This window comes from Colossoma macropomum, unplaced genomic scaffold (assembly GCF_904425465.1).
Source record: "Colossoma macropomum unplaced genomic scaffold, Colossoma_macropomum, whole genome shotgun sequence".
NCBI lineage: Eukaryota > Metazoa > Chordata > Actinopteri > Characiformes > Serrasalmidae > Colossoma > Colossoma macropomum.
The window spans coordinates 1,185,014-1,257,102 of NW_023496020.1; the positions used below are offsets into that span (position 1 = coordinate 1,185,014).

A 72,089-nucleotide genomic window follows, 5' to 3' on the forward strand; every position below is an offset into this window, starting at 1 on the left:
TCACTGGATTGGATATCTTAGGGAAAAAATCCAATATGATCCATTAGCCAAAACTATCACATAAATGCTTAGTTAAGTCTGCACTTTAATTTTTGTTTTGAATGTTTAAATGGTGCTGATCAATCACCCTTTGGTGACCTTTTTTGCTTTCAAGACCTAAAAATTCAACATTGCTTTAACACTAGCATTGGCAAAATATCCAGCTTTGTGGGCTGCAACCAGGACATTACAACCTTTTGTTTAATTACTGTTAAATTACAGCATAAATGTATAGGCATGAAAGACTTACGGAGCTAAGAATAGAGAAAAGTATTGTGTGGAATCGACTCCATCAACTCCCATCGCTCAGTATCGGAATCACAGTCAACTTCGGAAAGCCTGGAACTGAATGGCTCCACACATGGGCTATATTTAGTAGAAAGGGAGCAGCTCTGGAGCATCACACAGGTGGAGAGACTAAGGTCTTTTCCGTTCAGTAACAGGATATTTTCCCTCAGTCTCAGTCCAGTCACATAGCACAGAGTCACAAAATGATCGTAGGCTCTGGGTTTCAAGATTAGGGCCAAAAATATTCTATTATTTTCACAGGCAGATCATGTGAGGTATTATCAGGTAGAGACGCTGGTCTGGCTGCCTTTCAGAACTTTGTCAGCTCAGCAAAATTTTTGTTGAGGAAGTCAGTTCTGTGGCTATGCTGGGCAACCAGATGGAATTAAATGTAACAGAATGCTTACTGCATATTTGTATATTTGTTTATTGAATATTCTAGCTGGCTGATTGATCAGTTTAAACTGCCTGCGATGCCACAGCACTTATAATTTTTGACTATCAGCAATAAAAGTAAAAAAAAAAACCTAACTTATTTGAAAATGCCAACTGACCATTACAATCTGTGAGCCCACTAACTTTACCTTCATCATTTCCTCTAAAAAGGTATAATATTAGAGATCCTCATGTTCTTTTAAAAAAATGATGTTACATGGCATTGGTCTGTTCTCCTTAACATGTACATTATTAATGGGCATTCTGTCTCTTTTCTGTGAGTCAGATAAATTGGCTCAGTTTACCAGTTAGAGCTCCCAAACAGCTCTTCATTCAGTAGCGCTATCACTTTTTTCCCAAAATTAGGCAGCTTGGCAATACTGTAGCGTCCAGCTACTGGATCAAGTTACCGTGGGAGGCTCTTGTGCAGAGCTGTGTTCACAGTAGGAGAGAATTCTGTTGAGCTACGGGGTAGTTAGTGCAGTGTTAGACTGTCTGAACAAAGTCTGTGGTTAGAAGTGCCCTGTCCAAAAGAGCATTCACCTTTAAAGCGCTTCCCACATATGCTCTTTCACTAACGCCACACTGGTGTCAGAAGTGGAATAGCAACCCCAGCAGACTGGAGGGGAACCCTAAGCCGGATAGAGGGGAAAACCAAGCCTGGGTGAGGACTGTGGAAGAAGAAGCTTGGCGAGGCTCAGCAGCAGAGCACGACCTGATCACAGGGAGCAGCATGGTGGCCAATTGGGGTTGACCGCAGTCCTCCCCAGCAGGGGTGGGAGGTGGCATGCCCCTGTACACCCCAGGGACTCTGTGTGGTCACCTGGACGGTTCACCTTTAAGGGGGGCATTCGTGTTTCGCTTTTGTTGTGAATAAGTTGCTATTGTTCAATTAAAGATGTGCACGTGTGTTGTTTGTGCTATTCTTTGCTGGGCTGTGGGTAGTTGATGCAGTGTTAGTGCCTCCTATCAGGAAGAAGTGTGTGGTTAGAGGTAACCTGCCTGCTTCCCGGACATTCAGTCAGCACTGAGAGGCGCTTCTCCCTTTCTGCCTGTTCAATAAAAGAGCATTCACCTTCCCATGTCTTTTCTTTGCTGATGCCATGCTAGTATTTCAACATTTTCAACAAAACCACTAAAAGGTCTACCTTCTAATTAGCGAATTAACGAAAACTGCATTATGTCAGTCATCAATCCATCAGCCAGTCATCAATAAACAAAGGCACGTCAGGTAAATGTCAAAAATCAAAAAAATTAGCTAGGCATACTACAACACAACTGCCCAGAACAAAACCAAAGACAAACAATCACAACAAGCAGGTTTGAGTGAGTGGGCGGAGCTAGAACAGCACATCACTCGTAAACACTGAGGGTCCACTGAGTGTGAGACAGTTGGATAATAATGCAAATGACAGTCATGCATGGTCGTAACCATAGAAACGGCTGCTGTGCATTGCTATATGCTACACAGTAGGTAAAATTAGAGACAGACTCACAGGTCGTTCTTTTCTCTTGCCTTTTCCATTAAAATGAACCTTAAAGTGAGGTGGGCAAATTCAGCCATCTGATAAAGTGGGGGTCCTAAGATTATGCCTGTGAGTCAGCTCACATCATAGAATACCCTGTTTTTGTAACAACTGCAGTCCACACCCCTCCCTCCAGATCACCGTGTACCAAGGCTGGTGAACAGAACAAGTGCACTCAGAGTCTCTGTCTGCATTAAGACATCAGCTCACCAAACAACTCACATCATTCCACCATCAATCCCCAGCAGGCCTGTCTGTGTGGTGCTGGGTGGTGGCAGATTGTCATCCCCAGCGTGGATGGGGGTAAAGGGTGTAACTGAGATCACAATCAGATTTAAGCAGCATTCAGGCGGTGTACCGGTTTTCACAGTCAGACCAAATCAGAGCTGTCTGACTCCGGATACTACAGGAGTTCATGAACTGTGATGTTTCTCACCTTCATCCTTTTCTTTAAACACTGACTGTCTGACTCTTCACCCGAGATTAAAGGCAGTTATGTACAGGTTTATTTTCTTTGCAGTTTTTGTGTGGTTGGGTGTAAAGTTGAAGCTAACAGCGCTGTTTATGATAAATCTTTGATTAAAGTCATATGGTGTTGATTGTTATTCCAAATGAGAAACGCAACAGCAGTCTCAGGCAAGGGCGTGGCCTCCAGTACGAGTGTGGCTTCAAGTGGCACTGCAGTCTCTGATAAGGGTGTTGCCTCAGGTGAGGGTGTGGCCTCAGATAAGGGCATGGCCTCATGTGAGAGTGTGGCCTCAGGTAAGGGTGTGGCTTTAAGTGGTGCTGCAGTCTCTGATAAGGGTGTGGCCTCAGGTAAAGGTGTATCATGTGATAGTCAAGTGCGGTAGATGATGATGGTGTGGCCTCAGGTAAGGCTGTGAATTTAGGTAATGCTGTAGTGTCAGACAGGGGGGTGGCCTTGGGCAAGGCTGTGTCTTCAAATGATGCTGCTGTCTCAGAAAAGGGTGTGGCCTATGGCGAGAATGTGGCATCAAGTGACACTGTCATATCTGATAAAGGTGTGGTCTCAGGTAAAGCTATTTATTCAATTTGTGCTGCAGTCTCAAAAAAGGGTGTGGCATCAAGTGACAGTGCAATATCTGTTAAAGTTGTGGCCTCAGGTAAGGCCATGTATCCAGGTGATGCTGTGGTCTTAGATAGGGGTGTGGCCTTGGGTAGGGGCATGGCTTCAAGTGACACTATTGTCTAAAACAAGGGCATGGCCTCAGGTAATGTCAAGCTGTGGTCTCAGGTAAGAGTGTGGCCTCTGATGAGGGTGTGGCTTCAAGTAATGCTCCGTTCATGGATAAGGGCGTGGCCTCTGGTAATGGTATAGGATCAGATTAAATTGTAATCCGATTAGACTGTGAACAGGTGGGCGTGGCCAAAGGTAAGGCTGCAATCTCAGGTAAGGGTGTGGCCTCAGATATGGGTATTACCTATTTTCCCACGATGACACTCAAGTTCATTAAAGTCATATGGTGTGCACTGTTGATCCAAATGGGAAACACAAGCCTCTAATGTTGCCAGAATGCAACAGCAGTCTCAGATCAGGGGGCGTGGCCTCAGAGATGAGGCGTGGCCTCATGTGCGGGTGTGTCAGGTGAGCGCGTACTCAAACGTCCCTTTCTCCAGCACCTCCAGCCCGTCGCCCCAGTGTGAGGAGGGCATGCTGCTGTAGGGGTCCAGAAGAATCCGGAAGCAGCGCACGATCAGCAGGCCGAGGAACACCAGCAGCATTCCGACGAAGGCGAACGCCGTCTTCTGCTCCAGCGTCAGAGAGTACGCCACGATCTCTCCGCCACTCATACTGGCCAGGGAGTGGTTGTAATGGACACTACACATGGTCCTGCTTCATCCTGCGAGCGTCCAGAAGCTTCAGAGTCGCCGCAGCCCTCCTGAAACCTGCGGAGACACACAGCACTGGATATCCACCTCACAGCCTCCCAAATCAACATGCTGCATTATATCATCTGAGTCTGCTTATGAATCAGAACACAGATCACATGCATTACCAAACACTTCTGTAAAGCGTGTTTAACAACATCTTCTAAATAAACTGGAACGGACAAACAAACGCATGAAAAATATCCATTTTAATGTGTTAGATTCTGAAAGGAAAAAAGCTTCTGTGAAAAACTTAAAAGTACCAGTACATTATCACTGTAATCACGATTTCCGGGATATTATTAGCTATAACTAATAAAAATGTCCGTTATCTAATCACTAAGAGATAAGAACATTAATATCTCATCTTATTAATTAATGTCTTTCCGGGTTTCTTGAACTTGTTTGAGACAGATAACAAGAATACATACAGTAACTAGAGCGTACTAAATCCAAAGCATAAATTCAATCATAGCATGCTAATTTCAATGCATAAATACAATGCAAACATGATAAATTCAATACTTAGATTCAATGGAAAAATGCTATGTTCAATGCTTAAATTCAATGCAGTGACACTAAACTCAATGCAAACAAGCTGAATTTAAAGAATAAAGTCAAAGCAAACATGCTATATTCAATGCAAGTTCAATGCAAACTATGCTACCTTTAGTGTATATTTACAATGCAAACATGCCAAATTTAATAGTTAAATTCAAAAGAAAAATGCTATGTTCAATGCAAAAATTCAATACAGTGGTTCTAAACACAATGCAAACAAACTATGTAAAAAAATCAGTGCAAATATGTTAAATTCAATGCAAACATGCTACATCCAATACTTTAATGGAAAAATGTTAAATGCAATGCTTAAGTATAGTGGAAAAACTATATTCAATGCACAAATAAAAGGCAAGCATGCTAAATTCAATATTTAAATTCAATGCAAACATGCTGAATTCAAAACACAAATTAAATGCAAATATACAATGTATATGTAATGTACAAATGCAATCCAGTCATTCTAAACCCAATTCAAATATGCTAAATTTAATAAGTAAAGTCAAAGCAACAATCCTACATTCATTGCATAACTTCAATGCAGACGTGTTATATTCAATCCTTAAATTCAAATGGAAACATGGTATATTCAATGCACAAATAAAATACATGCCAACTTCAGCATTTACATACAATACAAACATGCTACATTTTAGATATAAATTCAATAGAAACATGCTATGTTCAATGCTTAAATTCAATCTAGTCATGCTGCAATCAAAGCAAACATGCTAAATGTAGTACTCACATCCAATCCAGTCATGCTAAACTCAACGCAATTGGGATCAATTCAATTCATTGACAAGGCAGAATACCAACACCAGCACTGCAAACATGGAAGCCATCGTGAAATAGACAATCGTTCTTATCCAAAAGGTGAAATTACAGTTGCGATCGGCATTGCGGTCTCAATGAAACGGCTAAAACAGTCGTGCCATGCGGTTAATTGGAGCAGCCACATCAGCCAACACAGGAGAAAAGGGAGAAAAGGCGGTACCTGTTGCACAGCAGCTGCAGTCACACTGATAACATGCTTTTATCACGCGTGAGCAAGCGGCCGGCGAGAAAACCACACGCCAACACGAGGAACGCAACGAATCTGTGTTCCCATCACAACACTGAGACAGCCAGACAGCCAGAGAGAGATAGAGAGAGAGAGAGAGAGAGAGAGAGAGAGAGAGAGAGAGAGAGAGAGACAATAGAGTGCGTATAAGCAGCAGGTGGCTAGAGAGAGAGAGAGAGAGAGAGAGAGAGAACAAGAGAGAGAGAGAGAGAGAAATGGACGCTGAGGGATTCAGTATCAGGCATGCAAAAATTAGTGCTAATTAGCAATACTCTTTTTTGTGCTATTGCTATTTTAAATTGTCAGGCCACTAGAACAGAACATAGTCTGAAAACATGGCCTGTGTCCAATAAGATTGCATTAAAGGGGAATTCCACCAATCTTCCAAAATTACAGAACCTTGCCAAGTCAGAATTGTTCACAGTGGTGGTGATAGGAACCAGACATCCACCTATAAAAGCTCCCTCTCTCTTTTCGAGACTCTCCTTAAACTCTCCTTTAAAGGCTCTTCATATAACATGATCCTCATATGTTTCATATCAAAATGCTCCGTTATCTTTATCACCATTTTACAAAACCACTGCAGCAACTTCAGCAGCTGTAAACTCTCTGCACACCATTTCACTTGTGTCTCCGATGTGGACTGAATGAAGAATTAAGGGTTTCCGGTGTGATGGGTCAGTGCTTAGTGATTTCCTGAGTGTCCATTGGTCAGTTTCAGGACCCCAGAGGGTTAAAATCTACTCACGGTTTCAAGAAAACTTATTATTTCAAATTTTCCACTATTTTCCATCATCAACATTCCATATAAAACTCAGAAGACACGTTTAGGTTCACTGGTGGTTTTGGACAATAAATAAAATGTCTATATTTGTGTTGTAGTCATGGCGACCCCTGGTTCCTATCACCACCACTGTAAAGAAATCTGAACCATTTCACACCAAACCACTCTGAATCATTCTGATTACGTTTCACACAATCAATTGTGGCAGACATTTAATAAAATTGGTGGAATTCCCCTTTAATTTTACATAAAAGAAGTCAATTGGCTTCTATTATGAGGTTAGTATTATGGGCTCACCTTCTTTTCTAAGCAGAGAAAAATGATTGTCCATGCTAATCGACTGTCTGCTATGGCAGGACGAATACAGATTAGGTTGAAAAATGATGGAGTGCCGCTTTAATAACAACTCAAGTCATTTCAATGAGCATCTGCGCATGGACGTTGAGTACATTTAATTTTTGTTTTCTGAGTACAGGGAAATTACTGTTCAACAAATAAGAAAAACGGAGTGCACCTATATGGAAACAATACACATTCCAAATGTATTTATCACATGTATTTTTTGCAGTGTATGAAAATGTCCAAAAAATGTATTTGTAAATATATTTTAAATTGTATTTATTTATATTTGTTATTATATGTGTTCAGTTTTGTGTAGTTGTAATAAAGGTTACAGATGTAACTAAACAATACTGACTTCTGTGATCTGCATTGTACTTTACATTAACCATGTACGTATGCAGTAAGACACTCACACAATGTATTTCAAATAAACAAGATATTAAATAATAACATAATATTTTCACAGAGTATCAGTACTTACAACACTTGGTTTTGTCATGTTAAAGGTTCATTTGATCATATTTAAAATTAAGACACTGGAATACAAATTCATTTCAAGGTATCAAACAGTAAAGTGCATTAGACTGGATTTTGGCTTTTCATACAATTTCAAATGGATTTGATAAACATATTTATATATTACATTTTTTATGGTACATTTCTATGAATAATATTTCCCCATACATTTTAAAATAAGTGCATTTTAAAATGTATTCAACTAATATAGCCAAATATTCTTAAATACATTTTATTGTTTGGAATATATAGAAATACATGTCCATATTTTTTCCATATGGGTAGGTTGGTAAAATGATGGATTGTCCCTTTAATAACATTCCAGTATAAATAGCTGTGCGTGGTTTTTTTCAGTGTATTTGCTCTTTAATCAGCTCAGCGTGTGACTATACGGAACTTAATGGGTTAAAAGCAGTACAAAACGTCTCGTCCTTAACTGGACACATAATTGGGTTGAACAGTAACCCGCCGTGTGTGTTTATCACACGTCTGTACAGGGTGTGTGTTTGTGTGTGTTAGTGGTCAGCTGAACGGTCACTCACCTGCTGTTAGCTCAACCTGTTGCTGTGGGCTTCATTCATCTGCCAAAAAATCCATCCTTCCTCCTCTCGGGAAGCTCCAGCCATCACACACACACATGCGCGATTGAAACACGACGGACCAAAAATACTGCATACACACACACACACACCCCTTCAGGATAGAAAGCTCAGACTCGGGCGATCAATTCCTCTCTCTCTCTCTCTCTCTCTCCCCCTGCTGTCGGTGTTAGCATTCTCTCTCTCCTTTTCTCCCTCTTTTGCTGCTTCGCTCTGTCTCTCTCTCGCACCTTCTGATTGCCACTCCTCCTCTCTCTCTCTCTCTCTCTCTGCATGGCAACCACTTGTTAGTCTCAGTCGACCTGTCTGTTTTTCTTCATTGACAAAATTCTCTCTCTTCTCTCGTTCTTTTCCTCTGTCTTGCTTTCTTTCCTTTCTTTCTCCTCTCTCTGTCTCTCTGACACTTTCTCTCTGTCTCTCACTCCTGTCTCCAAGTCACCCTTCCATTCTTTCTTTCCCTTCGTGTGTGTGTGTGTGTGTGTGAGTGTGTGTGTGTATGTGAGTGTGTATGCATGAGTATGAGATTGTGTGATTGATTCTGATGGTTGTGTGTGCGTGTATGTGTGTACATGTATGTGTGTGTGTATACAAGTGCATTTGTGTAATTGACTGATAGTTGTGTGTGTGTGTGGTGGTGTGTATGTGTGTGTGTGTGTGTGTGTGTGTGTGTGTGTGATTGAGCTCTGGTGGTTGTGTGTATGTATATGTGTGTATGTGTGTGTGATTGGTGGTATGGGTGTGTGTGTGTGTGTGTGTGTGTGTGTGTGTGACTGACTCTGGTGGTGGTGGCGTGAGTGTGTGTGATTGACTGGTGGTTGTGTGTATGTATATGGTTGTATGTGTGTGCATTGGTGTGTGAGTATGTGTGAGTGTGTGATTGACTGGTGGTGTGTGTGAGTGTATGTGATTGACTCTGGTGTTGTGTGTGTGTGTGTGTGTGTGTGTGAAATTAAATTAGCTCCTGTATTAGAGTCTCATTAGAAGCTACTGTGCGTCTGAACTAAAGTCATGATGCGGCTCTTAAAGAGACAAATCACCGAATTCACAGAATTCTGACTTATCTACAGTCGGCTCCTTCAGCCCAACAGAGCTATTCAATTATATATATATATATATATATATATATATATATATATATATATATATATATATATTTAATATGTATATTAAAAAGTATCCAGATTCGCCTTCTGATGAGTGAATTCAGCTTCAGGTCACTCATAGGTAATACAGGTGTTCAGTTGCACAATTATAGCTATGATCGTCATAGAAAAGCACTGACCAATAGAATGGTGCTCTGGAGCAGCTGCACATGAGCCTAAGGTCACAATGCTAATGCTAAGCATGGGCTAGAGAGGTATAAAGCCCCCCAGCATTAGACTGGAAGTGGAACTGTGTTCTCTGGAGTGATGGAGCTCCATCCAATACCTTTGGGAAGAGTTGGAGTGATCCAGAACTGACCATCCAATATCAGTACTTGACCTCATTAATGCTCAATCAAATCCTCACAGCAATGTTCAACATCTAGAATAAGCCTTCACAGAAGAGTAGCGGCTGTTACCGCAGCACAGACTCACTATTAACACCTTCATTTCAGAAGAAAGTCTGGAGTCTACAGACTTTTGGACATACAGTTACAGCGCATGTAAGGATACACTGGATCAAATTTTGGGGGCAAAAGTGTTGGCAAAATTCGTAGTGGCTAATATCTTTAGCAGTGTGCTGTGAGGTAATTGTGACGATATAGGCATGCACTTAGAATCATGCTAAGATGCTATAAATTAGCCACATTGGCCTAATAGCCAAGAGATCACAAATTGATTCATGTAAGTAAAATCTCAAGTCCTCAGTAACAAATTTCAGTTTATCTGCAGGCATTTTGCTGTATAAATCCCAGACTAAAGGAGACTCACAGGAGTTCACAGACAGTGATTTTTGGGGGTGTTCCAGAGCCCATGCTGTGATTTCCACTACAGAACCATGTCTGTTTTTAATGCAGTGCCACCTGAGGGCCCAAAGATCATGGCCAGCCAGTATTGGCTTTTGGCCTTGTACCTGACCTACAGAGATTTCTACAGATTCTCTGAATCTTTTAATTATATTACGTACTGTAGATGATGAAGTTTTTGCTCTTTTATGTTGAGAAACATTATTCTTGAATTGTTGCACTATTTGCCCGTCAGTCTTTCACAGAGTGGTGAAGCCCTCCTCATCTTTACTTCCAAAAGACTCTCTGGGATGCACTATTATACCCAATCATGTTACTGACCTGTTGCCAATTATCCTTCTTCTTCTTCTAGTTTTTTTTTTGGCAGATGGCAAACCCGTTACATGGTGCATTACTGCCACTTACTGGACTGGAGCATGGACCACTGATATTTTAGGATTTAACATTTACCGTCTAAAGGAAACATAGTGGGAAATTTTCCATAAAAAAACAATAAAAAAACTAAATTTTATTAAACAACCCTGCAACTCTGAAATCTTATCAACTTTCCTTGCATATTCCCCGTTATATCTTGCAACAACGTCTTGATCCTTAATGCATCTTTTTCCCCATAATCAGTGAACATCTCTTTCCTTTTGTTTTCATATATCTTGCAATGTATTAATACATGCTCCACCATCTCTGGCTGCTCACAGTATGTACACTGACCTGTTAAATGTTTCCCAATCCTGAATAAAGAATTATTTGCCAATTAACCTAATTCATTTTGAGAGGATTTTTTTGTAAGATTACACATCGTTACCAGTCACAACTTTCTTGAAATGTACTGCTGGCATTAAATTCAAAATGAGCATACATTTTTCAAAAAACAATAAATTTTATATGCTGTCTTTGTACTATTTTCAATTAAATATTGGGTTAAAATGATTTGCACATCATTGCATTTTGTTTTTATTTACATTTTGCACAGTGTCCCAACTTTTTTGGAAACAAGGTTGTAGAAAACTTTCAGTCTGAGTGAAAGCTGAAGTGCTACGTGCAGTAAATGCAGTGTTTATCATCACCATCATCATCCTCATCATCTTTAACCGCTTAGTCCAGAAAGGGTCATGGTAAATGCAGTGTGTAGGAAAGAGAAAAAAACCTGAAACAGTTGTTTAGTCTATAGATTTTATGGCTGCCAACTTTTACATTTTGTTAGAGTGAGATTTCAGTGGACTGGGGGAGATTTTAGAGGTTGGATGCGTTGGTGGACAGCAGTCATGGGTTTGGTCCACAACATTTGATTTTCTTTCTTCCTTTTTACAGTTACAGCTATTTTTAATACCTGTATACACTGTAACTGAAATTCCATCTCAAATATTCCTAAAAAATGAAAAAAGCTGTAAGTTATATCTATTTCCACATCAAAAATGCATATATGAATTCAATATCGAACCAATACATTTAAAAAAAATTGAATAAAGGAAATATAATTTAATATAAATACAATTTGATTTTTGCTTAACTTACCTATTAAATAAAATTCTGACATTGATGTGTTAAAGAGTGACAGTACTTATATCTTTGGAGGAGCACAGACTGAGATCTAGTCAGTTCTGTTCCCCAGTCATTTCTGCTGAACTGGTCAACCTGCTCTAATGATGGCAAACTACAGTCCAGTTACAGAGTGTATGCAATATGCTCCAGTTAAACAGAGTTAAACTAATGCAGTTACTATAATGGTTATCCAATGTAGCAAAGTTATAAAGTGTAAATGCTAGAAATCACAAGCATGCCACTCTTTTACTGTGCTGTTGTGTCTCCACAGCAGAATTAGATTTCAGGTTAACATAAAATAATCCTCCTTTGCAGTAAAATAAAGCTCTGCTGATGATTCTATAGCAACCATACCAACACAGACAACAATCTTGCCTTATATCTAACGAAAACGCAAAGAAAGAGATTTAAGACAAACATCGATAATTTGGAGACGAATGGACTTATTTGCATATATAATCACTCCAGCTGGTTTCTTGATACGTTTAATCTGCAATGAGAAACTGTCAAACACTAAAAAGTCACGAAACTGAAGTCAGTTTCTCATTCAAATTTGCCCGCTCCACCTTAAATGGTGCAGCAGCACATTCTGGTGCCTCAGGCGCTATTTAAAGTGAAACGGAAAAATTCTAACAAGAGGCTTGGGAATGAGAAGCTGACTGCAGCCTCATAAAAAATCAAACATTGAGAGACATTTTACAAGAAACTATTCCAGTTTTGAGGAACAGTTTCCTGCCAGAGATGCAAGAAAAGTGGCTATAGCTGAGCTAAAGCTTAAAGCAGAGCAAAGTAAATCTGCGTTTTTGTTTGTATTGTATTTTTAGTCTACACTAGTACATATAGAGCCATATTTACAGCCACAGTGGTAAAATGGACATAAAATGTTGTGGCTCCCAAGGTGGTTTGATTTATTTTTAATGGACAAAATGGCTCTTATTAACATTTGGCTTGCCAACACCTGACCTAATATGACAAAAAATGGAACGAACATTTGACATGCAAAAGAGTCAAGGGTCTGTGCATGAGACTGAATTGTTGCGTCTGTCAGTGCCAGAAATAAAGCTGGGCCTACACTACACGATTCTGAGTCTGATTTTAACCCTGATTTGATTGAACAAATTTTCACAATCTGAAGTGATTTTCCAGGTTGTTCGTAAGTGACTGACGGCGTGGATGATCTGGTGTGAAAGCAGAAATGAGTGAATATTCATCACTCCGATCAAGCTCTGGAGTGATCAGAGGCCCTCCGATATTGACAAACATGTTTGATTTTTATGACTCAGAATGTTGACGGATCCTGACGGGCAGCGATGTAACTGAACACATGATTCAGGCAACAGCCAATCAGAGAGCTCAGAGAGAGAAAAACGGTAAAGACAGGCTCTGCTGTGTGAACAGCAGGCGGCAAAGACAGAGGAGCTGCTTGTTGAGTTCAGAGTAAATAATGACCAGTATCAACTCAGCACACAGTCTATAGTAAAATATTTCTCCAGCTCTGACTGTGAGCACAAAAAGCTCCGGTCCAGTTTAGCTTTATTTGTATCTCGTGATAACAGTGGAGATCTGGGTTTTTGGGTGGTTTTCTTAGCCAAAAAATGTTACGTGTGTGTTTTACCCTCTTTTTGCCTTATTGTCTAGCACAGTGGTCGCAACCCAAATGTTAAGAAGAGCCATTTTGTCCTTTCAGCAAAAATCAAGGCACCTTGGAAGCCACAACATTTTATGCTCATTTTATTGAAGTAATGTTTCACCATCTTGGCTTGTAAATATATCTCAGTATGTGTTAATGTGCTAGTATGGGCTAAAGAATGTAAACGAAAACGCAGACTTACGTTGCTCTGCTTTAAGCTTTAGCTCAGCTATAGCAGCTACTAGCTGGGTGAGACTGTTGTAGGCATTGCTATGGTGACCAGCAGTCTGTGCTGATCTTCATGGTTAAAGGGTGAATTACCAGTTCCATTTTAAATCCAGTGTTTAAGACCATTTACTGTTAAAACTGTGTTGAACGACCAGCAGAGTTTATTTTACTGCAAAGGAGGATTATTTTATTTTTACCTAAAAATCAAATTCTGCTCTGGAAATGCAGCAGGGCAGTAAAAGAGCCGCATGTTGCCGACCCCTGGACTAGTGTGCCCTTACGACAAAATAACAGGGAATTCTGTTTAAGATGGATGTTAAGTGTCTGATGCTCTCCGTTTTCAGAATCTGTCAGGATTTTAGACATGGTGTAGTGTAGGCCCGGCTTAACGATGACACTAAACATGACTCAGAGAGAGTTTGTGAGTGGAATCAGCTGATGTGAGCTGTGGTCACTCCCTCCAAACGCTGCCCTGGCTTTCCTGATGAATTGAAAAGCATCTGTTTTGGCCCGTTTCCCAGCATGGCATTATGGGACGGCTGGGAGTGCTGTAATAGTGAGCTTATTGACAGAGAGAAACGAATGCTTGCTCACAGCCTGCTGTTCGGCCCGTCTCCTCCACGCTGAGACCACATTATTATTATTTAATCATCAAAGTGCCGTCTGACTACTCCTTCTTTTTTTACAGTCATTCTGCTGTGACTTATTGTCTGTCTGACCTCACTGTCTCCTCTGAGTAACGGCTGGATCATTAGTTCATTAGACTTCTGATTCTGTCAGTTACATTAACAGGAGGATAAACTTCCACAGAGCCGAGTCAATAGATTAAATAGGTTACAATCACTGTCTTGCAAAGCATTTTTAAAGGGCCGGTATCATGAAACTGTTTAAAAAAAACTAGGAGTTTGATGTACGAAAACATCAGCTTTAGCAGTCTTTTGTTTCCTTGTGCCAACTTTTTTTTAAACGTGTTGCATCAAACTTTAAATATTTCAAATAAACAAGTTATCAAATCATAACTGCATTTTCACAATACCAGTACCAATACCTACAACACTGTCTCAGAAATTGTTAGTCTTACATGTCTGAGAGCTGAAAATGCAGGAATAAGCATGTGACAGTCATGCTATTGAAGCTGCATGTTTACTATCAGCTGTTTTTAACACTCAAAATCAATGTACATTGAAAGGCAGAGGTAAATATTATTAATTTTTTAAGGAGTCTTTAAGACTAGGGAAAAAGTACAAGAAAAATTATATACATACATATATATATATATATATATATATATATATATATATATATATATATATATATATATATATGTGTGTGTGTGTGTGTGTACAAATATCTATGATCCTTTACATTATGTGTAAATTTAATGACCAGTGAACCAAAATAAACGGCCCACGTCGTAAACAGCGGGTTCAGATCGAGCAGCGTTGTAAAACGTAACGCAGTTTTTTATATTTTGCAAAGTACAAACAATAAAAGCAATGCATTTTACACCTATTAACATAACAAAAACCAAGCGCAGTCAGCAAATTACAAAAATAACATGAATAAGTTAAAAACCTGAAAATTACATTTATCTAGAATCTATCAAACAACATTCATAAAATAAAACAATGCAGTGTACAAATCGTGCAGTCCGCCTATGTGAACGCTCAGCGCCAAATCTCGAAGCGGTGGCTCACTTCTCGCGATACTGGCGGACAGTGAAGGAGAAGCGCCGCAGCGTTTGAAGCGTAGAGAGAGAAACGCGATCATGGCTGAGACTAACCCCGAGTTCGAGAGCGAAATTAAACAAGAGGAATCTCCCGGTGCTTCTCCGAACATCGAGGGAGATGAAGATGCGCCGTCTGAGAACACTAACGGCGTTAAAAAGTAACAGAGTTTCCCTATCGTTGCCCTTTCCATTGTGAGATTAGCCTGCGTGCTAACGCTAAACGATGGCCTCCAGCTAGCGGCTAATGCTAACCGGTTAACCTTCGGGCTCGAATCAGCTGAGATGAAGAGTTTTACTAGAATTTATTGGCATGTCCGCGTTTAATAGATATAAAATAGCATAAAATGTGGTTTTGGTTGTTTTTTTGCTTGACTTGTTAGCTGAGTGGCGAATGTTTCACTGTGACCGGGTTAGCCTGGCTGCTAAGCTTCGTTTACGGTTAACAGTTAGCTTAGCTAACGCTGCGAGTGGACAAATGAAATCTAAATATAAAGTAAATACGGTGTAAGATGAACGTCAAATAACCATATTGAACCCGTGTGTCGGTGTATTTATATTTAGGTTGAAAGTGTTGGCTTAGTTCGTAACGATAGTTTCATTTTTTTAGCTTGCTGGCTAAAGTAGCTTAGCGGGGTAAAGGGGCTTTAGTAGCTAACGTTAGTTACATAGCAATTCACGTTTGAATTAGTATTGTGAGATCAGCGCAGAGGATTTTTAATATTTATATGATTTTGCCTAATAAATATTAACAAATGTGTGTATGTGATTGGGTTATCTATGTTAATGCTCTTTTTCTAGCTCATTGTTGGCACTATTCATTGCATTGTCTGCAAACACGTAAAAAGATGGTTCTATAGAAAAAGACAGTGGCTCTAAATAGAACCATGGACACTCGAAGATCCATTTGCATGCTCGCAGGGTTTTTGCATGGTTCTTCAGATTGATGGAGAATGAGTTATATATGGTTCTATATAGAATCTTTTTGAAAATGCTCATGTGTTGATCCAGAAAGGGTTCTGCTGTTGTATACAAGCTTGACATTATTACTACGGTGTTACTTGTTGTATATGGTTCTACGTAGCACCAAAAAGGGTTCTTCTATTCTAACAAGCTAACAAGAATCTTTTTTGGTGCTGTATAGTACCATTTTCAAGAGAGGTTCTGTGTAAAACCGTATGCAACACACTCTCCATCAATCTGAATATCCATTTCACCATGCAAATGGTTGTGTTCATAGTCCTATTTAGAACATGTGTTAAGACTCCATAAAGAAATGTCCTTTTTACAAGTATAGATTTTGCCTCCTGGACAGTTGTGAAGGAAATTTTGCTTAAAAATTTTTAGGGAGACTGATCACTTTTTCCACAACACACCTAAACATGGCACAATACAACTTTTTTACCACCGATCTTGAAACCTTGAGTATCATCCAGTACTGATACATATTTTAATGAAGAGCTTCACTTAAGATGAGTGTCCATTTCTCAAAATGCTTTTCAACCCAGGATGGGATCGAATTAAAAATTTTTCCATCCAGTGTCTAATTTTTTTTTAGTATTACTGTAAAGTTTGTAAACGGTATGGTATGAAGAAGGCGATTAATACTAATGAATGTTCTTTGCTCTCTGTCCAGTGAGGATGAGGAGGAGACTTCCAAGGAGAAATCGGAGGGGAAGGAGAAGTCTTCCAGTGGCCGAAAGTCTAACCGCTACCACCCGTACAAGGACCGTCATGGGGGATCCGGAGACAAGAAGTCCGGCCACCGAAACCGCGTGTTCATTAGCAATATCCCTTATGATATGAAGTGGCAGGCAATTAAAGATCTAATGCGAGAGAAAGGTAACGGTTGCAGAGCTTACGGCACACGTACGCTCCTATTCCCTCTATATCGGCCACGTACAGGGGGCTTTAAAGTAACATAAGCGAAATTTAGAGAATCAGGCAGATGAGCTGAAGTTGAATGACCAATATGGACAGGGTTTCTCTCTTTTTTTTTCCCTTCTTGGGAGGAGTTTAACTACAGTTCTGGTTTGAATATGTCCCAGATGAAGATTCCTTTTGGCTCTTGTATTTGTAATTAGCTCCAACATGTAACCTCAGAGCAATGTTTACCGTCGAATCTGTTGTAAGGTGACACAAATTGATCTTATTTGCTTGTGTCCTACCTATAATATTGGAATTTGGTTCATAAAACGATCTTTTAGAAGGATGGAAAAGGTGGATGGTCACCTTAAAACAGTACTGTGCTTTGAAAACTGTGTAACTGTTCCTGAAACTGTGCACCTCCATAGCTGAATGTTGTTGTATAGCTGCCTGGTGTCTGTGTAAATCTACAGTATGGTACGGTGGTGTTGTGGGCGGAGATTTGGTCTGGTGATTTTATTTAACTGGGCTTTCTTACCTGTAGTGTTGTTTCCAGGACTGCTGTGATGACACCACCGGTGTTTTAAATGCATTGTGTTTTGTGTTTTTTGGTATTTTCCCTTTTTGTATGTCTCATGTAGTCGGTGAGGTTACATACGTGGAGCTCTTTAAGGATGCTGAAGGAAAGTCAAGGGTAAGTGCTGGCGACTCTGCTGTGCCGTGCGAGGCTTTAAACGCCCTCCACGGCTTCATTCTCTAATTTTGCCGTACGGGGGACACCCCCCTGTGACTGATTTTAGGTTTATTTTTGTGGGTAGAGTCTGATACTGCTGATGACTGCTGACCTTTTGACCTTGGGATGGTTTTGGTGAAGTTTAGCGGGAAAATTTTTTAAATGTTTAAAGAAAACTCCAGTTTATTTGGCTGCAAATTGGTGGTTTCAAGTCTGGAGCTATATCTTATTGGAAATGATGATTTATTTGATGATTGCTCAGGTGTTTTTATTGATCACTAAGATTTTTATGGGGGAATTTTGATAATGACTCTAGACAGAATGTGTATGATAAGGGGAATTCTATATTCTGTCTAACGTTTTATATAATCCAGGTACTGTTTTATTGTATAACTTGCTTTACTTTTCAGCTGCCCTTCTTAAACCGTGTCCATCTCTGTGCTTCATAAATGCTCTTTTCTTACAATTTATACAGTTCGAGAACCTACAAACTCAGTATTAATCTCAATTTCACCCTTCATTTTAAATGTCTTGACAATTGTCTAGTAATAGTATATATTTTTTTTAATTGGAGGTTTTCATATTTGCAAAAAGATAGCTTTTTCTTTTTTCATTTGTTCATAAAGTCCTTGTTTGTGGTCAATAGTAATTACAGATAAATTGTCCCACTTTAATAAGATGCACTGTTAGAATAATAAACTCTACCCTCCAATTAAGCAGCTCAGTTTATCAAACCACTCAGTTGTGTTATCTAACTGTATTAATTTCTATGGTCTGTTTATTCTTCTCTTCGTGGCCTGTATGGAATCCTCCTGTGCTGCTGACAGGGATGTGGGTAAGTACAAGCCTTCCAAAGATCGATCCAGTATTTTCTGCATGTTCACTTCTCCACTTTGTCCTTCAGGAGGACATGACTTTCTTTTTCCTTTTTTTAGGGTGGTTGAATTCAAAGATGAGGAGTTTGTGAAGAAAGCTTTGGAGGTCATGAATAAACATGATCTTAATGGCCGGCCTCTGAACATTAAAGAGGTATGACGCGTTTCTGCCCAAACTTTACATATTTAATTAGCTCTTCTGTTGCTCAGGCAAAAATTTAAAGGAGAATTCCACAGATTTTTAGAATTTTCTGTGTGATTTAGTGTTTATACAGGAACAGTTTAATATGAAACAGTTCAGATTTCTTTACAGTGGTGGTGGTAGGAACCAGGGGTTGCCATGACTACAATACAAATATAAACATTTTATTTACTATCCAAAACCACCAGTGAACCTACAAGTGTATTCTGAGTTTTCTGTGGAATGTTGATAATTCACAGATGAAGGGTAGTCAGTCAGTGTGCTTCTTGTTTTAGGACCCTGATGGAGAGCATGCACGGCGGGTGCTGCAGCGCTCTGGGTTCTCTGGGGGCAGGGGGTCCGATGGGGGTCCAGCAGGAATGAATTTGCCCCCCTCCATCCTCAACAACCCCAACATCCCTCCAGAAATAATCAGTGCACTTCAGGCGGGACGCCTTGGGTCCACGGTGTTTGTGGCCAACGTAAGAATATTTATCGATTTCTCTCCCTCCCTCTCGCCATACAGCTTGATTTATATTAGCTTTATTGGCATGACTGTAACATGCAGTGTTGTACAGTAATACGTAACTGTATATAGCCACACATATTCAGTATAAGTAGTGGAGGTTGTGCAGGAATAATCAGGGACAAAGAGCCAAAATGCCCCCATGTTCAGCATTTTTCCCCAGAAACAAAGTAAAATAGAAAATTGCACCCAGATAACATGGTGTAAATGTAATAAGTGTATTAAATCAATAAACATTGTTAATTGTACATGCCCCAGTTAGTGAGGGCATTAATTGCCCCTTAAGATATTTTATCCTTTCCTGAATAATATTGCAGTTCTAACTGGGGACGGGCGATTCATTGAAATGTTGTTTTTTTTTTTGTTTTTTTTTTAACTACAATGGTGTCTTTGTGAAAATCGAGTTAGAACAATGATTGTGCTGCATTCAGTTTTGTGTGATGCTCTTGTTTTGTCTTGTTATAAATCCAGTGCACTGATTTCCTTTAATTTTTATTTGTTTTTCATCAAAATTGTATTTAGTTTAAATTTAGATTAAGTTTAGATTAAGTTTAAGGAAATCCAGTGTTCAAAAACTTCAGTAAATGCATGATGTTTTCAAAGTCACAGAGTAATCATGTTAGATAATTGTAATCTCATTGTTGGCTAAAATAATGGTGATTATGATTTTTGGCATAATCAGGCAGCCTTAGTGTTAATTTAACATGTCTAGAACAGCGAAACGCTTTAGAGGGACACAACAGATTTGGAATTACATAGTAGTACTAAAAACTGAAACTAAATACAAAGCTAGACTAAAAGTTAAAAATTAAGGCCCCTTAAAACGAATTAAAACTAAACTGTGATTGTAAATCAAAATAAAAATGAATACATTTCAAATGTACTTCGAGTCCTCCTAAGTCTGTGTAATGGAAGGACTGATGCCTTGAGCTCCAGCTCTGAGTGGCAGTGAACTTTTAATGAACCTTCCTGTGTTGACAGTAAAGCCTACAGTAATCGTTCACGCAGATGCATACAGAAGATATCTAAAGACAGTGGTTGAGTTTCATCCTTGGTGACTGCGCTCTTCTGTGTGTGCAGCTGGATTTTAAGGTGGGCTGGAAGAAGCTGAAGGAAGTGTTCAGCATGGCCGGCACAGTGAAGAGGGCGGATGTGAAGGAGGATAAAGACGGGAAGAGCAGAGGAATGGGCATCGTCACCTTTGAGCAGCCGCTGGAGGCTGTGCAGGCCATCTGTATCCTTCTGTGGTCACTAAAACGGTTGCATACAAATAGTAGGGCTCTGAAAGATCACGTAATTTTAATAACTGGTAATGGCTTTAAGAAGTTTTCAAAATTTCCATGAATGGATTTTTAAAAAAAAATGTTTTTAGCCCAAAACCTTCTCAGAGCTTGCCATAACTACAGCACAAGTAATTCTTTTCTTTGCTACCTGAGCAAATTAAATAAACTCCTGTGTTGTAATTTAAAGGGAAATTCCATTGACTTTTCAAATTTTCTGTGTAATACAGTGGTTATACAGAAAGTCATTCAGAGTGGTTTGGTGTGAAATGGTTCAGGTTTCTTTACAGTGGTGGTGACAGGAACCAGGGGTTGCAATGACTACAACACAGATATAAACATTTTATTCACTATCCAAAACCACCAGTGAACCTACACGAGTCTTCTGAGTTTTATGTGGAATGTTGATGATGGGGGGGAAAAATAGTGGAAAATCTGAAATAGTAAGTTTTCTTTGGGGATTATTTTGCCTTACAGCACCCTGCATTAATCCCTCAACCATGAATGAATTAAAAAAAAAAAAAAGATTTGACCTAAAATGAACGCGAAATAATGTCTGTCATAAGTCAAATGGTTATTGATAACCATTTCGTGTTATAACTTTCTGTGATGGAGCTTTTAGAGGTGGTTGTCTGGTTCCTCTCACCACCACTGTAAACAATTCTGAGTCAGCAGGTTTCGGTGATCTTCTGTTTAATCTGTTTTACCCTATTTTGCATCATTTACTGTCCCAGAGGTGACATAAATGGATGTTATCCACAGCCTCCAGCAGTGAGGCACGGTTTTAGAAGACAGTAAACACAGAAAATGAAAGTTTTTTTCCTCTAAAATGTTAAATCTGCACTTCCAGTGTTTCTGCTGACTCACTCGCAAGACATGGTGAAACAAGGACACTGTGTGCATACTAAAAATAAAGTAATTTTATTGGTGTATTTTTGATGGCATTAGCTTGTCTTATCTAAATTGTTTTTTACTAACTTCACTGCACTGTAAGACTCTGTTATCTGTGATCTGATAACGATATTTGTACTCAGGGTTTTGGTACCAATCTGATACACGTTTTCTTGTGTGTTTTTTTTTTTTTATTTATTTATTTTTTTCCCCCCATACAGTAAATAAGAGCCTAATAATGATACACATTTTCAGGTTTGATACAGGTTTAGAATGAGGTTAAATTAGATCATGAATGTTTTTTTATCTTGATTATCACTGAAAATGTGAATATTGGTATCAGCTGATATGAAATGACTCGACTCCGTATTGAAGGTAAAAATAACTGTTCCTAGTAAACACACGTCTGTGAAAATGTGTAAGTGCTCAAGCATGCATATGAAATGTGCGAGAGGCTCTGTTCTTCCCATGTTTATCTCCTTTAACTGTAGTAAACAGCCATGTTTAACGGTCAGATGCTGTTTGACAGACAAATGCATGTGAAAATGGTGAGTAAACGATTAAAATGCTGAACCTAAATGATTCTCCGTACTGCTAAAGTTATGTTGAACTCTTGACTCCACATGAGCTGTGCTTTTCTCATGATAATGTTGTTTGTATATTGTTTTTCTTTCAGGATGAGAAGTCTCTTCCTCCGGATGACTTCCGTTCGGCCGATAAAGCGCCTCAGTTGCCTCGTAAGAAGTCCAGCAGCTTTATTGTTGTGCACTTGTATTACTTACCCTTGTTTTGCACCTCCCCCCCCCATTCATTCATTCATTCATTCATTTATTAATTAATTATCATATGACAAGACTCGGCCTGGTCTTATCAGGTATGTTCAGCTTAGACAGGGTTAGCGTCACTAACTTCACAAACGATCCCTGTTAACTTGCTTTATGAAGCTGGTTGTCAATGCTTTTAAACCAGGTTTAGACACTTGGGCTCATGCACGAGTCAAGTGTGACATTGATGATGAATAGCCAGTTGCGTGAAACATTTGAGTCGAGTGGCTTTTAGGTCAAGACAGATTTTACATGTGAAGTCACAAAGGGAGGGGGGGGGGACTCCGAAAAGGGCTGGAAGGGTCCACCTCCCTGGCCCCTCTTTGGTCAGAAGCTCATCCCTGATTGGTGAAAACTCAGAAGCGCAGCCCAGATTGGTTCAAGAGCTGTTGTAGGATCTGAAATCCTGGACTTGATCAGCCTTTGAGTGGGTTAGGCATGCAGCATAAGTTGCCATGGTGATGAAGTCTGGTAAAACGTGATCCACAGTTATGAAACAGAAAATCCAGGCTTAGATCGAAATAAGCTTTATGTTAGCTGGCTAAGCAAGAAATCCTCAGACAGAGCTCTACTGCCTTTATGTTGTATGAACGTCTCAGAGTGAAAGTTAAGAACACATTTCATTTTACCAGAAGTTGCTGTTTGGCAATGTTTTCTAGTGACAGCTGTGTTAATGTTTTTGTTTTATTTATGTATGCAGTCTGATTTTAAAGATGTTTTAAGTGGCAGTGTGGGCTGTGTGTATGATATGGTTGAAAAAACTTGTATATTATTGTTTGTGTGCTTTTAAAGTCAGTTTGTCTGCAACAGTTTTTAACATTAGAAAATTAGTTTGAGAGCTTATGAAAATTTAATATTATCCCAAAAGAGGAGAGATTGTGGTTACGCTGATATAAACAAACCTTGTTTTTCTGGGTCAGTCTTTGCTTTGCTGAGTTTCTGGCTTCTTATTTGAAACTAGAGCTGATAATCCAGTTCACCTTCAACCCACTTATTTATTTATTGATTGATTTTGATTTGATTGATTGATTGCAAGTCAGATTAAAATTACTATACTTAAACATGAGAGGCTTTCAGAACACATGATCTGTCAATGATGGGGCGAATCCTTACAGTTGTTCCTTTTAAGAACCTGGTAGTAGTCACCTGTATTTTACTTGATCACAGCTATACAGACTGAAGTGGAGAATCAGAACCCTAAACTCCAATCTGGTTTAAATAACCATGATGGTTTGTGTTGTGTTTTTGCAGGTGGTCTTGGGGGTATCGGGATGGGTTTGGGTCCTGGTGGTCAGCCAATCAACACCAACCGTCTGAGCGGAGGAGGAGGAGGAGGAGGAGGAGGAATGAGCTCAATGGGAGGTCAGTACTCACGCACTGAATCATGGGTTGATCCACTCACTCATTTATTTGCTGTGAATAAATTTTGAGAACTTATTGGAGAGTTTATTTTAGATGGCTAACATATTTTTAGATTTGAGTAAGCAAATTAAAAATGACTGAATACTGAATACAAACCTTTTTTTGGTGCTATGTGGAACCCTTTTCAAAAAGGTTCGATATAGAAACATCTATAGCACATTTTCCATCAGTCTGAAGAAAACTTTTGCAATTTATCATACAAAGGGGTCTGGGAGTATTCATTGTTCTATGTGGAACCATTTTCTTTATTAAAGAACCCTTGAAGAACCATCTGTTTTAAGAGTGGTTTAGTCCTAAAACATAGTGTAATGTTATAAAAATTCAAGTAAGCCCTAAATATGAAGTCTACCTCCTGTCTTATCTTTTAAATTTATTTACAACCCCATTTCCAAATAAGTTGGGATGCTGCGCAGAATGTAAATAAAAATAGAATGCAATGATATGCAAATCATGTAAACCATATTTTTAAAGGAAAATGCTACAAAGACAAAATATCAAACATTGAAACTGAGAAATTTTATTGTTATTTGAAGAAGATATGCCCATTTTGAATTTGATGGCACCTTCCAAAAAAGTTGGGACTGCGGCATGTTTACCACTGTGTTTCTCTTCTTTTAACAACACTCTGTAAGTGTTTGGGAACTGAGGAGACCGACTGCTGTAGTTTTAAAAGTGAAATGTTTTCCCATTCTTGTTTGATATAGGATTTCAGTTGCTCATCAGTGGGTGACAGGTTTGAACGGCAGGCAGGCTAGTTTTGCACCCGGACTCTTGCTCTAATACGGAGTAATGTTGTTGTAATACATGTAGAATGTGGTTGTCGTTGTCTTGCTGAAATAAGCAAGGCCTTTTCTGAAAAAGACGTCGTCTGGATGGCAGCATATGTTGCCAAAAATGTATTTATCGTTCAGCATTAATGGTGCCTTCACAGATGTGCATGTTCTCAGTTTCAACACTTGATTTGTTGTCTTTGTACTATTTAGAATTACATATAGGGTTTAAATGATTCGCACAGCATTGCATTTTGTTTTTATTTACATTTTGCACAGCGTCCCAACCTTTTTGAAATGGGGTTTTGAAATTTTTTATTTATTTATTTATTTATTTATTTATTTATTTATTTATTTATTTATTTTGGCCCACCACAAACATTGTTGGGCCCCCATGATAAAGTTTGGGCCCCCCTTAATCATCCAGTTTTACAGTAGTGGAATACAGACAATAAAAACTTTGTCAAGCTTATATTTAAATGTTTAGGCATAAATTGTAAAATATATAATACAGTACATTATCATAAATGATTAAAACCAATTAAAACCTTTCGGACAGATTCGTGGCGGTGCCTTTTTACACCCCTAACGCAGACCTGATTGTGCATTTTGACCCCTGACTAGCCCTTTTCCAGCAAACCAATTGCCCTTGCGCAACATGTTTTTGATGCGCCGTTTTAAACTTCTCAGAATCATAACAATCTTAAATGTTATCAAGGCTTATCAAGTGCGTCATTTTCCGATTGTTTGGTAAGACTCGTATGTGGAGCTGGAGGAGCGTTGGACCGAATTCCGACTTCAATTCTCCGTTACATTTTAATCCAGAAGATGAGCACCGTTGAGATAACGAGTGATAGAGGAGAGAGATGAGCTGATAAGATAAGAGCTTGGATGTCATTATGAGGATCTTGTAAAGTAAACAGAAGCGCTTTATTGTGACAGGAGGTCGCCCGGTCCTTGCGAGTGCCAGCTCGACTGGACCGCTCTGATTATTGCTCAATACAGCTCTAAGCTAGCCTAATACTTTTACCCCAGTTATAGGGAGGGAGAGCGGTCAGAGCGCCCCCTGCTGTTTGCATGCTGAAAGTAGGTTAACGGTGAGTTGGAGGTGATTCACAGTTACAGATTGTGCAACAGAGCAGCTGGCCCTCTATATTGTATAATATCATATTATATATGATAAATTTGTTTACTTAGCTATTTTCACGAAGCATGTGTAGTGTAACCTTCAAATATTTAAAAAAAAAAATTAATAAATTAACCCTGGTTTGTTCACCATAGTTAGCGCCAAGCTAGCGGGGTTAGCACAGCACTATTATTTTGAATTTAGCTCTAATTTAAATAGATATTTTTAGCTCATGACCAATTTTTTTTTATTATTTGTTTTTTTTACTTTGTCTGTATTTAAGTAACTCCTGTGAAGGCTTGAACTAGCTTATTAGCCGATAAGCTTTGTGCTGACCTGCTCAGCTTACTTTTGCGAGGGCATAATAGATCCAGTTATAACGAGAATGTAATGTGTAACGCAGTTCAAGAGACTGTCAGCAACCAGTGGTGTTCAACTGACAGTCCATCACTGGCTGCCTTTTACGAGCTTGAGTTCCAATAATAACTCTTCTTTTTCTGGAAGTGAGTGAGGTGCAGCATTCTTGTGTAATTTAAAGCTCAGCTTTTTTAAAAAGTTTATGCCTTTCATCTTCACTCAGCTATAAACTGCAGAAACATTGTTTTATGTCCCATTAAATGTCTCTGAGATAACAAGCGCGTGTTCTTAGCTGAGCTGTAGCAGCAATGAACGACACTTCTGTTCCCTAACCGGATATTTCAGGCATAATCTTTGAATACAGAAATGAAGAGGCCGGTTTATCTGCTGAAGAAATCGAAATCGCATCAAGCATATAAATTCATGATTAGCGCTAGACATGATTTGAAAATCGTTATTGGTTCATCACTGAGGCAAACCAAGTACAATTTAACATGCTGTCTTCATTCCTTTCTTCTCTCCTCTTCTTTTCATTCCTTTTCTCTTCTTCTCTCTTCCCTTTGTTCCTCCTCTCCTCCCTTATCTTTGTTCCTCCTCTCCGTTCCTCTCTTAATTTCTCCTCTTTCTCTGCACAGGAATGGATGGAGGTAGTTATGGAGGCATGAACAGGATGGGAGGTAAGGTGGAGCTGATTCTTCATATCAGATTCAGTGACTCTGAAGAGCTCTGTCTCTGACTGGTGTGTGTGTGTTGCAGGAATGGGTGGAGGAGGGTTTGGTGGGATGGATGGAGTGGGTGCTATGGGTGGATTCGGAGGCAGAGACATGGCACCCATGGGCAGGATGGGAGGTAAAACCAAACAAACACCTTCTGTTTTTATTTTCTTTTTTTTTCCCTCTCTTCGCTTCTGTATTTTTTTTTCTCTCCTCTCTTTTCTTCTCTTTTCTCTCCTCTTCTCTTTTCACATTTCTTCTGTTTTCTCTTTTCTTCTCTCATTGTTCCATCTCTTTTTTCCCCTCTTCTCTTTTTTCTCTTTTCTCTTCTCTCATTGTTCCTTCTCTACTCTTATTCTCCTCTCCTCTCTTCTTATTGTACCTTCTCTACTCTTTCCTTTTCTCTTAATGTTTCTTCTTTTATTTTTTCTTCTCTTATTCTTTCCTCTCCTCACTTCTGGTCCCTTCTCCTCTCCTCTCTGGTTTCCTGTCTGCTGATGTTTTTAATTCTGGTATATGTTGTGCAGCCTTGCTTTCCACCACTCTTGTATTTAACTCCTGCTCTGTGTAGATATGTATCGTGCTGGTATGGGTGGAATGGACCGTGACTTTGGCCGCAGTGATATGGGGATGAACCGGCCTTTTGGAGACTCGTTTGGAGGTCTAGGTAAGCAGAGCGAGCGCGCGCGCACACACACACACACACACACACACACACACACACACAATAGCCTGACAGTACAGATGTAGAGCTCTTTTTGAAACTACATGGTAAACACAAATGCAACTATTGGAATGTAGACGTTAAGAACAAGCCAGTAATTTTATTTATTAAAATGTTTTTTCCCCCCCTTCAATCAAATTGTTTTCAATAATATAGAAGCACTGATTCTAAACCTATGAATGGTAGTGTGGGTGATTGTTTGTTTGTTTGTTTTTTTTGTTTTTTTTTGCTTGCTTGCTTGTTTCTCATAAGTTGCTGTTTCTCTCCTCAGGAGGTGGAATGGGGGGTTATGGAGGAGGAATGGGAAATGCTGGGATGGGACCTATGGGAGCAGGAATAGGTAAACCCACAAACTCCCTGAAAACATTCAGTTCTGTAAACTACATTCTGCTCTACACACGATGACCCACATCATCGCTGTTGGAACAAAACCTTTTTTTTTTTTCTCCTCAAATAATTTAGAAATGCTCAAATGATTCAGAATAAAAAAAAATTGGTCCAAAATGATTATAAAAATATCTCTTTACTTTGGTATGTATTAAAAGTTAAGAACTTGTTTTCCGTTCTTCTGTAATTTTACTATTTTGGAGGGTTTTGTCCTGCAGTGATGTACCATTTTTACCCATAGGGTATTTTTACATATTTCAATCAATATTTCTGTAATGCTGGGTGTATGTATATATTTTTAAAATTGTTATTCGTTTTTGGCTGTGCTATCTGCTTTCAAATGAAAGCGGATAGCACACAATTCTCCATTACTTCTGAATATTTTTTTATTACAGCTTTTTTTCTTGATATTTTACAGCTTTTTTCTTTATTTTTCAGCTTTTTTATTCATTTTTAGTTATTAGTCTTCTACAGCTTTCCAGTGTACAGAATAACATTGAATAGAAATACATATATACCATTTTCAGAGCTGGTCAGAGGAGGAGTGCTGATCTAGGATCAGGACAAACAGATCGTAGATCAGCTCTCCTGGTTGGAGTTCTTGGCGGCTGATGCAGACCAGTGTGTCTGATCTTTTTACATAAGTCTGATCCTTCAGCCGTGTTTGGAAATAGAAAATCTGGCCACAGTGCAGCTGACTGCTGTGTTTACTGTAATTTGGCCGTTCTAACTGTACAATCAGAGGAACAGTGAGCTTTAGCGCTGGAGTAGTAAGCGTTCTCGTGTGTGTGGAGTGGGAGCTGGTCCTCACGTGTCTCCTCAGCTGATGGTCATGTTTCTCTTTGTGTGTAGGAGGGATGGGTAATATGGGCATGGACCGCATGAGCGGGGGTTTCGACCGGATGGGCGGGAACATGGATATGAGCCGAGGTTTCGGCCAATACGGAGGCGGCTCTGGTCACATGGGCGGCGGCATGTCGGACAGAGGGGTGGGGTCAAAGGCAGGGTGCCAAATCTTTGTGAGAAACGTGAGTATGAAGGAGGTTGGATGAACTTCTCCACTTTTGTAGTGCTCCATCTCCTGCTGTTTACCTGCTGTACAGTAGTAGCACAATGTTATATAGTGGTACATTGTATTTTTCAGTGCTTTCTTTGTAAATTATTATTTCATTGTTGTGAGTGATCTTTATTACATTTGTAGTGACATTTCTTAGTTTGAGCACTCACCAGAGTAAACCCCTGTGTAGTAGTGATGCTGAGTGGTTTTAATGATGCGCTTTCTGCACACAGCTGTCCTATGATCTCACGTGGCAGAAGCTGAAGGAGAAGTTCAGCCACTGTGGTAAGTGCTGGTGTACTAGACACACCTTTTAAGGAAGAGAAGCAGCTGATATAATTTACTAATGTATGTTATAAAAGTACAAAGTGAACACATCATTGGAGCCTGATTATGAATAGATTTAAGTAAATAACTGTTCTTGAGCACTTTAAGATGTATGTACTGAAATGCATCTGATTAAGGGAGAAAATGAGTCAAAACATGAGTCATAAAACATCACTGTCCAAAAAAGAACCCATCTCAATTTTTTCAGATTTGTATTTTTCAGTGTCGTTTGAGTTCAGCGGCTGTCCTTTACTTCATTGTGTGAAATCTGAATTATGAGTGGACCAATAGAAATGCTCTAAAATTACTTGAAATAAAATTTCTTTACATTAACTTATTGTTTTTATCTTTCTTGTAAAGTTTGAGTCTTGGAAATATTTTTATTACCTCCCTGTCGATGGTCATAAGTACAAGATGGAAAGAAACCTTAGTGAGATATTTAGTGTTTTAGATTTTGGTAGTTACAGTGTGTTATTTTATATGATCAGTTTTTGGTCTATACATTAACAATTCTAATTGATAATGATTTTTTTTTCCCTGGCCACTTTAATGCATAAAATTGAGGATAGAATGTAAAACAAGCTAAATATTGTGAATGCAACCACCCACATCATTGGTCTCTTCAGGACAGAGCACTATTTATTTATTTTTTATTTTTTTGAACATATGATGAACTGTCTTTACTCACCTAAAACAGGCTAAAGATTCTTCACAAGGGGGCGCTATTAGCACCCAGGTTGTTTTTTGCTCTTCACTCTTATGAATAGTCTGTGGAAACAATTTGCTGGGAATATTTTATGAAAGTCAACACAGGTTTTTTTCTGTTCAGTTTATGTGTATAATTTGTCAGCGCCTGAAATGGTGCCGAAACATACATTGGAAACGTGTATTTTCGGAAAAAATAACATGTAAATTCAGCCTCTAGTGGCCAATTTCTGTCCCACACCTCTTACAAAAACCCAGACAGCTTGGTGGAGCAGCAGAGGAGACGAGAACGCTGTTAAAAGAAACGCTGACACTTTTCAGCTCTTAACGGAGAGACGAGCAGAACAGACTGCAGCTCTCACAGAACAGCTCAGATAGAAAAATAACAATAATAAAAATCCTAATTACCGTATTAGTAGATTGTCGGAGACACAAGTTGCAACAAACATAAAATTTTTATTGATAAATCAGACCTTTGTTGAGCGGCTTTGTCACTTTATTCATGTTGTCACTTGCAGTTTGCACAGAAGGTGGATGAAACTGTATGTACTAATGTGGCGTGTCCTCATTTTCCTTCTGTTTCCAGGTCAGGTGATGTACGCGGAGATAAAGATGGAGAACGGGAAGTCCAAAGGCTGCGGGACGGTGCGGTTCGACTCTCCGGAGAGCGCCGAGAAAGCCTGCAGGCTGATGAACGGAACCAAGATAAACGGCAGGGAGGTGGACGTACGCCTCGACCGCAACGTGTAAACAGATAAATAAACACTCTGTCACAACACCCCTCTCCATCAGGTTGTCCCCGAACTGTCCCCAAACTGTCCCTTTCAGACCATTGTTTTGTTTTAAAAACACTTTTCTAAACTTTTGGACTGCATCTCTCATACATTCATACACAAACACAGTAAGATTATCATAATCAGCCTCGTAGTGGATGTGCATAATGTTTTGTTTATATACTGTGACTACTTTTTGTTTTCTTTCTCTTTTTTTGTAAACCCTTTTTAATTTGTGGATCACCAGTATATTTGGATGAAAAACAATAAACTTTTTAATTTTTAAGCTCCGCCGTCTTGAATGTGGTCTCGATTTAAAGCGTTTGAGCTGCTGGGTAAGCATCTTCGGACGGTTAAAGATTAAAGTGAACAAACTCTATAAATCTGCGTTTATATAGAAATGAATCTTGTCTAAAACCCTGTAAAACTTTAAAGAAGTCCGCTCTGAAGTGGTACAGTTGGAAACGTCGTTGTAAAGTGAAAAAAGATGATTGGTTAGTCACTGAAATACCAGTCATGGCTTTTAGACAGCATTCCTCCTTACGGCTTTAACCGTCTCCAAAAGGACTTTACGCTCTATGAAAATACCGCAGTGCTTTTAAAGGCACTACAGGCGTCAACTTTCTGTTGATTTACCTGAAGGAAATTAAAATGAACCTGTTAACTCTTCCGTGTGAAGATTACTGTTTCTAGCATGATTAAAATGCTTTGTAAGTAACAATGTTTTTTATATGTAATAAAAATTCAAACACATGAATTGTTTATTAAATTTAAAAAAAATTGTCTGGTGAATATACAAATGCTTATTATAAACACCAAGTTTCTGCGTAATTATAGGTCCCCAAACAAAAAAAAGTTCTGCAGGTGATGGGCAAAATAATCAACACTGTACAGTAAGGCATATCGAAAAGTACTATGTCAACACGCGCTTATTTTAATACTAATCCAAATAAGCATCTGTTACAAAAGACATTTTGTACATTATTTATAAAAGTGTGTGTTCAGTGATGGCTTGTTGAAATAAATGAACAAAATTAAGGATCATTTGGCTTCATAAAACTTTTAGTGTTTTCATGACACTATGTCTCAATTGCTTAAAAAAGGTGAATATTCTGAAATGTCAATGCAGATTATCTGTCCAAAAGGCTGATATGATGTGGCTGGTAATTGAAAATGAATAAAAACTCAAACGAGCAGGAAAAATCTGTATAGTCTGCTGGATGGCATCTCTCACAGCAGCATCTTTCAGTCAGCTGGCTGACTACAAAATGAAGATTGTCCAACCTTTCCTCCCACTGGACAGTCCTGACTTTTGCCTTAAAGGACCCATATCATGCAAAACTAAAACCTCTTTTTTTGTTTGTTTGTTTTTTTGTTGTTGTTTTTTTTTTTACGTCTAGAATGTGAAAATTGATAAAGTTCCAAAACATATGGTTGACTCTCCAGGGGAGCCCAGTCCTGCTCCTACAGATCTACCACCCTGCAGAGTTTAGCTCCACCCTTGGTCTAACACCAGGTAAAGAAGACCTTCAGGAGCATGTCTTAATACCAGAGCCAGGTGTATTGGATCTGAACTCTCCAGGGTGGTAGATCTCCAGGACCAGGACTGAGCTCCACTGGTCTTTAATCCTACTTTCTTCCAGAGTTTAGTTCCAACCTGCATTTAACGTGCTGCTCCTCCCTTACCTGATACTGAGACTCCTGATCATGCCGGAATGTCTGTAGAGGTTGATTAACAGGAGGCCCATTCACATGGATGTTAAAAAGGTTATTTATATACACACAGATGTGTGTGTGTGTGTGTGTGTGTGTGTGTGTGTGTGTGTATATATATATATATATATATATATATATATATATATATATATATATATATTTATTACATATATATACATATCACTGTTGTCGGAAGAAAACCTTGTATCTTCAAAATGGTAACTTTACAGGAGGAGGAAAAACCTTATATATACTTTTAATGTAAGTCAATGGAACCAGACGTTTTTGCAAGTAATTTTGGGCCGTTTCTTTTGGTCTATTCATCATGAAATACATTGTCCATCAGTTTCAAGAACCCTTTAATGATGCAAAGAACCCTTGAAGAACCAGCTTTTGTAAGAGTGTGTATGTATTTAATTTACTATAACAGTACAGTAATTAGGCTGCAATATGCCAGAAACTATGTTGTTTGTCTGCTCCGACAGTGAATCCTGGTCTGGCATCTTCTTCCATCCTGAAAGTTTGTCGGTGGCCCAGTTACAGTTGCTAAGGGCTTTAGTAACAGGTGCACAATGATTGGTTTATTTGTGAAAGTGCATCATATTCTTTCTGATATAATGGGAAATGTAGTTGGTACCTTATTATCTTGCAGAAAGTGAAAAGTAGGCTATTTTCAAAACTAAATACTGTAATAAAAGTACAGATACTTGAAAAACTACTGAAGTACAGTAATTAAGTTCATGTCCTTTATTACTGTCCACCTCTGAGAGGAACTGTGTGTGTGTGCGTTTTTATATATATATATTAGGGGTGGGAATCTTTAGGCACCTCACGATTCGATTCGATTACGATTCAGAGGGCTGCGATGCGATTATAAAACGATTATCGATGCATCTTTTTTCTCTATACATTTGTAATGATCCCTAATGTAAATGCATTACGGATCATTACAAATACTTTGCTTTAAATATCTAAAATATCTTTTATTAATAAATCAAATGGAAGTGATGTGGCAAGTGAACTAGAAGGCTCTCATTCAGAGACACTGCTGCCACTCATCTGCGATAAAATGCGCTGTTGCCCTGAAATAAGATCCAGTGGAAATGGGTGTCCACGCAGTACGTTGCAGCCACCCTTTTGGTCTCGTTGTAGAGAGTGGGGGGGTATTTTCGAGACTGGACGCTGAATCTCGGCTCCAAAGTGTGCAGCATAGCGCGAAAGCCCTGGTTCTCAACGACCGAGGACAGCAGGTCACATAGCCCCGACGTCTGGCCTCGCCAGTAGCGAACGAAAAAACAGATTAAGACGAACATTTGGAGGACTTGGTTGGTTAAATCTGCTGAGAGACTGTCTTTCTCTAAAAAGTTGTGAAAATGAACTCGCTTCTCTTTCGAATTTTCCCGTTCCACCTTAAATGGTGCAGCAGTTACATTCGGCGCCTAAGGCAGAATTTAAGGTGGAAAAGGAAAATTAGAACGAGAAGCTGGCGAATGAGAAGCAACTTCAGCTTCGCAAAACAGCCGGATGCTGAGACATTTTACAAGAAACTCTTCTAGTTTTGAAGAAAAGTTTTCTGGCGGAGATGGGAGGAAAGCGGCTATAGCTGAAGCTTAAAGCAGAGCGGAGTAAATCTGCGCTCTCGTTTATATTTTTAGCCCATACTAGGACATTAACACATACTGAGACATACTGGACATAAAATGTTGTGGCTCCCAAGGTGGTTTGACTTCGTTGAAAGGACAAAATGGCTCTTCTTATCATTTGTGTTGTGACTCCTGATCTAACCTGGCTTTAATGCAGAGGGAGCCGGTTGAATTTCTCGCTCCTCCAGTAGTGTTTTTGTTACGTGCCGCCACAGACTGTCTGGGTGCTGCACTTACCCACTTCCAGTTCAGCCTTTTGCGTTCCGTCAACATTACGTTACAAATTAAATATTTAGAAAATCGATTTTTGACGTTGAATGAATCGATTCAGAATATATATATATATATATATATATATATATATATATATATATATATATATATATATATATATACACAATATACACACACACTGAAGTGGTGGTGCGAGTGGATAGGTCACAGGATGGAGTTCCAGTCCACTCACTGTCCACTCTAGTAGACACTCCTACCTTGTTGGTCCACCTTGTAGATGTAAAGTCTACAATTAATGTAAAATCCTCTAGTCCTTCATCAGTGGTCACAGGACACTGCCTACAGGACGCTGTTGGCTGGATGTTTTTGTTTCTTGGTCCAGCAGCGACACTGAGGTGATGAAAAGCTCCAGCAACACTGCTCTGTCTGATCCATTCGCAGTCACTGCAGTGCTGAGAGTGACATAGATGGACTACAGTCTGGAACTGTAGAACTACAAAGTGAAACTATATGGTCAGTGGAGCTGATAAATTTATGCTGTTCTCAGAAATGTTATTAAACAATGTTTAAATAAAATGCACATTCTTATTGAATGATGTTCGCTTTTGGCTCAAATTCAGCTTCATGAAACACCTGTCCGATGTGTGGAGCAGTGTAGTCAGTACAGGATGATGTATGTTTAACTTTATTTTTCTGCGTATAAAAGCGTCCATTTGGAGAAAACCAAAGGAAGCCATCGACCCACACGTGTAAACGACTATTTGACATGATAAAAGTCTGAAAAGTCTTACAGTTTCCACAAGAATTTGTTTAAAACATGCAGTAACAGCGTTCCACAGAGGACCGAAGCTGTTCCGTTATTAATGTTCATATCGTGTCTGTCTGTTGTTTTGTTTGAGTCCTGCTGGTTGTGGTCAGATGAAATAGCCTGCAGGCTTTCAGATGAATGATGAGTCTGCAGAGGCATGACTGATGTCAGTTAGTCTGAGTGGACTGCAGATTCCTAGCAGGTCTGAAGTCAGTTCCTGTGGACTGAATGTGTTCAGGTGAGGTCAGAGGTCAGTCCACAGGCTTGCGTGAGAATAAAAGGCCGCTTTGGCTGGTATGAGGTCAGTTATTCTGTGTGGACCAGAGGCCTTCAAGCAGTGATCCAGTCAAAAATCTAATTTGCTCCTCTTCCCAATTGTAGCCGATCAGCCAAGACAAGTTTGGTGTATGAACTTAACTTCTTTATCTTTAGCGCTGGAGCTACGAGGCTAATGTAGCTAACAAGTAATGGAAGCTTGTAGCTGCCAGTTTAGTTCTAGTCTGTTCTACATTTATTAGTAAGCAGTTAATCAAGTCTGAGATTACGGAACAACTTCACACGCTTTGATGGTTTAAGCAAGCAGTTAGCACTATGCTAACTGGTAATGCTAGCATGGTGCTAGCAAAGCTATACCAAAGACATGATGGCAAAACCTCAGACGGCGCCCGCGAGCGAGTCCTCAATGAATGGGGGTGAATGGAGCTGAATAGCTATATATACACACACGCTTAAAAAAGATGGCTCTTCAACTGTTCTTTAATGGTACTATTTAGACCCATGAGTTCTATATAGGGCCATGCATGGTGAAATGGTTCTTCAGATTGATGGAGAATTTGTTGTGTATGGTTCTATATAGAACCTTTAAAAAAAAGTGGTTCCATTTAGCACCAATAAGGGTTCTATTTTCACAAGCTTGACATTGTGATAATAGCAGAATCCTTTTTGGTGCTACATAGAACCAACAAATTCTCCATCAATCTAACAAACCATTTCACCATGCAAAGAACCATTTCATTATGCAGATGGTTCTACATAGAATGCATGGTTCTAAATAGAATCTTCTTTCAGTGTGTATATAAATAGAAATATCAACATTAAACCAATATCAACACTGAACTGGTTTTATGAGGTAGGATGCTAATATTACTGCTACTGAGCACTGACTGGTTAGCATTACTGCTACTGAGTGCTGATTGGTTAGCATTCCTGCTACTGATTGCTGATTGGTTAGCATTACTGTTCCTGAGTACTGATTGGTTAACATTATTCCTACTGAGTGCTGATTAGTTTGCATTACTTCTGCTGTGTGCTGATTTGTTGGTGAGCTGATCAGTTCATTGGCGTTCATGTTCACCAATATCATTAAGGTACATTAGACACTTAGAAAGTTATTTAACAGGAGTTTTAAAATGTTCAGAAATATAACAGCAGTGTTAAAATATTTCATGCTTTTTCATGTTGAGTAATCAAGTACATTTTTCTGTTCAAAAATGATTAAACCTTTACAAACTATGATGTTTGACAAAAATCTCCATATTAACCTGTTCATTTTGGACTCGCTCAGGAGCGCCCTCTACTGTCTGACCAACCTGGAAGACATTACTGAGTCTGTTGCTGTGAGTATTCCTAGGTGAGGATTGATTCTGATAAAGGAAACATCAGAATTGGTAGTATTGATGCTTATCGATCCACCTGGCTCTGCTAATACACTCCAATCACCTGTAAGCTACGTTAGCCTCGTAGCTCCAGCGCCAAAACTTGGCTGATCGACTACACTTGAGGTAAAGCGTGAAACACCATATGAATTAGATTTTTGGTGGAACTGTCATCTTCAGGTGCACAGATCTGGGCTCAGTTAGTCCCCGCAGGCCCGTATCGGGTTATTCCCGATGATTCCCATCTCGTAGAGGATGGATAACGTAGCGAAAAGGACGTAGCACAGCAGACACACGACACCCAGCTTCCAGTCCAGCTTCCAGCCGTTGATGTGGACGGCCAGGAAGAGGAAGACGATGGAGAGCAGCAGGGTGGAGGTGATGAAGACCATGCCTGTGCTGTTCACCAGCACCGGCGCCGTGGTGTCCACGAAGGCCGTCTTGATGAACCAGGGCAGACCCAGACACAGCATGTCGAACACGTTGGAGCCCACGATGTTGGACATGGCCATGTCTCCTTTACCTGCGCGAGAAAACCAGATCATTCAAAAACCAGAGCCGTGACTCATATTTTACCTTCAGGCTGTTTGATCTCTCAACATCAGGACTCTGTTAATCACACTAGTTATTATGAAAATTAATCAAATAACCATAATAACAAACCCTGCAGAGCCTTTAAACATTACAGAGTTCTTTACTGGAAAAAGATTTTCTACAAAAATATGATATTAAAGGATATAGAAACACTATGAGGTGAGAAAAATGCACATAAATGAGTCTGTCAATCAGGCTCTTCTTACTGTAAGAGAGGACAGCTTTCTTTTCTTTCTTTCTCTATTTTCTTTCTTTTTCTATTTTATTTCTTTACTTTCTTTCTCTATTTTCTTTTTGTTTCTTTGGCTTTTTTCATTTCTTTCTTTTTTCTTTTCGTTTCTTTCCTTTCTGTCTTTTTCTTTATGACTTTCTTTCCTTGTCTTACTTTATTTCTCTCCATTTTCTTTCTTTCTATTATATTTCCTTTTCTTTCTCCCTTTATTGTCTGTATTTTTCTCCATTTTCTTTCTTTCTTTCTTTCTTTCATTTCTATTTCTTCCTTAATCGTTTCCTTTGTTTTCTTTCCTTCATTCCTTCATTTGTTCTTTTTTTCCTTATGTCCTTCCTTCCTTCCTGTTTTCCTTTCTTTCTGTTACTGCTATTTGATTGAATTCTGTGACTCATTCCTTAGAAATATTATCTTATATTTTCACTGTACTTCCTTCAAGAAATGCAAATCTAGTTTATATCATGTATGTTTACTCCACTCTTATAAAAGATGGTTCTTCAAGTGTTCTTTAGTAAAGACAGTGGGTCTATAAAGAACCATGAACAAAGAAAGAAATAGTTCTTTAGATTGATGGAGAATGTCTTGTATATGGATCTATACTGCACCAAAAAGGGTTCTGCTATTGCTATTATGATGTCACGCTTGTATACAATAGCACAACCCTTTTTGGTTCTACACAGAAGCATAAACAACTCGATTTCACCATGCAAAGAATAATTTAAGCATGCAAATGGTCCTTGGAGTGTTCATGGTTTTATATAGAACCAGAACCACTGTTTCTAGTAAAGTACCCCTGATGAACCATCTTTTTTAAGAGTGTATTTATTCTAATAGATAAACACAGAGGAAGAGTGCACAGTGTTTCGTCCTTGAAATATTTTTTCATATTTGTTCATATTTTTTTTCACGTGTTTCTTTACCCTCTCGTGCCACCATCACGCTGGCCACGGTGTCAGGGATGCTGGTTCCAGCCGCCAGCAGAGTGAGACCCATCACAGTGTCGGGAATGTTCAGCGTCCCTCCTGAACGCACAGACACACACACACACACAGAAAAATGCAAGGAAAATAATGTCGCTGCCCAAAGAAAACAAGTATCTCCAAAACAGTGACTTTTCAGGGGAGGGCAAAAACGCTCTTCACTTTCAGTATAAGTGAATGTAACAAGCTTTTATTCCAAACAATTTTAGAGCATTTTTATTGGTCTATTCATCAAGAAATTGTCAAACAATGTAAAGAACAGCTGCTGAGCTCAAATAATGTAGAAAAATAAAAACTGAAAAAATGGAGAGATATGTTTTTCTCTGGACAGCGACGAGCAGGACCTCTCGTTTCACTTTTTCCACTGAACAAATTTTAAAAAGTACATTCCTGGCGCTCCCTGGTGGTTTGCAGGCCCTAAGTGACTGATTATAACACTTAAAGCAAGAAACAGCCTCCTCTCTGCTACTGCTATTAGCTAAAGTACTCTGGTCCATGTCTTAGATGACAGGGAGTCATACAGTGTCAAAAACCACATAATCAAGTCTATTAGAGATAATGAACAAGTCCACAAGCTTATGCTGGTCTGGTGCTGGTTTAGCTAGTCACCCAGTATAGTCATGCTGGTTGACCAGCATACCAGCATCCAAAACCCAACATATGCTTTTGTGGTGACCAGCCAAGCTGGTCTATTCTGGTTTTTCTAAACAAAGTACCTCCAACTCAATTGTAAAGTTATTGAAGCATAAAACTAATAAGGAACTTAAGTTTTTTTATTGATTTTTTTGTTGATTTTTTAAATAAAGTCCACTCATTGTTGTGTACATTTTTGCCTTTTTTGCCATGCAAACGTTTCCATGGTGATAGCATCCACCTAAAAGTTTGTGATGATCTGAGGGGAGCTTTGTAAGGTCTCTTTTAATTAATTAACGTGGGAAAACATCACAGGGATGTAAGAGCTCAGTGCTTTCTGCCCATGATGACCTTACATTTTATTATACTTTTATTAACATCAGTGAACATTATTTTGTAACAATAAGAAATCTGAGGGGCTTCCAAATTGGAAACTGTTCCAGACCCCACCCCCCCACATTAGCCTCGCAGCAAAAATAAAGAAGCAAACAGGTCTTAGCACAGAGCAGCGGTTCTCAAACTGGGGGCAGCAGAAAAATCTCAGAAGTTGTGTCTCTATTTCTACTGATTTTGTAAGTTTATTAACTCTCTGGGGTCCACAAACTCACCCACTCACCACATTCTCTGTTTCTGCATGTGTTTGTGTATCTTTGTGATGATGCAGCACAGAAATCCAGTTCAAACATTTCCTGAATCTGTAGAGTCGTCCTTTCCATTCCATCTTATCATGAGATCAAACGTGACTCACATCCAGAGTTATGAGGCTATGAAGAGGGGCTGAGATACACGTCATCTGCCTATCACCGTGTGGAACTGGTGGATTTGTGTGTCCGTCCACATTCTGTGTGAAACTGACCAATGGACACTCAGGAAATCACTAAGGACTGACCATCACACCGGAAACCCTTCGTTCTTCATTAAGTCCACATCGGAGACACATGTGAAATGTTGTGCAGAGAGTTTACAGCTGCTGAAGTTGCTGCAGCAGTTTTGGAAAGTAGTGATGAAGATAACGGAGCATTTTGATATGAATCATCTGAGGATCATGTTATATGAAGAGCCTTTAAAGGAAAGTTTAAGAAAATATGAACAAATTGAGAGCTCCTAAAGGGGTAAATATCCCTCAGCCGTATCTGAAAATAAATAGTACTTGCTATTAAAATGGTAGATATTATTAAACATTATTAAAATGAAATGCCAAGCAATCACAATTAACTGACATACCGTGCTCATTTGATGAGTTCTGTAATGTCAAGTCTCTTGGCTTGTTTACAACTAGTTCAAAATGCCACAGACTGTCTACAAAGACAAGAGATCACGCATCTCTACACTGACTCCCGGTTCAAATTTAAGGTGTCTTTGATTTTAAAGCATTACATGGCTTTGCACCTGTACACAGTGGGCTCTAAAAGTCTGAGAGCGCTGGTGAAGATGCTTCTACTTTGCATTCCTTTCTCCATCAATCTGAAGAACCCTTTCATGATGCAAAGAACACTTTAATCATGCAAAGGGTTCTTTGAGTGTACATAGTTCCATACAGGACCATTTTCTTTACTAAAGAACCCCTTAAAGAACCATTTTTTCTAAGCGTGTAATAAAAGCATTTTGTCTATTTTTAATAATAAATAAAGTATTTTGCTTAGTTTATACAATATAGCCATTTGAATGGTATTGGACATGTAAACAATATTGAGGCCTATATGTCTTAACGGTCAGGGTTCCCTTGAACATCATGTTCTCAATCACTTCTGATTGTTCTAAAGGAGATTTTATGCCTTTATTAATGCTGTGACCAGACTGTGAAAGTGACTCTGTAGCACTTACTATCCATAAAAGGGGGCTTACACTGAAAAGCAAATTATGAGAACTGCGAGTGTAGAACATTGTTTGATTTCAGCCTGAGCCAGCAGACCCCCATGTGGCCTTAGCGATGGAAGACTCGTGGAGAATCCTGCCTGCAGGCCATGCTCACCCTCACGCTCACTGCCCCGAGGCTTCGCTCCTCCTCGCTACCTGCCCAACGCTTTGCTCCGTTCCACACGGCCCTCGCTCATGTGAGTTTGCACGCTCTTTCCCCGGATAATAATCCTATTATCCTCCCGAGTGAATCACATGGTCTCCCGGGTCCGGCGGCCCATAATCCCCAGCCTCCAGACTCCCCCAATCCCTCAGGATACGGCGCTGGCATCTCAGGAATGGAGTAAAAGAGCATGTGATGTAGCTGTGTGCTTCTCAGAAACCTCCCAGCACCTCCTGATATCATCTAATAAGCTTTTAACTGCACTTAATGGTCTGTTATATGTCCAATGTTACAAAATTTATAGTATACTCACGCACACAATAGGCCTGCTGTGGAACTACAAATCAACTTTTGGATTAATGTGCACGATTAAAGTCTTTAAATGCCTGGCGACCTCCCAGGCTAACAGCTTAGATCTGAAAACAGCAAGAAATGCAGTAAGAAGCAGCAGCAATAGTAATAATTTGGCTGAATGGTGATGGCAGGCTAATATTTCTTGGATTCTGTCCTTTGTCTTGACTTGTCTTTGTCAGCCGCAGTGTTTGAAAGTGGATTTGGCGGCTAGCAAGGCAGCTTAGGACTCAAGCTAGCCGCATAATTCTGGTTTTGTTATGTAACCCTCTGCAGGGGGTCAATGACCAAATTAAGGGCATCAAACTGAAGTCCATGAGAACCACAGCACTGTTTCTGAAATAACTGTTTACTGAGCAGGGGAAAAATGCTAAATGCACCCCCCCAGTGCTAGAGTTTGTCTTTATCACCACTAACTGACTAAAATCGGTCTCTGCAGTAGTTGGTGAGCATGTATGTCCCTGTTGGTCAGTAAAATGGATCAGCATGTGGAACTGACGCTTTCTGTGAGCCCCTGTGTTTCCTATCACTGCATAAAAGAAGCTCCATGCTGCCTTTATCATTGGATGCACTGTGAATTTGTTCCTAAGTTTGAAGAAATGTCGCTAATAGATAAATTGCCACTAAATCAGTTAAACACAATTTACGTTAAATGTCGATCAGCAGAGACGTGTTTGGTCTCTGAAGTTCGCTTCTTTTGTTTTAGCACTGGAGCTTCGGGGCTTATGTAGCTAACAAGTAATGGAAACTTGTTAGCGTTAACAGTTTGCACTGCTGTCTGTATTTACATGCAATTCTCTAATCTGATTGAATTCATTCAAATTACAGATTCAGACTGAGATGTTTATATCTCACTCTACTCAACAGTCTAATGAAAATCTCTGTTTACGTGCACAGTACAATAATCAGATCCAAAATTATATGCATGTGTAGAGAACCACTTAGTTAGTAGATGTTACCATGACAACCAGCATCACATGAGTCCAGTCAGAGTGAGACGAGCAGCAGTGAGTTATTGAGTTTTCAGCTGGAGCGCTTGTGTTTTTAAATTCTTTAAAATTATACCAGACTCAGGAAAATTAATTTCACATTCAGATTATTAACGGATTCTCAGGCTGATGCTTAAATCATCACATAGTCGCCTTAAACTGTGTGGGGGTGTTCAGTATCTCTAATAGACTTGATTATGTGGTTTCTGACACTGTATGACTAATTGTTATCTATAAAGATGGACTAAAGCTGGGTTGGGCAGCAACTTACATCCTATCCACAATCATAAAAATGAAAGAATGGAAAAGAAGTAATTCTTCATTAATTTTGATCATGAATAAGGCAATAAAATAAATAGAATGATTGAATGTATGCGTGTGGGACCCCACAGTGGCTTCACGTAATCATAAACAGCACAATCAAGGCTGTTTGCTTTAAAGAAGCAGGACTCACCGATTACAGTGACCATCCAGACGAGAATGTACGTGAAGGCGGATATCCACACTGCCGACATGAAGAAGGTTAGCATGTAGCATTTCCTCCAGTAGCGCCTCCTGCAGTCCGGAATGGTCAGATATAGCAGCACGATCACAGGCAGAGACAGAACCCACAGGATCCGCTTCAGGTCATTCTCCGGCATACTGAATACACTCTTCCGCTCTAGAACAGACAGATAGACAGATAAACAAATACACAGACAGACAGATAGATAGATAGATAGATAGATAGATAGATAGACATTCAGACAGACAGGCAGACAGATAGACAGACAGACAGACAGATTAATCCAAAGTAATAAGCTACAGTGCTAATGTAGGAGGCAGTAATTTAACTGAATTGATTTCGATGGTCATGACGGATTTCCTGATTTACTGAATCATCATGAAGAGTCATTACTGAATCGGATCATTATGAGGTCAGATATTCATACTGCTGACTTTATATTGTCATACCTTCTGGGATTTCGTTGAGGCCGTGCAGGCTGAGGGACAGGTGCGAATATCCCGAATCATCCTGGAAAATCCCGCTGTCAGTCCGAGAGCGGCTTGGGACCCTCAGACTGGTGTCATTATTCCACCCAATCAGGGGCTGCTGTTCAGGGCGCTCATCCACACTCTTACTCAAACAGACACAGCACGGACTGAAGCGCCGCATCATGTACTCACTGATCCGCAGGTCAAAACACAGCACCACGATGTACACGCCGTACACCAGCAGCAGACACGCCGCATCATACCTGACACACACACACACACACACACACACACACACACACAAATTTCCTCATTTAGGTGTTAATGTGAATGAATTTCATAGAGCCTTTAGCTTTAGCATAGAGCCTTTAGCTTTATGCTAACTGGGGCTTAGGGTTTGAAAGCTAGCAGAGGAGAGTAGTAACTAACTACTTACATTTACTCAAGTACATGTACTTATTAGTACAATATTAAAATATTGATGGATTTGTGCTCTGCTGAGCATTTTCAAATCATAATACTATCACTTCTACTCAAGTATGTTAGTGAGTAAAACAATCTACTTTACACTTTACACTACAGTTGCATTTTAGCTGTTCAAATTTAGTTACTAATTCATTCTTTTAGACCAATATAATCCCAAAACAAGTAGAACAGAACTGTATAGTCTTAAGTTCCTGTGCTGAGAGATGCTGGATGTTCTAAGACGTTCCACTGCAGTTGTGTTACTCAGTACTGAAATACTGTGTTTTTTTGGGGAGGTACTTTTACTTTTACTGCAGTCAATATTTTATCCACGTATCAATACTTTTACTTGAGTATGGGTTTGGGCTGCTCTACCCACCTCTGGAGGCTAGTGCTAGCAAGACCTGTTAACTATAAAATAAAAATTATTTTATATAGATAACAGTGAGTCATATAGTGTCAGAAAACACATAATCAAGACTATTAGAGATACTAAACATCTCCACACACTTTGAGATGACTGTGTGATGATTTAGGCCTGCAGTTAGCATAATGCTAATTGTCTGGCTACTCCAGTGTAGCCCAGTCACTCTTTACACCAAACTCTTGGGAAACTGGGTGAGTTTTCAGATTTACAGATATGCAGCAGCACATTGTAAAGTTTTTCAGAGGAATCCAGGCAGAGTTATAGTTTCTAGACTATGAAAGGCCAACTGGGCGAACCAGTCTCTACAGCGCCACCCGGAGGCAGAGCAGTGCTGCAGCTCTAGTAAGTTAAGAACACCATTGTGATTGGGTGAAGCAGATAAACAATGAGCTTCATTGAATCTGTAATCTATTTTTCTAACAGCATAACTTCAACTATTACCAGGCGTCTAAAAGGAAGCTAATGTTGTTAATGTAGTTCATGCCTCTATTCATCCCTCTGTTAGTGCCCCCCTTCAGTAATTTACCATAACTGTAAAGATCAACCATGAACTCCAGAACGCACAGCTACAGTAACAACACTGTACACCATCTCCAAAACATGACTCAGCAGTCTTACTGGACATTACAGACCTTACTTATAGTACCTGGACAGGAGACGGACAAGAGAGACATTTTGTTCCTTCATAATCAAAATACAAAACCATCAGAGACTCTTTTCTGCCAAGATTTACTAACAAAATCCCCACCTTCCCCAAAATGACCAATACTGAAAAAATGAAGATATTACTGGAGGAAAATGTAGAAACAATAGATTTAGCAGAACAAATCTTCAGTTACCTAATCAGCATTTCTGATTCCTGATATTCAGATGTTTACCTTAATTTTTCATGTTTACCTTATTGTTTACTTTTTTGTTTCATTCATGTTCATATTCCTTTTATGCTTATATGTACTATAGTATTAATACTTCAAACTTTATGGCTTTCTTTTAATTATTTATCCTTATAAACTTCTTTTCTTCATTTCTGTGAATAAATGATACATGAATATCATTGTATGTGATATATGAGTAATATCTTGTAGCTTTGGCAACACAGATCTCATATCCTGTCCGATATCCTATCCTATTGGCTCATGTAGCTAACAAGTAATGGAGGCTTATGCCACACCGATTAGCACGGTGCTAACTGCATGCAAACATCAGCACACACTCAACTCAAATGGTGTTAAATGTGAGATGAAGCACCCTAAACTGTATCACACTCACCAGTACACCTGATTATCGGAGATGATGGCGATTACAGCAGCTACACTAATTGCATACGCCATGCAGTCCCTGAACAACGGCCAACAGGTCAGACGACTCACCTGAACACAGAACAACACAAGAAAATCATTCAAGTTCCTGTTTAAACGAGACAAATATTGAAAATATATTACAAGATTCACTGTATACTGACAATATACATGAAAATATATTTCATGTTCACAGCAGAGAAGATCCTTCATTAACCTTCATTAACCATTAGTTTAATCAATCCTACTTTAATTTAAATTAGGGTAATCAATCTTTCTTTATGCTTAAGCTGTGTCTTTAAGTTAAATAAGAGTAATCAGTCATTCATTACAACCAAACAGTTTGATCAACCCTTCATTAAGTTCAATCTGTTTAATCAATTCTTCAGTAAGTTCAGTCAGTTTAATCAATCTTCATTGAAATTAAATAAGAGTAATTGAAGACTAATTAAAGTTTCTTTAATTAGAGTAATCAATCTTTTGTTAAGTTAAATAAGAGTAATCAATCCTTCAGCTCAGTAAGTTTAATCAATTCAGGTTAAATTAAGGAATCAATGGTTCTTTAAGTTAAATCAGAGTAATCAATCCTTCATTGTGTTCAATCAGTTCAATAAGTTTAATTAACGCTTCGTTAAGTTCAATTAGTGTAATCAATCCTTCATTAAGTTAAATCAATTTGATTAATCCTTCATTAAGATAAAACGGTTTAATCAATCCTTTATTAAGTTAAATCAGTTTAATCAATCTTTTATTCATTTATACCAGTTTAATCAGAACTTCATTAAGTTCAGTTTTAGTGATGCCTAGTTTAGGATTAAGTACATCACAGTCCACAATGTCAGTATTGTAGCATTTAAACCATTTGAAACTGTGAGGTCAATGTTACGTAAGAGCTCTAAACAAAGATCAATAATTCTGCTTACTTTTAACTGTATTGATCACTGCTGTATCTCAGAATCTCTAACTTTATGGGAGAAGAAAAAATCATTCAATGTGATGAGAATTTAATGTAAATAATTATTTCCCATTTCTGCTGCTGCATTCATTATAAAACATTCATGCAATAGAGCAGCTGGTGTGTTTAAAAATTACAAACATAATGGAGCTACAAGATTTTGACATGATAGTATAATATTCATCTGTATTTATGCTAATGTTATTAATTGTTATCACAGGCGCTAACCCACTTTCTGCTCAGACGAATAGTTTTAAATATTTTCTCGGCTGATCTAAGACTGCACAGTACTGTACTGTACTCAAATACATTCCAGAAAGAGTCTCTTTGATCCAGTAACACAGCGGTTCTAATTGTTTGGCGTTTGTGTTCGTGAGTTCATGTATAATCTTTCTCAGAAAGCCACAGTTACATACCACTGAGGTTAATATTCCGCAGGCAGCGCAGATGCCCAGCAGGTTGTACACGGCCGAGCCCACGATCGTACTCACACCGATATCTCCCTTCGTCACAAACACACCTGAGGAGGAAGCACAGGTGAGCTTTTACCTGTCCAAGCACACCTCCTGTAGAGGACACGCTGCTCATTTGGTGCTATCTAATAGCTAAAAAAATGTAGCACTTCTGCTATAGTTGTCATTAGCTATGCTAATGCTAATTTTGTCAATGTTTATAGATAACGGTAAATCGTGTAGTGTCAGAAATTACATAATCAAGTTTATTAGAGATGCTGAACACCTCCACACGCTTTGAGGTGAGTGTGTCATGATTGAAACATGTAGTTAGCACCATGCTGATTGGCAAATGCTAATTAGCTTCCATTATTTGTTAGCTACATTAGCCTCACATAGTCTGATTGACTATATTTGGGGAAACAGGGTCACTTAAATCCTTTCAGATGCTTCATACAAAACTAAAATCTTGTAGGATAGCCAGAAATGGCATGTCTTCTGCATAATGGTAATCAGTGGGTTTGTTTCTAGTGTCATTAGCATTATCTAAACAATTTATTTCTTTAATGATGTTTAGAAGTGGATAAAAACACCTTACATCCCATTTAATACATTTATGATTACTTTCCTTAGTATTTCAAATGATGATACATTTACTTCTATTCAACATTGATGAGTATAGCCAGCAACGTTATAAATAAGGAGACAGTCATTGTTTGAAATATGAATGGGAAAGCTCGTAACACTCAACATGGCATCTGTTTACGGAGAAAGTCCCACCCTTCAAGAAAAAAAGCCAATCAGCTTGCTGGTGAAGCTCCAAGTGGGGAAAGCCCCCCTCACTGTGGAGATCTACATAAGTGCAGTAGCAACCCAAAAACTTTATAAGTCCTTACAGGAAAGTCTGTTCAGTTGGTGGCCATCTTGGCAACACCTCTGGGCAGTTATTCCCAGCCATACAAGACCAGATTCCTCTCTTTCTGAATAGGGAAAGACCAAATTCTCAGAACTGGAGGTCAAATTACTGTTTCCAAAACAAATTTGAAAACACTGATGAAATCTGACAAAAACCTCAGAAGTAGTTTGTAGCGTTCGGACAAAATGATAATTTGGGTTGTCCTGGCTACTGTGTGTCATGGTGTAACCAGCAAGCTCATTGGCTCTTTTTATTGAAGGGGGAACTTTCTCAGCAAAAAAGATGCCATGTTGAGTGTTACAAGCTTTCCCACTCATATTTCAACCAGTGAGAGTCTCCTCCTCCTTTATAACGTCTCTGAAGTAATTGCCTGCTGAAATTGCAAAGATGACCGCAGAGTGAACAGACTTTCCTATAAGTTTCTTTCTCTGTCTTTGCCAATCGCTGTGAGGAAATTAAAAAATCGTAAGCTCACGTCTTAGTAGGGCATTTAAATTTTATTACTACAAAAAAAAATTCACATCTGAAAACAATATTTAAGTAGCACTAAAAATGCTGTAATTCTGCACGAACAAAACTGCATAAAGACACAACACTATTTCCATTTCACAATGAGTGTCTCAGTGTGAAAGTCTTAGCAATTAGCTTTCTTCGCTCTGAGGTGAAAATTGGCCACCATGATAGAGTTACTTAAACAGAGTAAAGGCTCACTTGTACTCCATTTATGTATGAAAAGAACTTGTCTGTTTTAAACAATGTAACCGTCACTGCCCATATAATTCCATGTGTCCTTTACATTGGTATGGATGTTAAGCAGTACATCCACTAGAGGGCAGTCCTGAGTGAAAAGTTTCTGACAACAAACATGGAGGAGGTCGTAATAATGTACCAACTACAAAACAGATGAAAGAGACAGCGCCATAGGCTGTGGTGTCTGTGAGGCCTTTAAATTCCTTGTGACGAGTGGACGGAGAATTCTTTACACTTTTATTACCAAAGAGAAACTATTGAACTATTGGCTACACTGCCCCCCCCCCACGGCTTCCGGTGTGTACTGCTCCATTTTGTCCATAATCGTAAGCTTTCAGAGAACGTGGACAAATACAGACAAAAGGAAAGTAGAGTATGGACAGAAGATTTTGCTCCTAATGCTGTTTTCTGAGTTTAATTTTATAGCTCCTGTCCTGCTTTACTGTTGGTCACTCTGGGGCTTTTGTGTTTTATTTTAGACCAAAAGGATCCAAAAAACGAAGAACAGAGCCGAACAAACTGTGCTGATAGGTGCTGGATGGACTATGAGTACACTGTACTTTTGGACCTCTGACTTTTTTAACTCTCTAAGTTGGTTTTTGGGAGGTAATTTTTCAACGTTGAACTGTTTTACCTAGAAAAGCAGTGACCAGCTCAGGGGCCGAACTTCCGGCCGCCATGAAGGTTGCCCCGGCAACGTCCTGAGAGAGCCCGAGACCTGATGACACAAACAAATCCATCACGCGCACAACTTCAAAGACACACGGGCTACTTATATAATAATAATAATAATAATTACACTAGTGCCAGCGCAATCATTATTACTAATGTTATTATTGCATTTACTTGTAGTAGTAATAGCACACACGTTAAGATGGTTATTCAAGTGTTCATTTCATGCTTAAATGGTTTATTGCATGGTAAAATGGTTCTTCAGACTGATGGAGAACATAACCTTTTTGAAAATGGTTCTATCTAGCACCAAAAAGGGTTCTACTATTATTACAAGCTTGACTTCAAAACAACAGTAGAACCCTTTTTGGCACTAGATAGAACCATTTACAAAAAGGTTCTGCTTTCTATCAGTCTGAAGAACCATTTCACCATGCAAAGAACAATGTAAGCATGCATGTAGTTATAGTTTAATACAGAGCCATCGCTTTTATAAAGAACCCTTAAAAAAACACCCTTTTTGAGTGTGTGTAGTGTTACTGATAAAAGCCTAATAATATCAACAAGTCATAAACACAAAATAACAACCAGAAAACATCACCAACAACAACATTAGTAACTTACGGTCACTGATGACCTCCAGAGAAGGCAAGAAATAATCATCACAAACGATAGAGACTGCCAGAAACATATAAAAAACGATGATAAAGTATATGATAATGCCCCCGTCCCTCCTCTCCTGTAGTGTGAAGAAGCCCTGGGGAAACTCTGAGCTCTGCGGAGAGACGCATTCAGTCTCATTCTCTGCGGACAAACACAGAATAAACGGTTTGTGTTTGGAGTTTAGCGGCTGTTAGACTGATAGAACCATTCAAATCCATTCTGCCCGGGCCTGCTCTTATAAAAGACACTATACACTATAGCTCATTTTATTAAATAAACTTAGTAAACTGTGAAGTTCAAGTATATTTCCCAAGTATACTTAATGTATTAAGTATACTAATATCCATGTCCTAATAGTAAACTTGTAAGTGTACTATTTCAATACTTCTTGGGACTAAACTGGCCCAAATTTTTAGTCTATAAAAGTGTCATTTTAAGTACACTTTAGGTGTAAGAGTAGTAAAATACACAACTGCGTCTAAGTACTGCAAGTGTACTGTGTACTACACTATAAGTGGATACTAGTTATAACCATGCTTAAAAAATCTTTTTCAGGGGTTCTTTAGTAAGGAAAACAGTTCTATATAGAACCATGATTAAAGGGTTCTTTGCATGGTGAAATGGTTCTTCAGATTGGTTTCAGAATGTGTTGTATTTTATTCTATATAGAACCTTTTCGAAAAGGCACCAAAAAGGGTTCTTTTATTGTTACAAGCTTGGCATTGCTCACAATTTGGTGCTATAGAGAGCCTTTTTCAAAAAGGTTCTATATAGAACCATTTACAGTACATTCTACTTTAATCTGAAGAACTCTTTCATGATGCAAAGAACCCTTTAATCATGCAGATGGTTCTTTGAGTGTTCATGGTTCTTTATGGAACCATTTTCGTGATGAAACAACCCTTGAGGAACCATCTTTTTTTAGAGTGTACTTCTAGTGCACTTTTTAGTTTATTAAAATATATTTTGAAGTGTACCACAAGTAAACTATATATAGTGTTAGTTTACTAGTTACGTAATACCAGTCTACTTTTTCTTCATGAAAGTATATTTCATGAAGTACAATTACAAGTACAGGCCACAACCATATATGAGTACAAGTACAGACCAAATATACTTAAACTTTTCTGTATGCTTTCCAGTATAAGCCAAGAATACTTATAATATAATCATAATTACTGATTATATTTAATCAGCCCACCACTGAGCCTTTACAAGTTTATCAGTGGACCAGACCCTCAAAGTCGCTTTAAGTCCATTTAAAAGTATTCATACCCACTTCCCGTCGAACCCGTGAGGGCTTCAGATCCTGAGAAGGTTTGGCGATGAAGAAGACCAGGTGGACAGCGCAGTAGATCACTATCACTACTCCCAGAACACTCAGCAGGATCTCTCTGCTCCTCCTCTTCAGCTTCACTACGTCTCTCTTCATCCTCCTTACTCGGCCAGGCCTTTCAGATGTCCAGGAGGTGTTAAAAGTGCTGAACACCTTAAAGCTGTCTGAGATTCTAAAGCTAAAGCTGTGTGACTGAGTTCACTCTCCATCCAGCTCTACAGAGCAGCTGCTCTGATCAGGAGAAGCATCACTGCCCAACTCTGGTGCGCTGTTCTTGTTTTCGCACCCCTATTCACACAGGCCCCGCCCCTGCTGCGCTGGGATTGGCTAGTAGTTCACACTCACGAGTTCTATGCCCCGCCCCTCCTGTTGGCTATTAGTTTATACATACGCGCGAGGGGGCGGGGCTTCAGCGTTCTAGCATTGTGAAACATAAGCTTGGGGAAAAAAACGAAAAAAGAGACTAACAAAAATGTCAATAATATATCAACAAACAATAACAATAACAATTGTAATAATAATAATAATAATAATTATTATTATTATTAAAAAAAACAATTACTCTAATTTACAAGACACAAGTATTATACTACTATAAGACAGCACTAGAGGAATATTATACAGAAAAGAAATTATTATAGCTTATTATATATAGATGTATTATACACCACTAGAGAAATATATGATTGTTATCCACCTTATTCCAGTGCCCCACGATGCTTTGAGTGACTTATGGTCAAGCATGAACAGACAATACATTGAATAGTTGACATGATAGACATGTGAAAATAAATAAAAATGTCATTAATCTTTATTGTTGGGATTCTCGAATATTTGTGTGCTGATTGCAGCTTAATCGATCTGAGAACTGAAAACGTGAGAGAAACGCTTCAGTCAGAGGATCCTGTTTACAGCTATGCTAATTACTATGCTAATTACGCTAATAAAGACATTTCATCATAACTGTTGAATTGTGTTTACACTGAGAGTCAGATACAGACAGAGAACCATATAATATTCTCTTTTCACAGCAACGTGTAATAGAGAAATCTGTTTTTAAGCCAGCGCTACAATAATGCTCCTCACATGTTCACAATGGTAGCTAGCTCTGTTAGCATTAAGCTAGCGGGGCTAGCTCGACGCGATATGGGATGTTTTATGTCAGTTCTAGTTTAAATAAGAACGTTTTAAGTTTGTAACAATCATGTAAGCAACAGTCTTTACTTTGTTTGTCTCAATTCGTAAGCAATGCTTTATTTAAAAGCTTAAACTTGAAGTCTGTCTTTCATTATTGTAGCGCTAGCCTGTTAGCTGGTTAGCTTTCTGCTACCTTCTTAGCCTACTGGTGAGGGCAGCATCCATTTATAAAGAGAACATAGGTTAATGTGTAAAGCAGTTAAAGAGAGTCTGTATGGAGCAAAACGTGATGTTCAACTGACAGTTTGTCAACTGGCTGCATTTTATGGTCTCGGATTTCAAATCTACCTGGACTTTTTCACTGAGTCATTATGAAGCCACAGTCTTGTCTCTGTGCTGTTTATGCTGGTAGTGTTGCTGTTCTTGCCATAATTTCATCTTCACTGGGCTGTACTGACAGCCACAAAGGCTGATTAAGGTGATAGATCATGTAGACCTTAACTAAGGCAAAATAAGGTGGACAGATGTTTTTTATACACTAATTAATAATACTAATGTAATACTAATATATTATCTCTATTTGTATATGTTCTCCTTTCCCCAGCCCCTCTATTTGGTCTTTCCTAATTCCCACCCGAGGTTAGGTCTCCTGTGATCATATGATGCCCCTCAGCTGGTTGGGGTGAGAGGAGCGTGTGCTCATCTCAGACTCCTGACTGTAGAGGGCCGAAACCTCACTGGGATTCAAACTCATGATCTGACAATCAACAGTTACCTTTTTGTCTTTGGGGTGCAATGTGCAGTGTCTGAGGTGGGCTGAGGGCCAAAAAGAGATGGGTTATCAATGTACCTATCTGTGTAAACGTTTCCATGGTGACAGCTTGACCAAAAATTTTGTGATGATCTGAGGGGAGCTTTGTAAAGTCTCTTTTAATTAATTTAATGTGGGGAAACATCACATGGATGTTACAATTATATTATATATAATATTACAATGATAGCAGTCCCTACGAACCATGTAGAATATCTTAGTAACCACCAGAACTTAGAAACTTAGAAACCCCTAGCAACCATCTGGGATACCATAGCAACTTCCTAGCAACATCCTAGCAATAATCTGGGATACTATAGCAACCACCTAGCAACACCATAGCAACCTCCTTGGATACAATAGCAACCATCTAACAACACCATAGCAACAATCTGGGATACCATTGCAAACACCTAGCAATATCTTAGCAAGCTTAAGCTGCACAATCACTCTGCGTTGTCATCAGGAAATGTACTTTTCTAGTTTTCATTTTAAAATGTTATATATATTTTATTTTATATAAGTTGCATTATATTTTAATTTAGTCTTTTTGGCACTAGGCCCACCTTAGACACTGCACATTAGCCCCCAAAGACAAAAAGTTAACTGTTGACCGTCAGATCATGAATTTGAATTCCAGTGAGGTCATGGCCCCTAACGGTCAGTAGCCTGAGAGGAGGACGCATTCCCCCACCATCTGGGGAGGGGGGGGGGTGCATCATACGATCATGAGAGACCTAACCTGGTGGTGGGAATTAGCAATGACCAAAAAGAGGTGGAGGAGGAGGGGGGGAACAGAACAAAAAAATAAATAAAAAAATAAATAAATACATTATAAAAGATAATAACATTCCACTGTTTATATTCTTGAGCTCAGTTCAAACTTATTGTTTACTGTAATGCAGTACTAGAATTGTGACATAGGAGAAGTTTGAGTCAATTTGAGATAAAAAAAGCAAAGCTGTACAGCTAATTATCTTTTAATTTTACATTAATCTGACTATATTTTATCACAGTGTAACTAATCAAAGCTGACTGACCATCAGAAACCACAGCCTTTCATACTGCTTAAATGATGGGATTGAGTAGTGTCCACTCTTCTGAGCTACTGGATGTAGTATCCATGTACTTTTCCTCTATTATTTGATGAACACCATTATTAATTATCCAACTTACCATTCTTCATTTTCTTATCATTACTATTTTACATTGAAATTTATACAGTTTCATGCTACACCTGCCACAGCTTTAAAGCTAGAACCATCAAACTTTGCAGGATCCTAGAGCTCATAGACACCCAAATAATATCTACCTCACACTGACTCTCATAGACATTACATATAGACTCACATACATACTAGCAAACCACCTGGGTTGCCATAGCAACCACCTGAAACACCATAGCAACCACAAGAGATGCCATAACAACCACCTTCCAACACCCTAGCTATCACCTCCAGTATCGTAGCAACCACGTGACATCACCCTGGCACACTGAAACCATAGCAACAGCCTAGCGGCCAACTGGAACACCACAGCAATCAGCTATCAATGCGCTAGCAACCACCTTGGATGATTTAGCAACCTCTTAACAACACCCTAGTAACCTCCTAAAATACCATAGCAATCACTTGTCAATCATGTAACAACAACCTAGCATCCACCTAACAACCACCTAGCAACTCCTTAGTAACCACTTGGTGCACCATTTAAACTGTCTAGCAACCACCTTAGATACCATAGCAACCATTGCCAACCACCCTGGCAACCACTTAGAAACAACCCCCAGAATTCCTTAGAAAGCCAGCAATTGCTCTGCATTTTCTTCAGTAAACACAATTTTCTAGTTAATAATCAAGCATTATTAGTTGGCTTTGTCAAGCTAACGTGATGCTTGATCACAAACTTTACCCTTTATTTTACTAGCTTTATTTCTTTTAGTAATATTATTATTAAGTGCCGTCAAGTCATTTCTGACTCCTGGTGACCATATAGATTGCGGTTCTCCAGAATGTCCTGTCTCCTGTTTGGGTCTTCATGCTTCTGAATGGCTCCTCTGATTCATCTTGTAGCTGGTCATCCTGTTTGACCTTGAGCTGTTCCAAACAAAACGGTCTGTTCCAGTGAACTGGTTCTTCTCAGTGTCCAAAATAAGAGAAGTCAGGCTTGATTTAGTCATGGATCCATTTGTCTTTGGTTCTCTCAAAAGTCTTTGCCAACATCAAAATTCCAAGGCATCAATATTTTTCTGTCTTGTTTGTTTATTGTCCAGTTTTCACATCCATAAAGAACCACAGAGAGGCCACAGCCTGGACAGCTCTGAGCTTTGTCTGTAGACATTTGAAGACCTTCATCCTCGTTCCTCTGAGAGCCGATCTGTGTTCTATTTCTTCACTGCTGGATCCTCTGTCTTTAATAATTGACCTGAGTGGAGCTGCAGGCAAAACTATTGATGTGTGGTCTAATATTATTGATTTTCTAAGAAAACTTATATAATTGTTTTCCTCGCATGACCACTGGGTGACCAGCCAATCCAGCACCAGCCCAGCATTAACCTGTTTTTTCAGCTGGATTATATAATATTATATTGTATTGTATTATATATTTTGTTCTTAATTGACTTACTCAAATTCTTATATGCTAATTCCATATCTTTTAAAAGACTTGTTACATGTGCTGCTATCGGAACTAAACTACCAGCTGCCCTTCATACTGTGACAAATTTCACAAGGAATGGTCCTGTCCACACTGTTATAGACTGTAGTGCTTTGGCGCCCCCTGCTGGAGCGATGCTGCAAGCATATTTCAACCCAGACAGGAGGGTTATGTTGGGGCATGTTCTGAGTGTCCGAGGGGCTACAGGTGGGCAAATGTGTACTAGACACCACTGTGCTGGCTTTCTGTTGCACGTGGATATTGCAGAGCTCGTGCATGAGGAAAATACGCACGCGAAAAGGTGAGTCAGCGTGTTTACACTCCAGAACTGTACAGGTGCTGCACCTTTTGTAACATTTTGCTTTGTTTTTGAAAAAAAAAAGAAATAACAGAATGATAGAAAGATAGTGTTGTATATGTGGTGTGTTCGGTTGGTCAGCACAGAGCTGTTTGGATAGACTCTTTAGAACCAAAACAGAACTTTTCTGTTCATTCATCCTGCAGAGTATTTTCCATTTGTTTCCAGATTGCAGCTTTAACAGCTTTATAGTGCATATCTATAACTGAGTGGCTACGTGTATGATTAAGTGTAAAAACAACCCACAAAACTGCAAATCAATTTAAAGTAGCCTGCAGCTGAACTTAGAAAACTTCAGCTTCATTTGTGTTGTTTTTGGCGCCCCTTGTGGCTGTGATGAAGAAGAGCCCGTCTATACTTAGAGCAGCCAGCAGATGGCGGTGTTAAACTATTTTTTGAGTTTTCCCTCACAGCTGTCCATGCCAGACATTGTTAGTCACAATAAGAGCCAGTTTACAGACCTAGACTAAACCTCAACCTAGACTTAGAAGAATTTCCAGTTGTAATTCAAATTGACAGTGAAATTAAGTCCAAGATTAGGCTTAATAAGGTGGAATAAATGGAGGTGTACAGAACAGTTTTGGGGTTATGGTGGCTTTTGACAGCTCTGTCTGTGGTGTGTGTTCAGCTGGGGTTGTAAACAATACACATATTTTCCGATTTGATATGGTTATTAATTCTGAGGTCAAAATTAGATAGGATTTACAATATTAACTGAAATTGGCAAGTCTATTCTTAGGCTTAGTCTGGATCTGGGAAGTCCTAGAGGGCCATGAATTCATGTTTTTCAACTCTGTTTTTCCATGGTAATGAGTCATTATCATTTGTTTCTTGAGATCTTTTGTTATTTATGTCATTATAATAAAAAAATAAATGTTGTTTTCTCAAGATTTTGAGATATTTATATCATCATGACATAAAGGACATTTATTGAGAAGTTAACAAAATAAGCTCACAACCTCTACAGTTTAAAAGCTCTTCAGAATAAAAGCCCAGGGATTTGAGTGTGGGTGGGTCTACAGCACAAGCCCCGCCCTTCACTCTTATAGGCCACACCCAGATGCCTAGTTTTGTGGTCTTTTATGAAGGATTGGTAAATGAGAGACACTCTGAAGAGAGGCGAGTCCACCTACTGTTTGACATTTTTCAGTTCTTTACTGCTGTATCGATACTGTTATTGTTCTCGCTTGCTTGCTTTTTTCTGTGTTTATCTTTTTGCTCCCAGATGAAAACGTGAGCATAGTGGTTGCGAGGACATCTGGCTGCTCTCCACGAGTAAAAATAACCCGCCCAAAAAAGAGCTTTTATTAGAAAAAGTAACAGAGCCTGAAGATTTGTCTTTGTTGGTGGAGATTGAGGTTATGGGCCTTTTGGGGAAAAACAGAATGAGGCGAGTTTAAATTTCGTCTCGGCTCTCTCTCTGGAGTCCGGTGTGGGATCATTGGGTCATTTCATTATTTTGCTTTTCCAGCAAGGGGCCCGGCGGGCGTGCACGGGCGCAGGGTTTGTCAGTGTGTGCTGTGTTTATCGATTGTTGGGCTTTGTGTGTAAAGTGGCTGATTTATGTGAGTCGCTCTACAGCAGTGTTTCCAGCTCATATTTTCTTTTTTATGTTTACTTGTAGTTTTTAACAAAGTATAATCTTTTGATTTCGGCTAACAGCACAGTTTGAATGTTTGTTGTGCTCTTCTATAGGTGTTCATATATTTCCACATTGCTAACAATTTTTTATCTTCTGAGAAAAAAAGTTATGGTGCAAAAAAGAACTTAACCTGAAACTTGAATTAACTTCAGACTTGGTCTGATGCCATGTTGCTTTTTTATTTTCAATTATATCTACTGCAGCTAACTAGGATAACTAAGCTAACTGTTTTCTAGCTAATGCTTGTTGCTGCAGCTGTAGTTTTGGGTTCAATATTTTCTTTAATTCTATGTAAATGAACATTAATTAATTTCCATACCTCATACTAGACAATACACTCTATTAGCAATGGCTATCCAGTGATCAAGACTAGCTGGAACACAGCAATGTAGTTAAAATGTGGCAACATAAACACTTTCATGTTGTACTTCCAGTTCAAATATAATTATATTTTAATCCCCTAAACTTCTCGCATATTACTAATTTATTAATATTGATTTTGTATTGCTTCTCTTAACAGGTGTATGTGTTTTTTGCTCAGTTCTTTGTTGCTGCTGTAACCTTACAGTGTCTTTCCTTCACTATTTCTATCTATCTAGTCTTAAAACTTGCTAATGATTATCTACTTTGAATTATTCAGTTTCCACTATGAATTACTCTGTATATACTGTAAATTATTCCGTATCTACTATGAATTATTCAGGATCTACTATGAATTATTCAGGATCTGCTATGAATTATTCAGTATATACTATGAATTATTCAGTATGTACTATGAAATATTCAGTGTCCACTATAAATTATTCAGTATCTACTATGAATTATTCAGTATCTACTATAAAATATTCAGTATCTACTGTGAATTATTCAGTATCTACTATGAGTTATTCAGTATCTACTATGAGTTATTCAGTATCTACTATGAAATTATTCAGTATCTACTATGAGTTATTCAGTATCTACTATGAGTTATCCAGTATCTACTATGAATTATCCAGTATCTACTATGAGTTATCCAGTATCTACTATGAATTATCCAGTATTTACGATAAATTATTTAGTATCTACCATGAAATATTCAGTTTCTACTATGAATTATTCAGTAAGTACGCTAAATTATTCAGTAACTACTTTAAATTATTCAGCATCAACTGTGAAGTATATGATAGTTGTGTGTATTTAGAAAACTGAGATATTTAGAAAAGAGGTTTTCTAACTGATCTTGATATGGTGGGGGGTGGGGTGCAAACCTGTGTCATCTGCTGGTTGAGTTCTTAGTGCTTTGCCATTAATTTCACTATAAATAAATAAAAAAATCTGGACTGGTCATTTTGCGGCAATACAAACACAAACAGCAGGGGGCGATCTGAGCACTTTCCTTTACTTTCACTAGAAACGCTCCCCAGCAGTAGTTTTTTAATGCTTATGTGATGCGCATTTGTAGAACACCTTAAATGTTTTTTTTAATCCGTTAGCTAGCCGGATGCGCAGCGAGGGAGAGTTTTAAACTCTTGCGAATGAGGTTTCAGAACTAATTTGTAAATCACTTTTTTTTTTTTGTCCAAATGTTATACACTGGAAGTAAATGCAGAGGGTGGACAAAATAATGGAACCACCACACTGAAGTACTCATACTCAGGCCACTTTATCAGAAACACAGACCATACAGGTGCACATTGTAGATGTACAGTTACAGACTGTAGTCCTTCTGTTACTGCACAGTTTATCAGCCCTCCTCCACCCCATTCATCACTGGTCAGTTACTGACCGCTGTTCTCCAGATATTATTTGCGTGGTTATCCAGTAGGTGTCTGTAACTGTACGTCTATAAAGTGCACCTGTATGGCAGTGAATATGAATTTATGATTAGTAAGTGATGGCAGGTTGTAGTGGGTAAACAGCGAATAACTACGACTTCACGTTTAATACAGTTTAAACAGTGTAATAACAGTAATAGTGACTAAAATTCTGAATATTTAAAGCGAACCAAACAGCGGACAGTTTCAGAGTGACTGTGAGCTGTGAGGCTGTGCGGTCTAGACTGTGTGTTTTTGAGCCCCTCTGTGATCTGCAGCGTCGCTTCGTCACTCTGAACGCAGGTGAGCAGGTACTCAACTCTGAGTACCTGAGGAGTTTTGCACCTGACCTGACCTGCTAGAGAGAGAGAGAGAGAGAGAGAGAGAGACTGTAATTACCTCTACACAGAGGGTCATCATCCTCTGATCCTCTAACATCTCCGCCTCTCTCCCTCTTTCCCTCTGTCTCTCTCTCTCTCTCTCTCTCTCTCTCTCTCTCTCTCGCTCTCAGAGACGCCCTGAAGGACGGCCAATAAAAACCTGCCCTGTAATTAGCAGGAACACGGATTACACAGTCTCTCTCTTTCTTTCTCTCTCTCTGTTTTTCTGTCTCTCTTTCTTGCTAGTTCTTGCTCTTTCTCTCTCTTTCTCTCTCTCTCCTCTTTCTGTCTTGCTCTCTCTGCCTCTCTCTCTCTCTTTCTTTCTCCTGCTTTTCCCTCTCTTTTTTGCCTCTTCTGGCTCTACATATTTTTTTCTTCTTTTCTGTATTTCTTTTTCTTTTCATTCTCTCTATCTCTCTTTCTTACTGATTTCTCTCTTCTTCTTCACTTGCTTTTCTGCCTCTTTTGTCTTTCTCCCCCTCTCACCCTCCTTGTCTCTCCCCCATTTCTCTCTCACTTTTCTCACTCTCTGTCTCTTGTCTCCTCATGTAGTCTTTCTCTCTGTCCTTTCTGTCTTTTTTATTTTTCGTTTTTCTCTCTTTCTACTCATTTTCTATTCTTTTTTCTGTCTTCCCCCTCACCCTTCTCTCTCTCTCTCTCTCTCTCTTTCTCTCTCTCTCTCTCTCTCTTTCTCCGTGTTTCTGCCCTCTTGACTTCTTTTAGATGTGCAATGTTAACATCCCTCAGGCTGCGCTCTCTCTCTCTCTCTCTCTCTCTCTCTCTCTCTCTCTCTCTCCTGTGTGAGTGTCACTCCAATTAGTCTACATTCTTTAGGATGTAGTGTGTGTGTGTGAGTGTGTGTGTGTGTGTGTGTGTGTGTGTGTGATGGGGGTAAAGAGACTGAGCAGTTCCCTCAGTTTCTCACAGGCAGAGCGACTGAACACTTTCAGTAACAAACAGAAAAAATAATGTAATAAATGGATTGTTTTTTTTCTGTTTGGAGATCATGTTCCACAACCCTCTGTGGTCTGAGGTCATTCTCTACATTTGTTCGTATCTTCTTAAACTCTCCTTTAAAGGCTCTTCATGTAACATGATCCTCATATGTTTCACATAAAAATGCTCCGTTATCTTCATCACTACTTTCCAAAACCACTGCAGAAACTTCAGCAGCTGTAAACTCTCTGCACGCCATTTCACATGTGTCTCTGATGTGGACTGAATGAAGAATGAAGGGTTTCCGGTGTGATGGTCAGTCCTTAGTGATTTCCTGAGTGTCCATTGGTCAGTTTCACACAGAATGTAGACGGACACATGAATCCACGGTGAGAGGCAGATGACGTGTATCTCAGCCCCTCTTCATAGCCTCATAACTCTGGATGTGAGTCACGTATGATCTCGTGATAAGTTGGAATGGAAAGGGCAACTCTACAGATTCAGGAAATGTTTGAACTGGACTTCTGTGCAATAATATCACAAAGATATGGAAACAGGTATAGAAAAATTCTGAAAATCCGCCGTTTCCTCTTTGCCAGCCAGGATATGTTTGACCGTGTTTACACCTGGATTGTATTTGGATTGTAAACTAACTAGATTTTAATCACATGCATTTGAAAAGTTCATTTACAAAATCGATGAACTCCACCCTTTAAACATGGAGCTGACTGTGGGGAGTTATTCTAACCCTCAGCTCATTCTGAACCCTAAACACGTTTAGTCACTAAAGCCATTACTGTTAATCGTCAAGGCATCGCAAGTTCACGTTTTACAGCAGAAACGGCAGCGCTGTTCTCCAGCAGAACCGGATAAATCCGTTCAGCCAATCAGCACACAGTATTCGGGTCAGGTCACTCAACACTGACACCAGCTGTTTGAAGCAGGATCTGAAATGGCTCCCTTCTCCCTACAAAGAGCAGCACGCAGGTCTTAATAATGGCTACTGCGTCTACACAGAGAACCATTCTGGATTCAGCCATGTGAGCACAATTCATACTGGACATAAAGACCAGTATTTGGGTGGAAAAGCCTAAATGTCATAACTCACATAGTCACTATATAGGGAGCTGTGAGCCACTTCAGATTCAGCTCTTATATATAGATATTATACATGTTTAATATGGATCATTAATGGCTAAGTTAACGTGTTCAGTTTTCAGCTCTTTACCTGTTTGTTTTATGGTAAAAACATTGAATATTGACCTTAAAAGAATCCATTGTATCCATTAAATGGCTTTAACTCTGAAACATGAAGTGACCATTAGAGTCAGAGTTTAAATGAAGGTTTTCAATAAAGTTTAATTTTGTAAGTTATCTTTTGTAAGTAGTTTTTTGTGCTTAATCAAAACAACTCAACCCAGTTTGATTGATATTACCTGGAATGCACAATAATAAAAAAAAACATTAATTAAAATAAAGATATCTGTTTTTGCGGACAAACTCTTCCTGTACAGTTATAAAATGTGTTTCCGGGTTAATCAGACTGAAATCCGATTGTTGTGTGGTGGATAATAAGCACATCAGCTCATATACAACAACCAGTCGTCTGTGTTGTTCCTCTTGTTGTTTTCCTGTTCTATTTAAAAGATGATTTTTGCCTTGAAAATAACAATTTTGCGTGCCATTTTTGACTTACCTGTCATTTACACTGATGTTTACAAGACAATGCTGTTTAGGGTAATTAAGATCTGGCTATACTGTGTCTCTGACCTTCTGAGGTGGTTTGAATGATCAGGTTTAAATTTTTAATGTGCCTCGAGGGCGATTACACCTGCTTATTTTTGTAGGTGTAAACAAGGTGTAAACAAGATGCTTGGTGTCTGAAGTTTGCTCCTTTAGCTGGAGCTATGAGGCTAACAGTAGCTCTAGTGCTAAAGCTAACAAGTGACAGAAGCTTATACCCCACCATTTAGCATGGTGCTAACTGCAGGCCTAAATCATCACACACTCACCTCAAACAATGCGAAGTTGTTAAGCAACTTCTAATAGACCTGACAGAGGCTTGGTCCTGATTGGTCCTGATTGGTCAGAAGCTCAGCCCTGTTTGGACAAAAGCTCAGCCCCTGATTGGATAGAAGCTCGACTCTGGTTTGACAGAAGCTACACTCTGATTGGACAGAAGCTACACTCTGATTGGACAGATGCTTGGCTCTGAATTGACAGAAGCTTGGCTCTGATTGGACAGATACTTGGTGCTGATTGGACAGAAGCTATGCTCTGACTGGACAGAAACTTGGCTCTGATTGGACAGAAGCTTGGCTCTGAATTGACAGAAACTATGATCTGACTGGACAGAAGCTCGGCCCTGGTTCAGATAGGAGCTTGGCCCCAATTGGTCAGAAGCTCAGTCCAATTGGAATGCCGCTTGGCTCCAATTGGACAGGAGCTTGATCCTGATTGGACAGAAGCTTGGCCCTGATTGGACAGAGGGTCAGCTTTTTAACCGAATTAAAAGTTGGCTGGCTATGCACGAAAATCTTCCAGTAAGAAAAAGGCAGAGACAGAACTGCAAGAGGGAGAGTTAAATAGGGAGAGACAGAAAAGAAAATAAAAAGAGTGAGAAAAGAGAGAGAGTGGAAGAAAAGAGGGTGCGAGAGAATGAGAAAAGAGGGGTAGAAAACAGTAAGAGAGGGAGAGAGAAGAGAGTGACTCACATGCTGTGGAGCATCAAACAGTCAAACAGTTCAAATCAAATGAATGTTCATCTCTCTCTCTCTCTCTCTCTCTCTCTCTCTCTCTCTCATTAAGCTAATGGAGGTTAAATAATTCTGATTAAGGGAAATTCTGATCGATCGGAGAGGGAATTCCTGTAAAATCAGCCTCAGGACTCGGACCATTAACAAACCTCTGCAGTTAAAGAAGCTTCCAGGAAAGAGTTTTATGTTGAAAATTCATTTTATGATCAATACAGCATCATTAATCCATCACTACCTTAATGCATTAATCACGTTTCGTTAAACCACATGCTCTGCTGAGAGTAAAAGCCTAAGAGCATGAGGAAAAAACACTGAGAAGAATCAAGACTCAAAAGGAGAACCTTCTTAAGAACATGAGGAAGAACCACTGAGAGGGATTTCATAGAGATACAAACATGTATGTACTGTTTTGTGCAAATATCAGAGACCACCCTTTAAGAGATATCTGTGAGAAGAGTTTCCAAAACTGGAGTTCAAAAACTGATTAAAAGCTCTAGAGAAAATGGGACCCCTAACAACCACCTGGAAGACCCGGTAGACCACCAGAACTGCCCCCATCAGATTAACACTTAAGCACTTAAAGCTTTTATCTTTGAGAGAGAGGAGAAAATCAAGCTGCTTCAGATCTGAAAACATCCACAGGTGTTTCTGTCCATCCTTCCACAGTGAGAAGACGACTCAGCGCTATGGGTCTGAAAGGATGTGTAGCTGTCAAGAAGAACCTCACTGAGAAAAGGAGACGGACACATCAAACAAAGAAGCTGAACAATGGACTGACCACCCCAGAGTCCAGACCTCAACATCACTGAATGTGTTTGATTACTTCAAAAAATGATCAACCAACTTCTAAGACTGAACTTTGGAGGTGTGTCTGCAGATTCTTTGAGAAACTGAAAGTGAGTCTCCTGAAAAGAACGGAAGCTGGAATCATAATGTGCAAACTAAATTGTTTCTAGTAGAATCAAAACACTTTCTCCTGATGCCTAAAATGAATGGATGGACAATACTCAGCCTAAACAACCCAGGCTCCGCCCACAGATTTGTTTTTTTGTAGATACTGTTATAAAGTTGGACAAACATTGCAGAAAAGATCTTATTCAACCAAATGAGAAACTGTAGAACAGACTCAGTTTATATCACAATACCTACATTTAGAGTCAGTTATTCATTCAACCTAATGAGAAACTGTAGAACAGACTCAGTTTATATCACAATACCTACATTTAGAGTCAGTTATTCATTCAACCTAATGAGAAACTGTAGAACAGACTCAGTTTATATCACAATACCTACATTTAGAGTCAGTTATTCATTCAGCCTAATGAGAAACTGTAGAACAGACTCAGTTTATATCACAATACCTACATTTAGAGTCAGTTATTCATTCAGCCTAATGAGAAACTGTAGAACAAACTCAGTTTATATCACAATACCTACATTTAGAGTCAGTTTTTAATGTGATGTGCGTTCAGTACAACACAAACATCCTCTCAGCTCTTCACTATTATAGAGAGTGAGTGGTTGAGTGTGTGTGTGTGTGTGTGTGTGTGTGTGTGCATAAAGGAGGGCCTCAACAGTGGGTCCATCAGCATATGAAACGGGGGGCACACAGGGTTAATAACAGAATACACTCAGGCTCACGCTGTTTATCTTGGCAGTGCTCCCATCTCTCCAGCGCTTAAAAATGAGTGACGACCTCAGAGTCATTAAAGGGGGCTTCTATTGAATCCCTCCTTTGATAATGCACACTGAGTCTGTGTGTGTGTGTGTGTGTCTGTGTGTGTGTCTGTGTGTGTGTCTGTGTGTGTGTCTGTGTGTGTGTGTCTGTGTGTGTGTGTGTGTGTGTGTGTGTGTGTGTGTGTGTGTGTTTGACCACCGTTTCATCACTTGCTTTCATGAAAACTCTGTCAGTCACTCCAAGTGTGCTCCGCATGCTGGTGTAGAAAGTTCTGCTCAGGGTTTTGGTTTTCCGGTGTGTATTGGTTGTGGATAGGGAACTGTTAGCAGTTTTATTAGTTTTCTAACTTTAAAATGTAGCTACAGGAGCTAGCCTACTTTTGGGCCAAGAAACTCAAGTTGTATATGGCAACAGCTAACGTTAATGCTAACACCAACAACATTAGGTATCTAAATCACCCTGTTTTACTGTTTCTGCTAATGTATAGCTAGAATACAATAACGTTAGTGCTGATAGAATGAATTATCTTTTCATCAAATGACTCACATTTCCTTACTTCTTTTGTTGATCTATAGATTTGAATATTTCAAACAAATTTATCTGCCTCTTCATTTTCACTGTAATAGCATTCAGACAGGAGCTGTGTATTTTTCTCAGAACATAACCATGGACATGGGTGTAGTGTAACCATGGAAATGGGTGTAGTGTAAGTATAAAATTGGGTGTAGCATAACCATGAAATTGTGTGTAATGTAACCATGCCAATGCATGTAGTGTAACCATGGTAATGGGTGTAGCATAGCCATGAATTTGGGAGTAGTGTAACCATGGAAATGGGTGTGGCATAGCCATGAATTTGGGAGTAGTGTAACCATGAAAATGGGTGTAGTGTAACCATGAAAATGGGTGTAGCATAGCCATGAATTTGGGTATAATGTAACCATGGAAATGAGTATGAGAGCTGAGCACTAAAAACAGACCAGCCTTATTTACTCGTTTCACACGCAAACCCAAGATCACTCAGGATGCTGGGAACAAAACCTGGATTTAGAAAGGGTGATTAAATCGAGGTTGGAGGTGGTTTGGTTCATGTGTGAAAACAACCCTCAGAAGAGCTGGGAAAACACCATGGACAGCAAACAGGTCAGACAATCTCTGAGTGTGTTTATCTATGTTTGTGTAAACAAGTATGTTTAATTAATCATCGCAGCTTATAAATTAATATTTTCTAACATGAAGGAAGAATAAAAACACTCAGACTATTCTTACTGATACATTTATTCTCTGAATATTCTCACAGTAAGAAAAGAAATGACATACACACACACTGATGTATGAAGTGAGTGTGTGTGTGTGTGTGATCAGGACTATTTTTCTCTGCTACAGGTATTTCCTCTGGCCCCCTGCAAAACTGGTGGTCTTTGTCCTTAATTAACATGTTATTATATTATTGTACACAATAATCCCTTTACTCAGTAGCCACAAAATGAACTTTATGAATGTTTTGGGCCTCTGTCTGTTGATTATGCACTTATTTCATCAATAATTGGAAATGTTTATACAGTATTACACAAACATTCTAACTAGACTAAATCTCCTAAATACTGTCCTAACTTTAGGATAAACCCCAATAGTGTCCTAACTTCTGTTTAAGCGTCTGTTTCTATCGTTTTTAGGCAGCTGTGTCAGGCAGCATAGTTCACTACCAGCATAATGACGCTACATTTATTCATACTGTAAAACGCTGCTTTCACTGTGAGATATTTTTCTTTTCTAACTCTGCGTTTTAAAGATCTCAGACGTTGCAGACTCGATCTCCACCGTCCCTCTGATTACCTTCGTGTGTTAATGTTGATGATGAAATATTACAGTGATGGTGGTGAATAATGAGGAGATGGAGCTGAACGGGTGTCTGTTTATTAGGAGGAGTAACGTTAGCGCGCTCGACTAAATCGTCTGGGGAAATGGAGACTGAAACTGGGGAGCGGTGACGCTCTGATAAACAGCAGGGGGCGCTCTCACAGTATTCACAACTTACAGTTTATTACTCTTTTTAACCTTTTTTACAGCAGTAACTGTAGCTGTCTGACTAACTAACCTGATTATTTTGATTATGTGTTCATGTTTCAGCTGTGTGTGTATGGTTGATTGCTAGAAAACAGACATGACAGTTGATTGTGGACTTCGAGTAGGTTCAGATTTCCTAACTGGAGATAAGATGCTGTAAGATAAGATAAAATCCCTAAATTAAGATCGGATTTGCTTCTGTAATTCGAATTTGTAAAAAATATTTTCTTGACCTCCGCCCAATGACAGCTGGGATAGGCTCCAGCACCCCACCGTGACCCAGAAGGATAAGCGGTTTAGATGATGTATGTATGTATGTATTTTCTTGACCTGTCAGATCTTTGGACTAAAGAGAGCAGGTTTCTGTTCCCTGGTCTATGAGGTCCCTTCTAATACATTGTGCTAGCTGGGAGATGTTAGTATGTGAGTGAGTGTAAAGGCCAGTGTTGGCGGGATGCTGGCTCTAATGTCAGAGCACTGACCCGCTCACGCTGTTTCTAAAGCCGGGCTGGGGGGTTTTGGCCTCTGTTGTGTGTCTTTCTTTCTCCCTCTGTTTGTTTATTTGCTGACTCAGTTATCCAGTTGAACTGTGGCCACTGGCACCTTTTCACACTGACCATCTGCCGGTGGACGCTGCTGATGCAGGTCCTCTGGCAAACCTGGAACCGTCCATGGCCCACGTTGGTGTCCCAAATAACAGCTCGTCCTGTGAGTGAACACCAGATGTAGAGGCATCCACGCCACAAAAAATTACTACTTAACTATTTCTAGATGTGTTTTACTCATTTTGAGTGATTTTAGTAAGTTAAATGTTCTCTATACATTGGCAGATAATTGTGGTTGTTGTAAGAAATATGCTGCCAATACAGCGAGAGAACTGGACTTACTGAAATCACTGAGTAAAAAATGTCTAGAAATATGTTAAATTATCTTATAACAAGTTTATATTAACTACACTCTTAAAACATATGGTTCTTCAAGGGTTCTTTAGTAAAGACAATGGTTTTGTATAGAATCCTTTGCATGCAGGGGTGCTCTTTGCACTAGGCAAAAGTAGGCAGCTGCCCCCATGAGCTGAAGGGGCCCTTGAAAATATGTATTAGATATGCTGTACAACACACATACAACACATTCTCCATCAATCTGAAGAACCATTTCACCATGCAGAGAACCATTTAATCATGGAAATTGTTCTTTGAGTTTTTATGGTTCTATGTAGAACTGTTTTCTTTACTGAAGAACCCTTTTTTAAAAGTGTAGTTCATATATCTAATATTTGTCATTTAGATTGTTGTAAAGTTATTATAACCTATAAGTTATTATAATTTGTTTTAAGTGATTTTAGTAAGTTTGAAAATGATCTCATCATCTGAATATTTACCAAAAATAAGCATGAAAGCAATGCATCATACAACCACCATGACATTTATACACTGGTTGATACTGAGTCCTTCATTGGTCAGTTGGTAGGGGTGGCTGATACAGTGATCTGATATCAAAGTGACAGTTTTCCATTTATCATTAAATCATATTCATGTGTAACTATATGTGACCAGTTCATTTTTATTTTTTGTAGCTGGCTTTGTAACTCACTCAGGTTTAACAGGCTGAAGGTTCTGCACAAGGGGGAGCTGTTAGCACTCCAGTAGTTTCTGTGTGCCTCAGTAAAGAGATAAAACTAGAGTAAACCCACACCAGCAGGAGCTCACTAATGCATGTATGTTTGCAGTCACACATTTCAAAAGGGAGTAAGTTGCACATCTTCATGTTATTATTATTAATAAGTGATTTTCCTTAAATAAGCTTATTAAAAAAAGCATATGAGCTAAAGCTTAGAAAAGTAAGCAGGCCTGTAGGGCGATGTCATTGTAAATACATATTTTTACACAAGAAAAATATTGTGGTAGATAGAAATCACCCAGCCCAGTGAAGGATTTATGAGTTCTCCTCTCCTCTTTTTCAGACAGTCTCTGAGCTCTGAGATCAGATCATGATCAGTTTGTGTCCCATGCAAGATTTGCTAAATAAAATATTTCCAGACCTACTTTGTTTATTTTGTCTCTGAAAAACCAGACAGTGCAGATAAAGGATGAACAATAACGTGGCGTCTTTCGCCACTGAAAAAAAAAAAAACAAGGTTATAAAAGTTGCTATGAGTCAGACAACACAGCTTGAAGGGGAAGTCCACCAAATCAATTTTGCAAAATTTCTGCATAATTAAATGGTTAAGATGTAAACAGAGTCGTTCAGAGTGGTTTGGTGTGAAACTCTCCGTTCTAGAGAAACTTATGTTCAAAATTGTTCAAAGTGGTGGTGATAGGAACCAGACGTCCACCTCTAAAAGCTCCCTCACAGAAAGTTATTACATGAAGTGGTTATGAATTCACTGCCTGATGTCTGAGACACTGTTTTTGTGATGGTTTTAAGAAGTTTTTGGCCTTAAAATCCATTCATTGTGGAGGGATACGTGCAGAGGCAAAATAGTTCCCAAAGAAAACTTATCATTTCAGTTTTTTAAACTATTATCCATCATCAACATGCCGTATAAAACTCAGAAGACTCGTGTAGGTTCACTGGTGGTTTTGGATGGTAAATAAAATGTCTATATTTGTGTTGTCATGGTGACCCCTGGTTCCTATCACCACCACTGTAAAGACATCTTAACCATTTCACACCAAACCACTCTGAAACACTCCGTTTACATCTCACACACTGAATTATGCAGACATTTTGAAAAAAAATGGTGGAATTCCCCTTCAAGTGAAAGACTATAGTGGCGCTATAGTGTTTCAGGCTGTGTGTTTTCAGGAGCAGGTCTGCTATCAGCACTCTGCAGCTGCCTGAAGCTCTCTGATTTCTGTGTTGTTGTTTTGTTTAAAAGGTATGTTGTTTATGTTCTTTTTATGGTAAACATGTTCTAAAAGACGCTTTATTATAGATGCTTGTCGAATTCAGAAGGACTTTCTTACTCGTTGTTGAGTAAGTGGTGCAACATTCTTTTGTTTACTAACACTGACTTTTGTAAACAAAGCATCAAAAAATGTTACTTTATATATCTTATTTAGCTGTATACCAAACCTGTCCTCTGTTTTTGTCTTGTATAAGCACTGCTTGGGTGGGTTCTTCAGGGTGGGTTTTTCTCAGCTTTTTCTTGTGCAGTCACATGTAACAGTGATATAATTATGAAAGCATAGTTAACCCTGTCAGGTCGACGAAGTCAGAAGCAACAAGATTAACCGCCTCCACTCAGCCTGCAACTGTTTTAATTAATGTTAATTCTTTTATTGTTCTGTTTAATTTTACTTTATTTCATTTATTTAGTTTTATTTACTTTATTTATTAAATCATTTTATTTCTAAGATTTTTTTCCATTTATTATCTTATTTGGTTCTTTTACTTACTTTTAATTTGTTTTCATTATATGTTATTGCTATTGCTATGCCTGTTTTCTTATTTGAGCTGTTACTTTTACAAATGTCTACAAATGTTACTCTTTTCAATCCTTGTTTAATGTGCTAGGCTACAGTGTAATAAAACATAAATAAGGGTCACCCTCAATTAATTTCTGAGTTGAAATAAATGAATAAAAAAAGGAATAAAAAATCTACATAATAGAATTAACAGGAACGCTGCATGCTACAGACTTTCATTTTTTCTTGGAAGGGCAGCATTTTGCTGTTTCTATAAACACTGATCCCTTTCAGAAGCTTTGTAATCCAGACTTGAAGTGCACTGTCTTTTGGAGACTTTGTAAAATAAATCCATAATGACAAATCCAACACTGAATGTCTGATGTGATTATTTATCCATTTCTCAGTGTGGAAAAGAGTTATTGTTGTTGTTAGCATGGCTGTCAGCCGTCCACTGAAGCATTGGGTCCGGTTTGTTGACCAATCAGAGGCCGTGTTTCTGACTTGTCGACCAATCAGACTATGTTCCTGACTTGTCGACCAATCAGAGGCTGTGATCCTGACGTGTCGACCAATCAGAGGCTGTAATCCTGACTTGTTGACCAATAAGAGGCTGTGTTTCTGACTAGTAGACCAATCAGAGGCTGTGTTTCTGATATGTCCTCCAATCAGAAGCTGTGTTCCTGACTTGTCAACCATTTAGAGTCTGCGTTCCTGACTTGGCAACCAGTCAGAAGCTTTGTTCCTGATCGTCGGCCAATCTAAAGCGGTGTTTCTGACTTGTTGACCAACCAGAAGCTGTGTTCCTGACTTATCGACCAGTCAGAGGCTGTGTTTCTGACTTCTTGACCAACAACCAGAGACTGTGTTCCTGACTTGTCGACCAATCAGAGTCTGTGTTCCTGACTTAGCAACCAGTCAGAAGCTGTGTTCCTGATTGTCGCCCAATAAAAAGCGGTGTTTCTGACTTGTCGACCAACCAGAAGCTGTGTTCCTGACTTACTGACCAATCAAAGGCTGTGTTCCTGACTTATCGACCAATCAGAGGCTG

At 39.0% G+C, this 72,089-nt stretch overlaps 3 protein-coding genes across 4 annotated transcripts; 1 reads left to right on the plus strand and 2 right to left on the minus strand.

Annotated features, from left to right (window-relative positions):
• Positions 1–3,183: 3,183 nt before the first annotated feature.
• On the minus strand, positions 3,184–8,191 carry ctxn2 (cortexin 2). 2 transcript variants are annotated; one of them, XM_036564600.1, is made up of 2 exons: positions 7,987–8,191; positions 3,184–4,196 (listed from the first exon to the last, which is right to left on the minus strand). In XM_036564600.1, exon 2 carries the CDS (start codon positions 4,134–4,136, stop codon positions 3,891–3,893), a length of 246 nt encoding a protein of 81 aa, XP_036420493.1. In that variant the 5' UTR covers positions 4,137–4,196; positions 7,987–8,191; the 3' UTR covers positions 3,184–3,890. The 2 variants fall into 2 exon arrangements, with proteins under 2 accessions (XP_036420493.1, XP_036420494.1); XM_036564601.1 differs by lacking the exon at positions 7,987–8,191 and adding an exon at positions 5,737–5,910.
• Positions 8,192–15,102: 6,911 nt separating this feature from the next.
• On the plus strand, positions 15,103–30,941 carry myef2 (myelin expression factor 2). The gene is made up of 17 exons (XM_036564581.1): positions 15,103–15,275; positions 16,751–16,956; positions 17,622–17,674; positions 18,541–18,548; positions 18,649–18,742; positions 19,066–19,251; positions 20,376–20,529; positions 21,965–22,014; positions 22,143–22,203; positions 23,542–23,652; positions 26,601–26,642; positions 26,722–26,814; positions 27,250–27,345; positions 27,674–27,742; positions 28,642–28,817; positions 29,080–29,131; positions 30,465–30,941. Exons 1-17 carry the CDS (start codon positions 15,157–15,159, stop codon positions 30,626–30,628), a joined length of 1,734 nt encoding a protein of 577 aa, XP_036420474.1. The 5' UTR covers positions 15,103–15,156; the 3' UTR covers positions 30,629–30,941.
• Positions 30,942–36,102: 5,161 nt separating this feature from the next.
• Positions 36,103–51,667, minus strand: slc24a5 (solute carrier family 24 member 5). The gene is made up of 9 exons (XM_036564538.1): positions 51,352–51,667; positions 50,038–50,217; positions 49,376–49,459; positions 47,040–47,143; positions 45,640–45,740; positions 43,458–43,741; positions 42,958–43,164; positions 38,451–38,552; positions 36,103–37,230 (listed from the first exon to the last, which is right to left on the minus strand). Exons 1-9 carry the CDS (start codon positions 51,506–51,508, stop codon positions 36,908–36,910), a joined length of 1,542 nt encoding a protein of 513 aa, XP_036420431.1. The 5' UTR covers positions 51,509–51,667; the 3' UTR covers positions 36,103–36,907.
• Between the last annotated feature and the right edge of the window lie 20,422 nt (positions 51,668–72,089).

Excerpts from the sequence above, each read along its gene's own strand:
- ctxn2 (XM_036564600.1), bottom strand. The coding sequence starts at position 4,136 with ATGTGTAGTGTCCATTACAACCACTCCCTGGCCAGTATGAGTGGCGGA.
- myef2 (XM_036564581.1), top strand. The coding sequence starts at position 15,157 with ATGGCTGAGACTAACCCCGAGTTCGAGAGCGAAATTAAACAAGAGGAA. Across the intron at positions 16,957-17,621 it reads AGATCTAATGCGAGAGAAAG|TCGGTGAGGTTACATACGTG; the intron begins GTAACGGTTGCA and ends TGTCTCATGTAG. Across the intron at positions 22,015-22,142 it reads GACAAATGCATGTGAAAATG|GATGAGAAGTCTCTTCCTCC; the intron begins GTGAGTAAACGA and ends TTTTTCTTTCAG.
- slc24a5 (XM_036564538.1), bottom strand. The coding sequence starts at position 51,508 with ATGAAGAGAGACGTAGTGAAGCTGAAGAGGAGGAGCAGAGAGATCCTG. Across the intron at positions 45,741-47,039 it reads GCGGAATATTAACCTCAGTG|GTGAGTCGTCTGACCTGTTG; the intron begins GTATGTAACTGT and ends TTCTGTGTTCAG. Across the intron at positions 38,553-42,957 it reads CTGGATGGTCACTGTAATCG|GAGGGACGCTGAACATTCCC; the intron begins GTGAGTCCTGCT and ends CTGTGCGTTCAG.